The sequence below is a fragment of the Onychomys torridus genome, unplaced genomic scaffold (assembly GCF_903995425.1).
Source record: "Onychomys torridus unplaced genomic scaffold, mOncTor1.1, whole genome shotgun sequence".
Taxonomy (NCBI): domain Eukaryota; kingdom Metazoa; phylum Chordata; class Mammalia; order Rodentia; family Cricetidae; genus Onychomys; species Onychomys torridus.
Genome location: NW_023413222.1, coordinates 1 through 57,274, shown reverse-complemented (window position 1 = coordinate 57,274; position 57,274 = coordinate 1). Strand labels below are relative to the sequence as shown.

General features: G+C 40.8%; 1 protein-coding gene across 1 annotated transcript; it reads left to right on the top strand.

Moving 5' to 3' along the window:
- Positions 1-3,402: 3,402 nt before the first annotated feature.
- Positions 3,403-48,681, top strand: LOC118576189 (murinoglobulin-1-like; the record flags this gene model as incomplete). The annotated part of the gene is given in 31 exon segments (XM_036176534.1): positions 3,403-3,423; positions 3,655-3,823; positions 4,193-4,277; positions 5,240-5,348; positions 11,613-11,731; positions 11,884-11,992; positions 12,646-12,807; positions 17,291-17,518; positions 17,701-17,764; positions 23,456-23,604; positions 24,713-24,862; positions 29,915-30,070; positions 31,090-31,174; positions 33,613-33,721; positions 34,322-34,550; positions 35,583-35,709; positions 35,967-36,088; positions 36,526-36,577; positions 38,744-38,827; positions 39,097-39,273; positions 39,488-39,575; positions 40,373-40,529; positions 40,764-40,838; positions 41,306-41,486; positions 42,265-42,488; positions 43,853-44,071; positions 44,233-44,360; positions 45,853-45,943; positions 46,588-46,656; positions 47,425-47,527; positions 48,629-48,681. Coding segments are annotated over 31 exon segments (3,894 nt in total), but the record flags the coding sequence as incomplete, so codon positions are not given.
- Between the last annotated feature and the right edge of the window lie 8,593 nt (positions 48,682-57,274).

Genomic DNA, 57,274 nt, shown 5'->3' with positions numbered 1-57,274 from the left:
GAGAGGATTTGTAGTGTGATTATTTTAACTTAAGCAGCTAAATTCGTTTATAAGTGGTACATGTGTTTATTTCTCTGGATCTGTGTTGCTTATTCAGATGATTTTTTTTCTAGTTCCCTCCTTCATTGTATACAACACGTGAGTATTGTTCTGCTGGGCAATCTCTTCATCCCTTTACCTATCTCTGTTGGCTGATGACACTAAAATTTCCAGTAACAGACGTTATTTCACTTCCTTACTACTTCGTGTGTCTCTGTGTTAATACATGTTCATCCTATGTGTGTGGTGTGTGTGTGTGTGTGTGTGTGTGTGGTGTGTGTGCACTGTGTGTTTGTATGTGTGTATTGTGTGTGTGTGTGATTGTGTACACATGTATGTGCTAGACAGAAGACAATCTTAGATTTCATTCTTGGATGCCAAACATGTGTTTTAAGTCAGTCTCTGCCTGGCCAGTGATCAATTGACAGCTGTGTGTCTCGCTTTCCATCTGGGGCTACAGTAGGCAGCTGTACCTACTTTTGTGTGGATTCTGCAAATGGAACCAAGGTCCTTCTGCTTGATCATTTTACCAATTGCCTCTCCTCCTGTCTTTACCTTCTGGTTTCAATAAGGATTACATGTCATTTTTATTTAGGTTAAATTACTTCTTGAATTATTCTTTGCTTCAGTTTTTCAACAACTGTATCTGGATGTTTTATTTATATTTAACTATCAGGTTTTAGTTCTACACTCAGTCTTGGAAATGTGATTGAAATATTAATAACATATATATTGATTTGGAAAGAGTATAAATCATTTCATGACAAATTTCTGTCTAGTGCACATGTATCTGCCCATTATTTTATGTTTCTCTTTATGTAATTCATAATGGTTTGCAATGTTCTTCATAGGCTTACTGAGTTTCTTATTTGACTTATTTCCCAAAATCATAGTTTTCATTAATGAATGGTGTTTATAGAAGTTATAATTTGTTTCCTTCATTTTCAATGCGTTAAGATTTTTTCTTTGTACCCTATCACTTTTATCATGTTCATCTTGCTGAATTCATTAGTAAAAAAGACTTATCTTGGATTCCAATAGGTTTTGTGTACCAGTTATAAAGTGATCTTGCTACTGCTGTATAGGGATCATTTTCTCTGACAGTTAAAGAATTAAAAGGCAGGAAAAAACTTGAGCACAGCAGACTGAATCAGCCAGTAGGGAAAGCGTTTTATTAGAGTTGAGGAATCACGCACAGCAGGCACATGGGTGGGAGGACCCTTGCAGTGGGGGATTGGGAAGCCCTGCCTCTCCCTGAGGGCTGGGGTTTTGAGGATCTTTGAGGGGTCTTTATTCCTAAATTTGGGTGGATCCACTTAAACCAAGACAGAGAGGCAGATACAAATGCAGGGTGAACTCATCTTGGTCTTGTCCTTGAATGTATCAGGCTGGTCCATTGCAGAGGTGCCCTAGTATTAGAGGGAGAGCCCTCCTGTGGCCTTTAGGCCTGCGTCACGGGTCAGGAGTGTGAGGAAGAAGCCAGGATTTCGCTGTTTCTATTATCTGTGGCTTCTCTTCCTGTCTGTTTACTTACCAGGGCTGGTCTAAGTATGAGTCTCTCAGCTGATAGAAACAATACTCCTTCTTCACTCACAGTTTTTATAGCTTAGTTTCCTTTGCTGCCTGTGTAGACTAGGTCATCCAGGATGATATTAAAGAAATCATATGTAGGACTTTTGTGAAATTTTCCTTTTTTACAACTTTGCTTACTCGGTAGTCCCAATTTCTACCCCATAAAAGTTGTACCACTCTTGCACCAATGGGCACATCCCGCGTGGCAGGTTGGTGTTCGACATCCTAGGGTTCTCAGCTGGATGAGACCGTTGGCATCTCCTCTCCTGCAGCAATCTGCACAGCACCTTGTGGCATTGTGAAAGCTGGTCAGCAGGGGGTGGTAGCAGAGCACCAGCTTGATTTCTCTACACCCTTCCACCACGGTGTGTGGTGTCTTCCACAATAGAATGTTATCAACTAGTTATTGTGTGCAGTCAAGAAGAGCATCAAGATTCTGTATTGCTTTGGGGGGTGTAGGGCCTCTCTGGCCAGCAACTCATAAGGCGCTATCTCATAACTAGAACTGGGACATTTGTTTAGTGACCCTTGGCCTTCAGGAGCAGCATTATCTAGACGTGCAGTACATCTTCCTCTGACTCTCCTCATAACTTATGATTCTTAATAGGCTTAGAAAGCAGTAAGCTCCACGTGGCTTTTTCATGGGTCCTTAGTGTGGATTAACCTTCCTATCCTTCCCTCTTGTCTCTCCCATCCCACACCCTTATCCCCAATAAATGTTCTGTTCCCCAAAGGTACACCTGTGCATTGACATCCTCTATGTCATGCTGTGCCCCTTGCCCCTGAGGGATTCCCACCCAGTGATCCTCTTCTAGGTACCTTGACTCCACAAGTACTCCAGGTTTGGAGTGAGGAGCCACACATGAGAAAGAACAAACAGCAGTTATCTTTCTGAGCCTGGCTTACCATTATCATTTCTTTGAGTTTTATTCATTTCCTTACAAATTTTGTAATTTCATTTTTTTATAGCTAAATAAACTTTCATGGTGTACACAAGTACACAGTTTTCATCATCACTGCATGATTTATTTTTCTAGACTTTCAGAAAACAAGTTCAATCTCACTAAAATTCCCTACAACTGCCACTGCTTGCTCTCTCTTCCACTGCTGGAAATGGTTTTGTTTCCTCAAGCTGATGCCTTACCTGAAGAACATGTCACCTCTTTCAGACAGCTCAGTTATTGCAGAACCTTAAATGACCTTGTCACTGTCTGTCTTTACTGTATTCCTCATCTGCTCCTCAGAAACACTTTGCCTGTAAAAACCTCTGAACATGCCAGCCCTCGCCTTAGTCAGCGGCAGCTCTTAGAGCAAGAGCAGCTATTGATTCCTTTCTTTCTTTGCATTTCTGGGCACTGGTTAGACAGTGGCTTGCTCTGTTGAACTACGTTCAGGGAGGTGTAGATTGAGTTCATGTGCTAATGCCTTTGTATCTCATTAGATGAGGAATGGGAAGCAGTGCCTTGGGGTAGAGTGGGGATATATAGCTTGCCCAGGACACCCCCTCCCCCAAGTTAAACATTTTGGCTGGATATAATATTTAAAATTAGTAACCCCATTTCACACTAAAAAATTCCTGATTTGATAAATAAATTCTGTGAACTCCATACTGTAAAGGCTCAGGATGGGTCCCCATAAATTATTTTCATTATTACTTCATAACATTAAATTTGTTACTGTAGTAAACCTCAATGTAAATACTTTTGGAAATAGAAATTTGCCAAAGTCACTATGACCCCCTAGGTTGAGGAACCCCTGTTCTACACTAACATGTTTTCTCTTTCATTCCAGTTTCCTCTGGCTTACATTGAGGTAAGAAAACTTAACTGTTTCATGTTCAGAGAGAAATCAATCCGCTGAAAGCAACTTGGATGTTGGAATGTTGTAGCAGGACTGTGGGTCAGCAGCCTTCACGCGCTGTGGATAGTTGCTTCATTATATCACATTCCCTACCCTAATGCTTCCATCATGAACACATGGTCTTAGATGTGTTGATGTAATTAAAACTCTATTTACTTACAAAATTTACAACCTGTCTCACAGGATCCAAAGACGAATCGAATTATGCAGTGGCGGGATATTAACACAGAGCATGGGCTAAAGCAGCTGTCCTTCAGCCTGTCATCAGAGCCTATTCAGGGCTCCTACAAGATAGTGATAGAGAAACAATCAGGACTGAAGAAAGAGCACTCCTTCACCGTGGAGGAATTCGGTATGGCTTGGGAAGATTTGAAAGGGGAAAGTAGATCTTGTAAGTTTCTGGTTATCATAGGATAATTTGATGAATATGTGTAAGGCTGGGATTCATCTGACTCTAGCTAAGGCTATCCACCTAGCAACCTGGTGCTTCCAGAAAGTTCTGGGATTTTCAGAAGTAAATTACTTGGCTTTTCTTATTTAAGTAGATACATCTGAGATTTTCATATCCTGATACAATCTATCACCATTCTGCATTCTAACTTTACTGGGAGTGGGGAGGTAACCATGATAATGTGAAGTCACCATTTTTTGGCAGAGGCTGATCGTTTAGGAAACTAGGAAAGTTATTTCCCACCTGAATTTCTCTTCTCTCTCCCAATAGTGCTTCCTAAGTTTGAAGTTCAAGTAAAGGTTCCAAAGGTCATCTCTGTGCAAGATGAAAAAGTAAACGTGACTGTGTGTGGAGTGTGAGTTACCTGTGTTTAATCTTCTATCCTTCAGAATGTACTTGGACACAAACGCTACCTGGGATAACGTGTCATTGTAGAATATATAATGCTAAGGTTGTCCTTCTTCCTAGAATGTTCCCCTATGGTGTTCACTTCTTCCTCACATCCTCACTGCTCTGCATCCATTACTGATTGATTATTCATTGCCTGTGTTGATGATGTTAATCCTGATGACACCAGTGATAAATCAGTTGTATGAGGCAGTAGAGAGTTCCTGCCTTTGGAAAGAGGAAGGCTCCTACAAAGATCCCCTGACCCATGTGAAGAAAACACAGGCACTAAACAGCATTCTGCTGACCTGTTATGGGTTGACAGAAAGAACAGAGAAACAAGGGCTCCCAATCCGACTGTTGTTCCAGCCACTGCTTCCCAAGTTTAACTTTTAAACATCTCACTTTTGTGTTTGCAATTCTATACTGGATAAATGTGGATCCTGTGTCACAGCAACTGAAATTGCTATTAATGTCTTAAACCATGCTAGGAGGAATTTGCAAATGTGCCTGAATCAAACTGAAGAGACACACCTTAGCTCACATTTGCTTATCATTAAAATAAACATGCTCAAAAGAAAATTGATAGGAAGAAGGCAAAAGACTGAGGAGTTCTGTTAGAATAGTCCTGAGTCATTTCGCCATGGTCTCCATTCATCACAGCCCCATCATTTACTAACTGAGGATCCTTAATCTTTTCAGAATAATAAAAGGGAGAAAATCTTGTCTCCCAGTGGTTCTTAACAGGGCTAAATTGTTAATATATCTAGTTAGAATGTGCCAAGCAGTATAATGTGCCCTATTTTCTGTCATTGTGAAAATACACAGAGCTAATCTACTGTTACAGATTGACAGTGTGGACTATGGGTGGGAAGACTGTAGGTCTCTGCTTTAGGATGACCCGTGGTTTCTGAATCTGTTTAATAACAGATATACCTATGGAAAGCCTGTACCAGGACAGGTAAAGATGCACATATGCTGTGAATATCAGGATTCTAGCAGGAAGGGACAGGAAATATGCATGCCTGTCAGTTACCAGGTGAGTAAAATCTGCTCAAAATCCCATTTTTAAGATTGACGGTTAACTATCACGGAAATAGAGATAGCAAAGCTGAGAGGAAATGCACACCGAGGTACTGAAAAGAGGATGTTGTGGGACCTTGGGACCTCAGGTTTAGCTCTGTGGTGGAACACTAGGCAGGCACGTGTGCAATCCCCTGCATGACCACCCCTCTCACTCACAAATGTTAGTCCTGGGACCCACTATTATTAAAGGCAAATTTCAGCAATTTTACAGCTAAACTTGGCCACCAAATATATTTTAGTATATATTCATTGTACAAAGTAGTAGGTTTATGACATTTTCATACATGAGTATCATGTATTTTAACCATATTCCCTAGTCCCATTGCCACCTCAGCTCTCTTGAGTCCTCACTCTTGTGTCCTTTTCTTCCTGTATATCCCTCACTATTTTCGTGCATTATAGACTATTCTTTGAAATTTAATTGGCACATAGAGAATGTGAGTAAATTGGACAAGACAACGGGCGTCTTTACAGTGTACTCACACACACGTATCATGTCTTGATTGTCTCCTCCACTACCTGCCCTATTCTCTCCATCTGTTCTCCTGCCAGGCCCTTCCTCTTCCCAAATGGAACAACATCTACTTGGCAGTGTTTCTGTTTTACCCTTACACATGACAGAAACCGTGCCCTGCTGTGTGCCTGAGTCTGGTATTCTTGTGAAAGGTGAGATCTTCATGACCATAACATTCTCTGACTCAATTTTGATTATTCATTCATCAGCTGATGGACTCATTAGATTGTGAGTCACATAAATGACCAGCATGCCTGTGAACACATGTCTTGGTGTACTGACACAGATTCCTTTTATGTATTCCTGACAGATGATCACATGGTATTTTGACCTTGTAATCTATGAGGAGCTTTTATACCGACATGGCAGTGGCTGTACTAGGTTGTAGGTTCACCCACAGTGTCTGAGGTGTAGAGAACACAAGGTCCTTGTGCTCATAGATAAGCATTAGGGAAACCAGGAATGTTAGAACATGCAGGGTTGTCTCCTCAGTGGAGGAGGTGTATACCAGTTTTCCACCCAGAAAGCTGGGAATGGATGTAGCTAACATTCTGGTATCTGTGTTATCTGTAGGGCCAGGACACACCTGAATCTGCCAGACTACTACATTCATCCCAGACTCTTCCTTTCTAGGTCTTTATCTTGAGCCTTATTTCTCAGTCTATAGAACCCTCCCTTATGGAAATGTCACAGTACTTTAGAACACCCAGGTGACCTCTGGGCTATCTGTAGGGCCAGGCCACTCCTGACTCCCACAGACTCTTACATTTATATCACTCATTTTCTACAGACCCTTAGCTGAGCAGTGTTTTTCAATAGAACCGGTCTTTATGGGAGATGTCACACATACTTAAGAAATGAGCAGAGCCTAGGTGACCTCTGTGCCACCTGTAAGACCAGGTCACACTTGTCTCCACAGACTTTTATGTTTACCTCCTTCACTCTCCCCAGACCCTTATCTTGAGCATTCTTTTTCAGTCGATAGAACCCATCTTTATGGAAGAGGTCCCATGTACTTTGTAAAGATTTACAAAGTAAACATGTTTGAAGCTTTGTTGTATGTACATGGGATTGAGTTAATTTCATCAGGAAACTTTTTTTTTCCCCAAAATTGTGCTGTGTTTAAATATGTCTAAAATAAAGTGTCCATTATCTGGCTCTAGCAGTTTGAGCCAACAGGGACCACTGAGTCATGTTAATCTGGATTTTCTTCTTGCCTCACACAGATTGTTACTGTGATAGTCCTGCTGTTTAGAGACTCCCACAATGAGGGTCTTCTCACAACCTCACCAGCACTGATTTTTGCTTTCTTTACAGTAGCCACTCTGTCTATGTTGAGAAAGAACTCTGTAGTTTCAGGGTTGCATTTTCCTGTGTCTAAGGATGTTAAATTTATTTTTTCATATATTTTGAGAGGTTTGTATTGCTTTTACAAACTGTTTCTTCAAATCACATCATTTGCCATGGAATGAATTCATTTTATTGGTTTTACATATTTTAAGCTTTTATATACATTTTTCTTAATTTTAGATATTTTTGAGCATTTCATGGTAAATGTGTTTATTGCATTTATGCCTCTCTTTCCTCCTCTCCAATGCCTCCCATGTCTCCTTCAACTCTCTCTGAAATTCATGATCTGACATTCTGGAACTATTATTGTTACACATATAAATAAATTGTGTGTGTTTGTGTGTGTGTGTGTGTACATGCATGCTTGCACATGCACGCACACATAATCAACCTGTTGAGTCCATTTAGTATTGCTGCTATGAACATGTACATAATGATGACCATGCAGGATTAAATAAGCTCCCCACAGACTCCTTGGAGAAGAATGGTTTTCTCTCTCAGCAGTCATTGATCACCTGTTGCTCTTGATCTTGGTGTGGGGCTTTATGAAATTACCTTTACCTCCACATGGTGTGTTAACTGGTGTTACCATTATATAAGCCTTGTTTAGGCAGTCACATTGTTGAGATTTTTATGCATGTGTTTTCCCTGTTGTGTCTGGATGACACTATTTTGCAAGAGGCATTCTGGTCCTTTACAATCTTTCTGATCCTTGTTCCATGATTTTTCCTGGTCCTTTGATGCAGAGGTAATTTTGGAGATATGTCAGGTGGGGTTGAGCATAGCAGGCATTTATTCTCTGCAAGTGGGTAAGTTGTGAATCTCTATAATGTGCACTATATATTGAAAAATATGATTATTTGATGAGAGGTAATATCAACGCTTATGTGTAAGGATAAGTCTTTGGATTAAAATAAGGAACTATATAGGTTTAGGAAAATGGTGGTGGTGACTTTGCCCCCACAGTCTATGTGACTGTTGAGGTTGTCCATTTCTTATTGGTTTAACATTTGTGTTTGGATGAATGTAGAAATTTGTCCATATGTTTTATGTTTCTAAATAAATAATGCAGTACAAGTTTTTAAAGTATTTCTTTATACTATCACAAATTACTCTAATGTCTGTATAATGTATCCCTGTAAATATCTGGTTCACTCAATTTGGGTGATTTCTTTCTTTCTTTGGTAAATTGTGCTAAAGATCTGTTGATCTTATCTTCTTAAATAACCATCTCTTAGACTCATTGATTCTTTGTATTCTTTATTTCTGTTCTTCTCATTTCTGTTCCAGTCTTTATTATTTCTTCCCATTACTAATATTGAGTTTGGCTTGATTTTTCTTTTTCCAAATCCTTGATTTGTATCATTGAGTCATTAATTTGTGTTATTTCTTTTCTTTCTTATATCAATACTCAGGCTTGTAAATGTCCCTCTTGGGACTGCTCTGTATGGATTCCAGAGATTTGTTGTGGTGTGTTTTCATTTTCACTTAATTTCAGGATTTAAATTTTTCCTTTCTTGATTTGTTCTTTGATTAATTAATTATTCATTATTGGGCTGTATAATTTCCATGACTTTGTGTAATTTCTAGAAATTCTTTTTTGTTGATTCTAAGTTTTATTGCATTGTGGTCAGATAGGACACACTAGGTTATTTCAATTTTCAACAACTATATTTGTTCACATTTGTTTTGTGTCCCTGTATTTTGTCTATTTTAGAGTACTTTCCATTTGTTACTTCAAAGAATAAATATTCTTTGGTGTTTAGGTGGAGTATTCTAAAGATACACATGTTAGCTTCATTTAATGTATAATGTTATTTAATTCTGATGATTCTGTCCAGATACACTATTGGAGAATTTAGGGTTCAGAAACCAACTATAATTCTATAATTACTGAATTGGTTTCATCTGTGTCTTGAAGAGCAGTAGTATAGTTTTTGTGAAGGTGTGTGTGCTGGAGTTTGGTTCATATATGTTTAGAATTGTAGTGTCCCCTTGATAAGAATAAAGAGTTCCTCTTTATCTCTTCTGATTAATTTTGTTTTTAAATCAATTGTGTCAGATATCAGAATATCAATGCCTGCTTGCTTTCTGGTCATTTGCTTCAAATACTTTTTTCCATCCTTTCACTGTAAGGTTGTGCCTATCCTTGAAAATAAAATGAGTTTCTTCTAGACAGCAAAAGGACTGGTTTTATAACCCCATTCTACTATGCTGTGTCTTTTGATTAGAGAGTTGTGACCAAGTATTTAAAGTTACCTCTGAAAGATGTGTGTTGGTTACTGCCACTTTATTATTTTGTTGCTATTTCTATTTAATCCTATCTCATGTTTCTATAATTATAGATTTATTTTTTTCATTTTGTAACCTCTTCTCCTCCTCAGTCCAAAGTATTGTTTCTAGTATTCCCTGTATGGCTAGTTTGGTGGACATGAATTCTTTTAGCCTATTTGTCACCTTATAATCTTACCAGTATTAGGAACTTCCTGAGCCTTGTAAGCCTTGTATATGTCCTGAGTATTAGTGAGCCTCCTTACAGATGAAAGGTTTAAATTCTGATGAAATTCTTACATAATACTCTGCAAATCATTATTTTTTGTCCAGATGGTCAATTAATCAATGTGTACTACTAGAGTCATCCATTATTTTTGCATCTGAACCTATGTATCCTTTATTATTATTATTTCTTTCATGAAATTGGATGCACTGACATGTTTATTCAGTATTCTTTTGTGGTTTATTCACTTCACCAATAGGTAGTGATGTTTTATTTCCTGTAACTACCTTGGACTGAAGTCTATTTTATCAAATATAAGTATTGATACTTCTGCTTCTTATCAGCTTTGGATTTTCTTAATCTATCCTTTCCTATTTACATTAGTTAGGGTTTTTATTGCTGTGAAGAGACACCATGACCACGACAACTCCTATAAAGAAAAACATTTAATTGGGTGGCTTACAGTTCAGAGGTTCAGCCCATTATCTTCATGGTGGGGCCTGGCATCATGCAGGCAGACATGGTGCTGGAGAGATAGCTGAGATTTCTACATCTAGTGCAGGCAACAGGAAGTGGTCAACAATAGTGGGTGTGGCTTGATCATATAAAGATTCAAGTCTGCCTCCACAGTGACACTCTTCCTCCAATAAGGCTGCTCTGAAGCCAACAAAGCCATACCTCCCAATAGTGCCACTCTGCATAGAGCTTATGGGGACCAAGTGCATTCAAACTACCACACTATCCTTTCATTTTTGAGGTCTAATTAGTTGCCCATGTCTCTTTTTAAGAGAGTTAAAATCATTTATATTTAAGTCTATTTGTTGATATTTATTTATTTATTTCCTATGATTTTTTTGGATATTCTAGTTAATTCACATGCTATTTATCTTTTATTAACCATGTCATCTGTTAGTGACTTTCTCATTTTTGTCCTGAATTGATAACATTAATATCATCATCTGCTTGTCTGAATCCTCTTTGAGGTCACCAGCCATTTCCAAAATCAGACAATTAGATTTATTTGTCCAGCATCATCACAGTTTCAGATTTCTGGGATTTATAGTGAGAAGTTGTACCCTATGTAGTTCTCACACTGCCTTGTGTCATGTTTCCTATATTTCTACATTGTGATCTACAGATCTCTTACAATAGATCTCTCCTCTGGTTTATTTGGGGGTCTTCTTAGGAAGCTGTTTTAACTTAACAGCTCATTCCTCATTACCATTCTGAGACAAAAACACAAACTCCAAAACAGCAGAAAACCAAAGACGACAGTTAAAACTGAAATAAAAACAAAGTAATGTGATTCTGGTGACTCTTCTCCTTAATATTTAAAAATAATGTCATTTCTTTCTTATGAAGACTTTTCTCATCCAAAGAACCACACAGAGGTAGCTCCTAAGTCCACATTACACTCTGGAAATAGATTTCACTTTATCCATTTACTGATACTCGGTATCAAGCTGACAGTTTCATGTCTACTAGTGAAATGTACCATTGGGCTACATCCAAGCCTGTGGTCAATATTTTAAATATTGAAAAGTGATTATAAGTCTGAGTGGCATGACAAGTAAGTATTCTGATTACATTATAGTTGTGAATTTACTTAATACTCTATGTGTCTTTAAAGATAATCATTATCTTTATAGATGACTAAGCCAAGGCAACTTTGTGAATTGTTAATGATCATGGTACACAGAAGTCAGTATGTGAGTTGAGTCCCATGTTTATGACCAGAATTTCATGCTGTGCTACACTAAGCACATATTTTTCTCAAAGAAGTCCTCATGTATGGGTTTGAATTGACCATCCATCTGAACAATGTGTCATTTACCTTATTTTATCCTGCATGACAGCTAGACAACAATGGCTGCACCACACAAGAAGAAAACATCCCTGTGTTTCCTTTACTGAAAAAACATGAAGCCCATCGTTTCTATGTGATTGCAAGGGTTATAGAAGAAGGGACAGGTATGTGAGTAACCTGAGAATATAGAAAAAGAAGCTGTGAAAATTCACACCTGTTCATGCCAATGTTGGTTTGAACAGTACAGAAAAAAAGATGTAGAAAACAAGCGATTCTTCACTGTCTTGAACGTTCAATGTTATTGTTAATTTCTTTTCCAGGAATTGAGTTCTTGGATCTGGGACATCTAAAATTGAAAGAAGCACAACCAAACTCATATTTGTGAAAGCTGATTCACACTTTAAATGTGGAATTCCATTCACAGTGAAAGTAAAGTATTTTTTGATTCATAAGTGGTTGGGCTGTATTGTGATACCTCAACCTAGGCCATTCTGCTCATTGTTAAACTTGTCTGATATCAGTGGTTACAGTATAAGAATTTAGCACAGTAGCATACTATGTTATCAAGTTATAATGTTATAAGTTGTCAAGAAGGCCCAAACCTAAAGCATATGGAGCAAAATTTTATTTATAGCTATTGTTCTTGAACTACTATCTTAAACCCCAAAGTGTCACTGTGTTTCCTAAATGAAACAAGATATGCCACATGTTCGTAACCAGCCGCCACTCTCCGTTAGCCTCAGGTACCTAACTAGGTTTTATTTTGACTGTGTCAGTGATTCTACCTCCCTTAGTTCACACCAGGAATTCTTTGATGGTTTCCTGTGAATAGCAGCTAAGTATCAAACATGTTTCATGGAGTCATATTACGAACATGACACCTCAGCCTCTGGCTTTCACAGCACAGCCAGTCCTACTGATGTAGAGCTTAAAGTGTTAGGTGTTTGTAAAATACTTTTTTGCATACTGAATTAGTTGGTGCATCTTTTCAGATCTTTATATAACATTGAAACAGGTTTTCTCTTCTATTCTGTATGGTATCATTATACCTGCACTATGCTTTTCTTCCTTGTTCAATTTAGGTCCGCCTAGTGGATATCAAAGGAGCTCCCATGCCAAATGAGCAAGTCTTTATGAAAGCACGTGAACTTGACTACACCGATGTTACTACCACTGATCAGCATGGCCTGGCGGAGTTCTCCATCAACACCACCAACATCGAGGGGTCTTCCCTCACTATCAAAGTAAGTCAGAAATGAGGGCATAAGACACGGGGTGAAGCTTTCTAGCAGCTTGAACTCAACAATGTGTACCTTCATGAAAAAATATTCCCATGCCAAATTTTCTTATTTTAGGGAAAAACACTTAAGGTTTTTGATCAGTGATAAAGGTATGAGCAAAGGGCTAGAGAAATAAGTGTACACATTATGAATACATTCTTTTAAATACAATATTTTCATAGTCTGTCTTATTTTGTTTGTCTTCTATATATTTTAAGTCAGGACCTTCAAGGAAAAATGATTAAATGTATATTTTTATCTTCAGTCAAGAAGAGGTGCTGTGTATTCTCAAATTCATTATCCAAATATGTTCTGCCTATTTTCTAAAACAAGACACAGTTAATGTGTAACTGAATATGATTGATGCTATACTAGTTCCTGCTTTGGAAGGCACACACACACACACACACACACACACACACACACACACACACACTAATTAGTTCCTCTAATGTAAAGAGAAACTCAGCTAGTCAGAAGATAGGTTTAGCTGGTGAGATCACACATAGCTCACACTGGATTCAGTAACCTGAATTCAGCTCTACAGTGCTTCTGAAATTGTCTTAGCTCAGCTGGTGGTTCAGGCTGGGACTCACTCTTCTGATGGCCATCTACCTTGCTTCTCTGATACTCAATCTACCTTGCTCTTCTTATGGCCCATCTAACTTGCTCTTCTGTTCCCCATCTACTTTGCTCTTCTGATGGCCTGTCTACCTTGGTATGCTGGCCTGTCTACCTTGATATAATGGCCGTCAACCTTGATCTGATGATCTGTCTACCTTGCTCTTCTGATGGATGTCTACCTTGATCTGCTTGACTGGGTCTCAGAAGGAACAAGTCACATCACTGTACTTTCTTCTCCTCCAATTCCTGGTGGATCCTAGAAATAAGGCCTTAGGAAAGATTCATCTCTTTCTAAGTCATGAGAATTAGATTTCATTTATTCTTTCATAATTTTTTGTAGTTAGTGTTTTCCTTCCTGGCCCACTGTCAGGACAAATCTCTCTTACCTGTCAGTCCCATAGTTACTCAGACCCAACCAAGTAAGCACACAGAAACTTATATTGCTTACAAACTGTATGGCCATTGCAGGCTTCTTGTTTTCCACTTTTTCTATCTTAAATTAACCCATTTCTGTTAGTCTATATTTTGCCACACGGCTTGTGGCTTACAGGTGTCTTTACATGTTGCTTCTCTTTGCAGTGGCTGGCAGTGTCTCCTCCCTGCCTTCCTGTTCCCAGCCTTGTTCTCTTCTTTTCCGACCTACCCTATCCTTCCTGCCTGGCTACTGGCCAATCAGCACTTTATTTGTTTTAACCAATCAGAGAAACACATTTGACATATACAACATCCCACAGCAGTTTTTATTCAGACTTTCCTTCCTTCTCACTCTGCTTCCTACCCCACTTCTTTCTCCCTCTTCCTTCTCTGAGTTTGTTGTTTTGTTGTTTTTAATTAGCATACAAAGTAACAGGTTTCACTATGTCATTTTTATACATTTTTGCTTGACCCTCCTCCCCAATTATCTCTCCATCTCCCTGAACTTCCCCTACTCTTACACTTCTGCCCCCAATAATCTCCTTTCCATTCACACCACGCACTTCAGATTTCTAGTCTGTTGTTCCCTGACTTTCTTTCTCAGACTTGGGCCTCCCTTCCTGTCTCTCAGATCTTGCTTCAGTTTTCTTTTCCCCAGACCCCCTTTTTGCTGCTTTAGTAATGAAATTTAACTCTATTTCTTTTTGCACTAAAATAAAAACCTTTTTATAGATTCTTAGTGGATTTCACATCATGTATCCCAATCCCGCTCATCTCCTCATCCCCTCACTTCTGCCCTCTGACCTTGCAATACCCACCCCTGAACATACCCTCAATATTTAAAAGTAAAACAAAAATCAAAAGAGAAAAAAACCCACCCAAAACCAAAATCATATCAATGTAGAAGTTGTTGTCCTGCCCAGTGAGTCACACAATGCAGCCTTTACATCTTTACTTGTAAGTGTTCACTGCATCTGGTGGGTCAACCTGTTGAATATGACTTTTTACCTGCTGTATACACCCATAGCCTCAGGTAAAGCTATTGCTACCAGCAGCTCTCAGCAGGAAGGGGCAGGGGTAGGTCACTTGCTCTCACATCCACAGACCTGCGTCACCTCTGCAAACCTGCCAACAGGGTCAGCTTTAGTGTGCTCTCCTGGCAAGGTGAAAGACCTGCTCTCTTGTGTGCTCCAGCTGGTGAATGGCAGGCCCGGGTCTCACCTGCCTGAGGAGGCAAGGGGCAAGAGGGGAGGGCACTTTTCTGACACAGGCATATGGGAGAGGGTCACTGCTCTTGCTCCTATGCCCTCCAGAGAAGCTCAACTTCACCCACCAACAAGTTCATCTCTCTTGTGCTGCCAGGCTAGGTACATTTACCCAAATGCTGTCTCTGATGAGGGACAGGATCAGCTCTCCCACTCTCTTGACCCCAGGACCACATTCATTCTCTTGAGTGCTGCAGTCAGTGAGGGCCAGGGCTACTTCTCCCTAGTGCTGTAGCCGAGGAGGGGCTGGGCCGATTGTGTGCAAGCCTATCCCACTGCTATCAGTGATAACAGGAGCCATGGACATCAACTCAGACTGTGGCTACAGCAGGGCCACAGGTCCAGACATGACTCTTAGCAGCAGCCCAGGTCCAGACAACAGCATGGCCCAGGGTGGCAGCAAGGGTTTCTCAGATCTGTATGGCGCCAGCAGAGGCTCAATCCTTGGACACTAAAATGGCCTTAGGTGGTGGCTCAGACTTCTGATGTCTGTGTGGCCCTTGGTGGCAATACAGGCCACATAAATCAATACAAATCCATCTGTGGTTTCACCACTGACCCAGACATGGTCCTTGACAGCATCCTTGGCCCAGATGTCACCATAGCCCTAGTTGACATTGCAGATCACTCAGATCAGCATGTCCCCAGTGGCAGTGTGGCCCTCAAACACCAACATGTCCCTGGGTGGCAGGCAATCCCTCTGGCATCTAGACAGGCTTCGACGATAACAGGAGCCATGGACATCAACCCAGACTCAGGCTCTGGTAGGGTCATAGACCTAGACATGCTCCATACCCACAGTTTGGGTACTTATGATACCATGGCCTTGGATGGCAGCACAGGCCACCCAAGTCTTAGGACCCCAGCAACAGCTTGACCTTCAAAGATTAACATGGCCTCAGGAGTTGACCCAGACTGTAGGGCTCTGCATAGCCATCCTGGACAATGGGAACCACAGTCATCAACTCAGATTCAGGCCACAGCAGGGTTACAAACCCAGACATGGGCCTTAGCAGCAGTCTGGCTCAATACTCCATTGTGGTAGCATAGGCCTCTTTGATTGGCATGACTCCTACAGGGGGCACATCCCTTGGTTGTGAACATGGTCACAGGTGGTGGCTTGGCCCATCCTCAGGACCCTCAATGGTAATAGAAGCAAATGACTTCAATACAGACCCACAAGGCTGCATCAGGACCATGGACCAAGTTCATCACCCTTGGCAGCAGCCCAGGCAGGAACAACACCAAGACCCTGTGTGGCAAGCAGGCCATCTACATCAGCCTGTTCCTCACTGACCTCTTCAGATCTGCCTCTCTCCCTAGCACACGATTGATTCTGCCTCTCTCTCTCTCTTTCTCTCTCTCTCTCTCCCATTTTCCCACCTTGTATTCACTCACTATAATGGTTGGTGCCCAGCAGGCTCATGGTTGATTTCTAGAGGCCTGGGGTGGACCTGTGGCTGTCCTCGGTGAGACCACCAGGCCTAGAAGTGCCAAGAGGCCCCTCTCTCTATGTTTTAACCTAAATATTTAACTTCAGTATGTTTTCCTTCTGTTCATTGGAATTAGGTATAGTGGATATTTATAGACAAATTTCTAAGTGGTCTTATTAAATAAAAAACAAAAATGGAGCCAAATATGGGATAAAAGCCTTAGACATCAGGGAAACAATAATAGCCAACATCTAACCTTATCTCACCACACTGCAGCTACTAAACTGCTACTTCCTGTCTACCCACACTTTTATTACCTTGCTGTTCTTCCCATTAATTGGCTCCTAGCCCAGCTACCTCATTACTGCCTGTCTGTACAGACATCTATGGTTGGCACTAGGATTAAAGGCATGTGTCACCACACTTGGCTCTCTTCCCTAATGTGGCCTTGAACACACAGAGGCTGTGCCTGCTAAGTGATGGGATTAAAGGCATGCACTACCATTGCCTGACTTTTGTGTTTACTTAAAATGGCTTGCTATTTCTTCTGATCTCCAGGCAAACTTTATTTATTAAAGTACAAATAAAATATCACGACATTTAAGCACAGATAAAATATCACCACAGGAATTTTTAATTGTTTTGTTTTATATTCATACATCTGCTTTGCTTTGGTGTTGATGACTAATGACAAAATCTGTGTTTCTCCAGGTCTACCACAAGGAGGAAAATTCATGTATCCATCACCCTTGCACAGGAGAAGAACATGCAGAGAAACATCATGTGGCTTACAGTATGTACTCCTTCAGCAGGAGCTTTGTCCACCTGGAGACAGAGGCCGGGGTCTTGCGCTGCAGTCAGAATCACACGGTTCAGGCACATTTCATTCTGAAGGGTCCGATCTTGAGAGTGATGGGAGAGCTTATCTTTTATTACCTGGTGAGTTCTACCTCCACGTTGACAACGACAAAGAGTCATTCATCTCCTGACCATGTCTCTCCTTCTGACATGTTGGGTTCTAGGCTGGGTATTTCTGTCTGGGTCTCAAACAATAAATTTGTCAATTACAAGAAAGCTTTGTAAAATATAGATGTAAGCTTGGAAAACACTTTCTATTTTAGGTCATGGCCAAGGGCAGAATTATCCAGACTGGAAGCCACACTCACCACATGGAGCCAGGAGAATGTGAGTGTTTTCTACCCACACAGTAGCACATCTCCAACTGAGTTCCCCACATACTCACCAATGAGATCTCACCACTGAGCAACTAAGGATGGCATGGTGCTTGTGTGTCACCATAAACACTCTCCACAGCAGGAAGTCAAGGTTCTGCCATCTAATGTAGGTTATCACTCATACCATGACCTTCAGGATGAAAAAGTCTCAGACTTCCAAACTGGGTGTCATTCAACATGGTGAATTTTCTATTCAGAAGATGTAACACCTGAAAATACAAAGTACTCCAAGGTACAACCTAAGTGAGGAATCTATGCATTCACACAGAGATTATCACCAAAAGGCAAAATGTGTTATCTTAGTGTCCATCCAAAAAAAATATGAAGGTTCCAACCTAGGTCTTTAAATCATTCTAGGTACTTCATTTTTATTCATTTAATTTATTTTTATTTTTTAATATTGTGTGTGTGTGTGTGTGTGTGTGTGTGTGTGTGTGTGTGTGTGTGTGTTTATAAGTATGTGCATTTCAATGCTGGTGCCCTCAAAATCATGGCATCCAATCCCCTGAAGCTGGAGTTACAGAGTTCTGAGAAGCCTTATGTGGGTGCTGTAAATCAAACTTGGTCCTCTACAAGAGCATCAAGTGATCTTATCTTCTGAGCTATCAATCCAGTCCTTTGTTTTTTTATTTTATTTTGTTTTATAATTAATTTAATTTTACATATCACCCACAGATTCCCCTGTCCTCCCTCCTCCCACTCCCCAGCCTTTCCCCCCAATCTACCCCCATTCCCACCTCCTCCAAGGCAAGGTCTCCAGAGGAGATCTACATGAGCAAACTGGATGTGAGGCGGGGGTAATGGAGGGCTAGGGTCAGGGGAAAGAGAGCTTAGGTGATCGGGAAATCCCAGCTGGATCAGCAACAGGGTAGGAGAACAAGGAAAGAGATACCATGATAAATATTTTTATTTTTAAAGACATTTATTTATTCTTTAAAAGTTGCATATATTCATACATTTTATATATGTATTTTTAATTAATATGTTTTACATCCTGACTGCTGTTTCTCCTCCCTCTTCTCCTGCCACTCTCTCAACACATTCCCCAATACACTCCTCCTCTGTCTGTTAAACAGGCCTCACATGACTATTAAAAAAGCATGTACATCAAATTGCGCTAAGACTAAGTTCCTCCCCTTATGTTAAGCCTGGGCAGGGCAATTCAATATGAGGCATAGGTTCCCAAGAGCCAGCCAAAGCATTAGGGACAGTCAATGCTACTTTTGTTAGGAGTTTTACAACTAAACTAAACTATACAACTTTCACATATGTGTAGAGGGACTAGGTTTGGCTCCCTAGTTATTGATCTAGACTCTGTGAGTTCCTATGAATCAGGTTAGTTGGTTCTGTGGTTTGTGGTCTTGTGATTTCCTTAAGCCCTCTGGCTCCTACCATCCTTCCTCCCTCTCTTCAGTGGGATTCCCCGAGTTCATCCTAATGTTTGCTTGTGGATCTCTTCATCTGTTTACATCACTTACCGGATGAAGATTCTCTGATGACCATTGGGATAGTCACCAAATTGATTACAAGAGAAAGCCAGTGCAGACTATATATCCACTATTGCCAGAAGTCTTACCTACCATCATCCTTGTAGATTCCTGGGAATTTCCTTTGCATCAGGTTTCTACCTGACTCTAAAATATGCCCCCTTTCCAGTCATCTCTTACAGTAATCTCCCCCTCAATCCACCTCCCAACAAAATTCCTCAGGTTCCCATCCCACCTGCCCCAGGCCACCTGAATGATCTTTTCTATTTCGTCTTCCCAGGGAAATCCACGTATTCCTTCTTCCTTTGGGCCCTCCTTACCTAGCCTCTCTACGTCTGTGCATTATAGCATGGTTATCCTATGCTTTATAGTCAATATCCACTTATGAGTGAATACATACCATATTTGTGATTCTGGGCCTGGGTTACCTCACTCAGGATGATTTTTTTCTAGTTCCATCCATTTACTTTTAAATTTCTTGATTTCATTGTTTTTAACAGCTGAGTAAATACTCCATTGTGTAAATGTACAACCTTTTCTATATCTATTCTTCAGTTAAAGGGCATCTAGGTTGTTTCCAAGATCTAGTTATTATGGATAAAGGTGTTAAGAACATAGTTGAGCATGTGTCCTTGAAGTATAGTTGAACATCCTTTGGGTATATGCCCAAGAGTGATATAACTGGGTCCTAGGTAGATCAATTCCCAGTTTTCTGAGAAAAAAAACAAACAAAACCATATTGATTTCCAAAGTGGCTTTACAAGTTTGCATTCCCACTAGCAATGGAGGAGTGCTCCTCTTGCTCCATATCCTCTCCAGCATAAGATGTCATTTGTGTTTTTGATCTTAGCCATTCTGACAGTTATAAGATGGATTCTCAAAGTCGTTTTGATTTGCCTTTCCCTGATGAGTAAGGATGTTGAAAAATTGTTTAAGTGTTTCTCAGCCATTTGAGATTCTTCTGTTGAGAATTCTCTGTTTAGATTTGTACCCATTTTTTGAATTAAATTATTTTTTGATGTCTAGTTTCTGGAGTTCTTTATATATTGCATTGGAGATGTATTTGTTGGAGGTGGTTTGTTGAAGATCTTTTTCCATTCCATAGGTAGCTGTTTTATCCTACTGATCATGTCCTTTGTCTTACAGAAGCTTTTAGTTTCATAATGTCTAGTTTATTAATTATTAATCTTAGTGTCTATTCTACTGGTGTTCTATTCAGGAAGTTGTCTTTTTATATCCTTATACAAATTTAATAATTATGAAAATGAAAGTGGTTTTATACTAAGAAATTAAACACTACAAAGTTTTAATAAAAATGTTAATAATCAAGTCTTCTCTAACAATCCATTTCTCTTAGACGTGAAGTTTTCTCTTTTTTGCTTTTAGTTTTTTTCCTTGATTATTTTTTGATGTATACTTATTTATTTTTTCATTGAGAAATTTTCTACTCACTCCACATACCACCCACAGATGTTCCCCTCCTCCCTCCTCCCACCCAGCAGCCCTCTCTGCCAAGCCACCCCACATCCCCACATCCACCAAATCAAGGTCTCCAATGGGGAGTCAGCAGAGCCAGGCACACTGTGCCTAGGCAGGTCCAAGCCCCTTCCCACTGCACCAAGGCTGTGTAAGGTATCACACTACAGGCACTGGATTCCCAGAAGCCTGCCTATGCACCAGGGACAGATCCCGATCCCCCTGCCTAGGTGCCACCCAAACATTTCAAGCCAAACAACCATCTTCATTATCCAGAGGGCCTAGTCTAGTCCCATGAGGGCTCCACAGCCACCAGTCCACAGTTATTGGATTCCATTAGTGTGGCTGGTCATCTCTGCACCTCTTCCCATTATGATCTCCACATCCCTTGCCTGCAGAATCCCTCTTCTCTCTCATCAATTGGATTTCCAGAGCTCAGCCTGGTACCTGGCCATGGATCTCTGCATCTGTCTCCATCAGTCACTGGACAAAGGCACTATGATGACAGCTAGGTTATTAGCTTGAACAGTCCCCAAAATAGAGCAGTCTAGGCACCCTCTAGGCCACTGACAGCAGACCAAGGTGGGGTCATCCTTATGGATTTCAGGAAGTTGTCTTAATGCAATTAAATCACTACTAATCCACAAAAATAGCGTAATGATTATAGGAATTTATTGGGGTGTTAACTCATGATACAGGAAACTCACAATATAGGAAATAGGGATTGTAGCAGGCTCCTGGAAAGGTAAGGAATGGTTCATTTCTGTTCTTTGGAGAGCTCTGCCCTGATCCACACCAGCATCCAAGACCATGAGATAGCAAAGGGAAGAGAGTGCACATATGTATGTGCATCCCAGGTTTTAAGGGTACCTGTCCAGGCTACCTAGAAGCTACCAACTGCTTCAGTAAAGTCTCTGCTTCAGGCATGGCACAAACAAACACCCACTACATTTTCCTCTGTGCCAATGTGTTCAAGGCTACTTCCCACTTTCTCTTTTATCAGGATCAATGTAACTGCATTTATGTTGAGGTCTTTAATTCACTTGAACTTGAGTTTTGTGCAGGATGATTGATATGGGTCTATTTGTCTTCTACATGCCAACATCCAGTTGTGCCAGCACCATTGGTTGAAGATTAATTCTTTTTTTCATTTACAAAGTATTTCAATTATACCTACTCATTCAATTCCTCCAACTCCTCCCCAACTACCTCCACCAGGCCTCTTCCCTACTTCCCATCCATTTTTTAAACTAATTAAGTTCAGTTAGTTTTAACCATATGTCTATGTAATATGGGGCCATCCACTGAAGCATGGGAAGTCTACCAGGGCCTGCATCCCTGAAGAAATCTGACTCATCTTCTCCTCAGCAGCCATCAACTGTCAACAGCTCCTCAGCTAAGACTGGGTCTCCATGAAACCCTCCCCATCCATGCTGGAATTTTGACAGGCTTGATGTTGCAAAGGTCTTGGGCAGGAATCAATAGCTGCTGTGACTTAAGGAATGGAATCACTCTGTCCTATCCTGATGACAATGCTCCATTCTACTTGGCTCAACTGTCACTCTCTTAATGGGGCCTCTTCCACCTGCTCCTATTAAAACCCCAAGTGACCACTGGATCCTGGTGTTCTCAGTATTCAACTTCTTGCCAACTTTTCCTTTTCAAAGAACATGTACCACATGCAAATATATTTTCTATAATTTACCTATTTATTGTTCATTTCTCTTTATTGCAATATCAACTGCATGAAACACATAAATTTACATAGTTTCACCAAAATCTTCCAAGTGATTTCTGGAAATGGTAGGTACTTGTTAGATGCTCAGCAAACTTACTAAAGAAGGACTGCCTTGTCAGTTATAAAAACTATTTAGCTATTTAATAAAATATGCAGTTAGTTCTTCTATAAAAATTAAATGGGCCAGGCAGTGGTGGTGCACGCCTTTAATCTCAGCACTCGGGAGCCAGAGCCAGGTGGATCTCTGTGAGTTCAAGGCCAGCTTGGGATACCAAGTGAGTTCCAGGAATGGCGCAAAGCTACACAGAGAAACCCTGTCTCGAAAAAACAAAAACAAACAAACAAACAAAAATTAAATGTGAATCTTATGACTCATCTTGTGAAGGTTTATTAATCAACTCAGGTTCACCAGAAACAATACAAGAGACTTCTAAAATAGCATATTTTTCTCTTGAGAAAAGTAAATACTATGAACATTTTATTGACTACAAAGATTTGCTTATTGTTTTCAAATATAGCTTACTCCTCTGGGATAACCATTAAATATCAGCTTCCTGAGTACCAGATTGTCATCTACATTTTTCTTCCTCCTATCTAAATAATAAATGAAACATTAGTCAAGGTTGTTTCACCCACTTTTATAACAGGAGTATCTAACAGATGCTGTTTGGGATGTTAAGGTGTTATAGAGATAAGAGGTTAGTATGTGATTAGCCATAAATCACCAATATAAATTTCCATGGTGAACATTTTGGTTGGAAGTACCTTGCTGAGAGTGTCCCATACTCTACTGTGACCATTAGCATGCAAACAGTTAACCACGCAACAGCCCAGATGTAAGAAGGACTTCCATATACAGTCCACCTGCCCCCTGTGTTTAGTTATTTGGGTTTTCCTGTCAGTATTCTGGCCCATAACTGTCTCTTCCCATTCCCTCCAGTTCCAGTGCAAGGTAGCTTTGTCATGGAGACCCCTGTGGACTTAAGCATGGCTCCTGAAGCTAAAATACTTATCTACACCATCTTGCCTGATGGAGACATGCTTGCAGATTCTGCAAAATTTGAAGTTGAAAAGTGTCTTCTCAACAAAGTGAGTGATTTATTTCTTAAAATTTCTATTCGAAAAGAGAAAAAAAATGGCTGAAGGTTACAGATTTCAGATAAACTAACCCCAGTAATTGGTGTGTGCCTCAGTGGTAATGATACAAACAGCACCAGAGTGCCAGATTTCTGTTCATAAACCCCCAAAATGTCTAGAGGTTGACAAGAAAGAAACCAAGAAAGTGGAGGGAGAGAGGGGACCTGAATGCTTAATAACTGGCTAGCAAGTTCCAAGTCCTGTAACTTAAATATTAATATATTTATGCCAGGTGCATGTGCACATGAATGCACACATGTGGGGGAAAGAGAACACTGTACATATGGCTGTCTCCTCCAACATGAGTCCAGGAGACCAAGCTCAGGTCATGAGGTCAACAGCAAGTGCCTTTACCCACTGAGCCATCTCATAGACCCTCATGTCACATCATTTCATTCAAGACCAGTAATAGAATCCAGGCCTATCAATGGTTAGGGTATTTAGTTTCCTTCTTATTTTTCATTATGTTTCTCTATGTGTGTGGCAAGGACACATAGATAAGAGAGCCTTGCTGTTATTAAAGGTTATGATACAACACTGTTAAATGTATGCTGTATAATAGATCCCAGCTCTCACGTAAAAAGCCAGACATGACTGGCAGCTTTTGCAACCCCACTGCTGTGAAGGCCAGAGGCAGGAGAATTGCTGGAACTTCGCACCTGCCAGTTTAGCTCCAGGTTCAGGAGAGACAGTCTCAAGTCTATAAGATTCACAGTGACAGCAGAGCACACACACCCTCCTCTGGCCTCTGCTGGGTGCATGAATACATGTACCTGCACACATGTGTGTACTACACCACACTCACATACCAAAAATGAGCCATTTGTAAGACTTTCAGGGAGCCGGGATAGTTGTTTGAGGCTTCAGAGTTGGACTGACACATCTCCTGTCTTCCTAACTCAATCCCAGTGGTGAAAAGGAAGCAAAGAGGCCTCGGCTGAGTTCTCACGGTCATAATCTGGTAAACAGATGTGCATGCAGAGTTACAGGGTGAGTCGCGTGGTAGGCTTCTTGGCTGCAAGAGCAGGAAGCCGGCTAAGCTTGATTTCCCTTCCTGCAGGTGGACCTGACCTTCACCCCAGCCCAAAGTCTTCCCGCCTCACAGGCCCATCTGCATGTCACAGCTTCTCCTCAGTCCCTCTGTGGTCTAAGAGCTGTGGACAAAAGCATGCTGCTCCTGAGGCCTGAAGCTGAGCTTTCCCCTTCCTGGGTGAGTTCCCATCATCCTCTTTCCAAGCTTGTGTGTGACCCAGGCCCTCTGTGTCCTTACTGTGCTTCTCCTACCCCAGGAGTGGCTTGTCCCCTAACACGCTCAGGATGGAGCTTTTCAGAGAGCTAAATGAAATGGTTTATATGAATGGAATCTTGTACATCTCAAGAGTTCCCCAAATAAGAAAAAGACAGAATGCTTTAAAATTTAAAAGCATGTTTGTCTTTCTGAGTCTGGGTTACCTCACTCAGGATGATTTTTTTCTAGATCCATCCATTTGCCTACAAACCTCATGATGTCATTGTTTTTCCCTGCTGAGTAGTACTCCATTGTGTATATGTACCATATTTTCTTTATCCATTCTTTAGTTGAAGGGCATGTGGGTTGTTTCCAGGTTCTGGCTATTATAAACAATGCTGATATGAACATAGCTGAGCAAATGCCCTTGTGGTATGAGTGAGCATTCCTTGGGTATATGCCCAAGAGTGCTACAGCTGGGTCTTGGGGGAGATGGATTCCCAATTTTCTAAGGAAGCGCTATGTACTCACTCATAGTAGGATACTAGATGTAAAACAAAGATGACTAGATTGCTACACAACTCCAGGGAGGCTACCTAGAAAACGGGACCCTAGGAAAGACATGGGGATCGCCCAATGACAGTGAAATGGATGAGATCTACATGAACAACCTGGACGACAGACAGTGGGAGTAATGAAGGGTAAGGTTCCAGGGAAAGAGAGCTTAGGGGAGCAGGAGATCCCAGCTGGATCAAGAACAGAAAGGGAGAACAAGGAATAACAGACCATGATAAATGAAGACCACATGAGAACAGGAATAGGCAGAATGCTGGAGAGGTCCCCAGAAATCCAAAATGACACATCCACTGTAGACTACTGGCAATGGTTGAGAGAAAGCCTGATCTGACCTAGTCTGGTGATCAGATGGCCAAACACCCTAACTGAAACTGTCATCCAATCACTGATGGAAGTGGATGCAGAGATCCTCAGCCAGGCCCCAGGTGGGGCTCCAGGAGTCCAATTGTCAAGACGGAGGAGGGAATGTAAGAGTGTGAATTGTTGGGACCAAGATTGCAAAAGCACGGGGACAAATAGCCAAACTAATGGAAACACAGGAATTATGAACCAAAAGCTGTGGAGCCCCCAATTGGATCAGGCCCTCTGGATAAGTGAGACAATTGAATAGCTTGAACTGTTTGGTAGCACCCAGGCAGTGGGACCTGGACCTATCCTTAGTGCATGAGCTGGCTGTTTGGAACCTTGGGCTTACACAGGGACACATGATCAGCCTGGAAGGAGGGGATAGGACCTGCCTGTACTGAATCCACCAGGTTGAATTGAATCCCCAGGGGAGTCTTGGCCCAGGAGGAGATGGGAATGTAGAGGAGGGCCTGGGGGGAAGGTGGGAGTGGGGATGGGAGTGGGGAGGACAGGGGAACCCATGGCTGATGTGTAAAATTAAAACACAAATATAGTAAGTAACAAAAGGAAAAAAATTAAAAGCACAGTACAAGGAGGTTCTCAACTTGTTTTGAAAATTCTCAGTAGCGTAACTCCAACCATAAACTATTTACTCCAGTCTCAGCCACATTAACGAGAGCAAAGCTCATCTTCCTATCATGTTCAGAATGAAAAATTACATGATCACTGTTATACATTTTAAAAATTATTATTGCCTCTGGTTAATAGCATATTTTAAAATGGATGTAAGGTGCCTCTGCAATTTAAAATCAGTAAATTTTAGTACAGATAATGCTAGGAACTAGCCAGTTTTCAACTAATGTGTAAGTTAAAACTGTATTTAATTTAGTTTTAATGATGAATGTTTTGATGCACATGCAGAAAATGCTTAGGAAAGTTTATGATCAATATGTTTTCCTTTTAGATTTTGACTTTTTCCAAATGAACTAAATAAGAGATTTCTTGAGCAATTGTTTTAGCCGACAAATACAGGCAATTAGTTAACAAACAAACTCATATACTGCCCAAAGAGTTATAAGAAAAATCATGAACAGAGTTTCCTTCCTCCCACCACCCTGCCCTAGCCATGCTTTGGCTGCTTGAACTTTCAATGATTACAGCTACTTGTTTACTATTTCATTCCACATTCTCTATTACTCTTTGAAAGTATTGGCCTTTCTTCATTATTGGCATCATCTGTTCATTCTTCTTATTACACAGCAGCATATTAAAGCTGATTGTGCAGACCCTTCCGGTCTTCACCTTGCCTACAAATCTATATGATTACTGTGTGAAATCCTTAGACAGTTTTCATTTCCATAACCAACACATGCGGTTCATTTTTAAGTCGGATAGTGATCTGTGGTCATATTTCCTCTCATTTGTTTTCCTGTGTCCTGACATTTAATTGTTCCTTCTTATATTTACTTCAAGGCCATCGTCCTCCTCACTAGACTTCAGTTCTCTAGCATCTGTGGCAGTGCTCAGTTCTGCTGCTGTCCCCACAGAGCCCCCTGTCACCCTGCCCTCTGTCACCCTGCTCTCACCTGGCTGACTTCTGAAACACAGGGGTTCACTCCAGTTTGGGGAGTCCCTTCAAAATTCCCCACGTTTGGTTCACTGTTTGCTGACTTCTGGACTTCTGTTCAGGTTGCTGCTCCCTTGGGGCACTCAGCATGTGCTAGTGCTGTCCTGAGAAAGAGGGGGTCAGTGACAAACTTCTTTTGCAGCTATCAGTGTCTGTAATTACATCGATAATTAATACTTTGAAATGGGGCAAATCGTCAGCTGAGAAATCATGTTCCCTCAGAAGTCTGGAGACATTGGGTGTGTGGATTCATATCTTCCTGAGTTAGTGCTAAGATGCTCAATGTCACTAATTCTGCATCATTCTATTTGTTCCATGTTTTCTCTCTGGAATTTTTAAGATCTTTTATTTATATCTGATATCTAGAATATTCACAAGCAGGTGAGGCCGTGGGCTCTTGCTGTGTCCTGGGGAGCCTGTGTATCATTTCTGACATACTGTTTTTAAATGCATGAGATAAAATATGTAAGAATACCAGAAAGAAATGGAAAAACCTATGCCCTGTATGAAATAACAGTCTAAATAAGCTGCAATAACAATACAAATCATCATCAAGCAAGTTAAAACCAGAAAGGGCTGAAGCAGAGATCGCATAAACACTGCTATGTTTACTATGATCCATCTTAACTCACATCTTTCCACACATTGGTTGTCAACCAAGTATGGAAGGGAACAGTGGAGCCCACCTTCAGGTGCAGCCTCTGCACTGAGAAAATAGGAGTTCCCCCTTCAGAAGCTGAAGGTTCCCGAGTACCCATTTGCAAAGGTTGCCCTGTTCAGCCATGTGGGTCAAGCTGGCCATTTTTAAAATATCCACTCAAGTCCTGACGAATAATGTTGCAGATAGAATATCAGGCTACCTGAATAATCCAAACGTAATGTGAAAACAGCTCTGATATTACATCAAGTCAAAGTCATAAACTTCCTAATACATGTGTATGTGGCTGCTTATTGATACTTAAGTCAGGCAATGTTACATTTCTATAATATGCCTAAGAAAGTAGGATATGAATTTTCCTACCCAAATATCCAGATTTCTAAATTCTCAGTCCCTTGAGATCATGGGGATTCCAAGTTAAAAATCTTGATGGAGAGGTTAATTTGCTTCTTTTCTAAGATTTTTTTCACTTCTGATTTCTCTCTCAGTCTATTGCTCTTGTTAGGCAGATGGTGAGTGTCTTGAGGAAATCGTCTAGCGCTGTCTTTCTTTTACCCCAGTCGCCCTTTCTGAGCACTTCCTTCAGATGTACCTGACATATTTTGAAATATTTTGTTGCAAATTAGCTTTATGTCCAACCCTATTATTTCCTGCTTGTAGTTTTTAAATAGTTTTGAGTTAGCTGCATGGATACAATGTGCCTTACCTCTGTGAGAATTTCATGGTTTTTGTTTGTTTCTTCCTTTCTTTGTGCTTTGGAGATTTTTTTGTTTTATTATTTGGTTTCCAATTATCATTCTTTCCTCAACTCTCCTAACTTTGATCATGTTGGTTTCTGTCATTAACACTGGAAATCTGTAGAAGAATTACAAATCAATTCATTGGGAACTTAAGCTGGCTCTGTGGTCTGAGCTTGGGTGACGCTATCTGTCACATGACTGGCCGTGTTGCTACTTTAGAGCAAGCCAGCATGTTCTTTGGAGGATCTACAAAAGGCAAAAGTCAGTTCGTGAGCTTTGTTCCCCAGAGTCACCGCCCACCCCAAGAAAAAGTTCATGTCTCAGAGTCCCAGGTTCAGCATCCTGGGTTGAGGAGACTTTGTTTCCTGTCTTCCTCACACATTCCCCTAGCCTTGCCTTCTGTGAACTCCCGACCTCCAGTGCCCAGGCTGGATCGGGTGCAGTCTGGCAAACTTGCTTGTACATCATCAGCTTCTCCTGTGGCTGCTACCATGACCGCTTCCATTTGGACATGTGAGCTGCCGTACCTCTCCCTCTTTCTAATTCCATGCACTGCAGTTTGGAGGGTTGAATACATCTTTTGTCAAAGACAGAGGTGGCTTGGGTTTGTTTGTTTTGTTTTGAAAATTTTTCCTTGTATTTTAGGGAAAAAATATTTACAGATATCTTCATTCAAATCTCTTCAGGCTACTTGCATACTGATTAACTCAACTTTTGTTTTTTGTTTTTTGCTTTTATATAGTATAGCAGTTGGCTGAAATATATAACCTTAGTATTTTATACTTAATGAATAATTTATGTAGTGTAAATACATTTCTAAATGTTTAATGTTTCATATTAAATTATGTTAAAATCACATCATTTTCATACTTTTTTAAAATATGTGCAGTATTTTTAGTCTTTTTCTACATACTGTGAACACCTTTAGAATAAAGGACTCTTCAGCACAAAATATTTAGAAAGTCTGATTTGGGGATCATTTAACACTCAAGAAGTCATTTGCAGTAATCACACTGATTCTTTTCCTTCTGTGAGAATCTTTCAAGGAAGCCCAAGAAAGAGGTTCCCTTATCTCCTGTTTCTTACAGATATACAATCTGCCAGATATGCAGCCCAGCAGCTTCATGCCAAGTTCACACCAATTTCTTGAAGATGAAGATGATCAACTGTGTTGGTGGGGTGATGAGGGTGATGAACAGACATACTTACAGCCAGATGAGAGGGATGTCTACAGTTATATGAAGGTAAGCAGTGTTACCCATGAACATGCTGCTCTAGGAAATATTTAGCTTTCATGAAATACTATATTGGTAAAGAATTTTAGAGTCAGGCTATGGATAGGGATGTGAATCACAAACAGAGTAACCACCTTGTGTGTTCATGGATTAAATCCCAAGCATTATAAAAACTGCATCTTGGAAAGTGCCCAGTCTAGGCACAGAGTGGATGAATGCCATTTTCTTTTTAATTCTGAGTTTTTCAAACAGACTGTCACTATGTATCTCTGGCTGTCCCCACAATCACTCTGTAGACTGGGCTGCCCTGAAAGTCACAGAGATCTCTAGCAAGTCTTTCCCTGTCCTACCAGCCAGCTCCCAAATAAAGACATAGAGACTTATTATTAATTATGAATGTTCAGCCTTGTCTTAGGCTTGTCCACTAGCTCTTATAACTTAATTAAACTGTTTCTATTCATCTACATTTTCCTTGGGACTTTTGACTTTTCTTTCATTCTGTATGTGCTACTGTCCTGCTTCCTCTGGCTAGCTGTCTGGCTAGCTGGACCCTGGCACCTCTTTCTCTCTCTCTCCCCTTCACCCCAATCTAAATTCCTCTTCCTACTTGCTCTCCCTTCCCGAAAGTTCCACCTATTCTCTCTGCCTAGCTATTGGCCATTTAATTTTTTATTAAACCAATCACAGTGACAGATCTTTACATAGTATATTCAAATATCTCTCAACAGAGATCCACCTGCCTCTGCCTCCCAAGTACTGGGATCAAAGGTGTGCACCACTGTACATGGCTTTAAGTGAATTTTTTAATACCACAGGGCTTTGTATCAAAAAGAAAGACAGCGTATATGCCTCCCTATGAATTCTCTGTTCCATGCCACACGCTCTAAAGAGTATGAAAAACACAATTAGGATAGGGATTCTACTTGAGTATGTATACCTATATCTGAATTAGTTATTACAATTTGTGTAAACATTGAGATTTTTCAGAATTTTGAGATATTTTTCTTGAGTGCTAATTTTCTTTCCAGGACATGGGCTTAAAGGCATTCACCAACTTGAAGATCAAATATCCTGAAGTATGTGCTGATTATGAAATGATGCTTCCAATGCAAGGTAAAAATAGCAAATCAGCATGTATTTTAAGAATAAAATAAATGTGAATTTTTTTATCAAGCGTGATGAAGTACAATTGGAGAGCATGTATACTATCCAAATAAGAGAAAAATAGCCCAAGCTTACCTCAGCAAAATGTGTCCAAATGTATGCTGGTACTATAAGGAAGTTAGAGATTGGAGGCTCGTCCTTCAATGTCAAAGAGACAGATAAGACGAAGTGCAATAGTATAATAGAGAATCATTGTGAGAAGTGTGGAGAACTTTTGTAGACATGTCAGAGAGGTGAAGAGAAATTCCTGTGTATTAGAGATGAAGAAGAGAAGGAAAAAAACAGGAATCGCAGATAGAGGAGAGGATGGAAAAAGCAAAGCACTCAGGTCAAAGGTCACACTCACTCTCTCTTCATCAAATACCAACCATGTGTAACCTTTCCCTCTTCCTTCATGGGAGCCACTTCCATAGTGGCTGTACCAGTTTGCATTCCCACCATCAGCAAGAGAGAGTTTCCCTTTCCCGTTCATCTCCAGGTGGTTGTCAGTTGTTTTGTTGACTAATGTGACTGGGGTGAGATGAAATCTCCAAGTTGTTTTAACTTAGATTTCCTGAGTTACCAGCATGATGAACACTTTTAAAGATATTTCTTAGCCATGTCTATTTATTTTGAAGACTGTGTTTAGATCCAATTTTTCAATTGGGCTGTTTGTTTTCTTGACTCTGCTTTTTGAGTTCTTTATATACTCTGGATACTTATCCTCTATCAGATGTCTAGAAGCAAAGATTCGCTCCCACTCTGTGGGCTTCCACGTCACTTGATTGTTTCCTTGGCTGTGAAGAAACATGTTAGTTTTGTGAGGTCCCATTTATAAATTATTGACCTTAATTCCTAAATGAATGGGTCTTATTTAAAAACTCCTTTCCTGCACATCTATTTTGTAGAGTTGCTGCTTATGTTCTTTTCTAGCAGATTTCATGTTGAGGTTCTTGATCATTTGGAGTCGATTTTGTGTGGGGTCATTGATGTGGGTCAATTTTCATTCTTCTGTATCGAGCAGCCAGTTTTCAGAGCATCATTTGCTGAAAATGCTGTCTTTCCTCTTGAACATGTTTTGGCATCTACATCAACTATCAGACAGCTGTAATTACATGAGCTATGTTTGGACCTTGTATTTTATTTCATTGATCCTCATGTCTATTTTTGTGCCAGTTCCATGCTGGTTTTATTACTATACCTCTGCAATATAACTTGAAATCATGAATCCCTACTTTCATTATTATTTATATTCTAAATACTAAAATTTATTTTTACATGTGTGCTAACATAAAATAAAACATAATTCTGACTGGAATGTATTAATTTTCCTCATACTGATTTGAAAAGAAATCAAAATATCACAAGCAACAGGACCTAATGCACTATATGTACTCTACACTATGGATAAATTGGGCAACAATCCTTGTAGATGCTTAAGGAAATGAGTGAAGAACTTATTCAATAGAAATCACTAAGTAATTAAAGGAACGTAGAAAGACAGGTTAGATGTTGTGGCCATTGGAGAGAAGGACCTGTAGAAATGAACCTGTCTGTGTGTATATGTGTTGAAACAATGTGAGAGATTTCCACTGCTGAGATTCATTTAGGAAATACTTAGATGAAGCCCTAACTAAATCTGCATGTATACTTGTTCTTGGAAAAAGCAGAGCACAGACCCTCTGTTGCCACCTTCAAATCTTGCATTTCTTGCTGGTATAAACCCAAGCCTATGCTATGATTCTTGAGTAATAAACTCACTTTGCATAAAAAAAATCCTAAAAACCACACACACAACTTTGATATGAACTTTTCTCATTGGGTGTATTTCTGATCCAAGAGTTTGTATCTATACCTCTTTCAGTTTTTATATAAATGTAAAACTATGGAAATATTGGGTTAATCCTACAGATCTAGAGAGCTAGAGAAAGAAAAAGCATTCCAAGAATATCTCTCCTGATAATGCAGCCATCACTCAGCTCATGTCTAGAGTGATGTTCATTGTAGCCACAGAATCTGTTGCCTGGGAGCTAGTATTATGGATCTTCAATCCTCCTAGGGGTAATGCTATATTTGTAAGCATTCCCTGACTATCCAACCCAAGGAAATATGCACTGTGCTTCCTTCCAACTCCAGCTACACTAGGGGATGTTTTCTCCAGGATTTTATAGTTTCTGCTTTTGACAAAGATATTACCCAGCCTCCGGCAAAGTGAGAGTTTCAATGTATCATTTCCAGTGTCTTTGTAATAGGGTTTAGCAGTCAAGAAGAAACTGAAAATTAAGCTACATTTACCCTGCACACTGTATTCCATTGTACTCAGAACTATGTCCATTTCTTCCATTGTAACTTCATAGGAAGTATGGATGGGACTAAGAGAGAAAACATCAAAGTCACAAGTGTAAAAGCACATAAAGATCCACCACCAAGTAAAGATCCACCACGTGAAGATCTGCCTACAGAAACCATTCGAAAATATTTTCCTGAAACCTGGATCTGGGATTTAGTCACAGTAAAGTAAGTAATTTCTATTTGTGAGATTCGGCCTAGAGATGAAAATTTAATTTCTTTGTTTTCTAGTACTTCTCTAATTAATTTCTGTCACAAACATGGGAAAGGACTAATTTAGAAGATCATAGCATATCAACTCATCAATCATAAAATAGATGTATTGCCATCATCCAAGAATTTTGATATAAAAATGATAATATACCTTTCTGATGCTTAAAATCATTCAGGTATGCCATATTGAGTAGCATATGTAGTAGTCTTACATGGAGTAAACTACTAGACTGCTACATGGAGTTGACAATAAAAGTCATAAAATTGTCGTATGGTATTTTGGAGATGGGAGTTCAGAGACAACTTCAAATATGCTCAAATTTCAAGCAACACACAGTCATTGAGGTATCATGAGGCCATGAATTGAGCTGGGTAAACAGGATGACAGAAAAACTTCATGTGTGCACTGGAGTCCTGTTTACACTCTTCTCTTTCTATCGCTCCTTTGAAGGACTCAAAGGGAAGGGGTAGCGTTAGGTCACACTCATAGTGACCATCTCAGAAATAACTAATTCATGTGCTCAGTTTCTGTACCTCACATTCTCACTCTCCCAGCTCATCAGGAGTAGCTGAAGTGGATGTGACAGTCCCTGACACCATCACTGAGTGGAAGGCTGGAGCCCTCTGTCTGTCCAGTGAAACCGGACTTGGCCTCTCTCCTGCGGTGTCTCTCCAAGCCTTCCAGCCCTTCTTTGTGGAGCTCACGATGCCCTACTCTGTGATCCGTGGAGAAGCCTTCACACTCAAGGCCACCGTGCTGAACTACCTCCCTACGTGCATCTGGGTAAAGACCTTTCTGAGTAAAGCATGACCAGGGAAGAGGGAAATTAGAGTGTATAAACTTTAACTAGGAATTAAATGAAAAGAAGAAATAAAGGGAGGAAGGGATTATACTGGGCCAATCAGCACTGTTTCTAAATGCTTAAAAAAATTCCCAGACTCTAGCTACATATACAACCAAGAGTTGTTTAACAGTATAGACACTATGTAAAACATACTGTGTGATTTTGCCATTACTGAAATAGTATATCCTGTACTGAGAGACACAGGATATCCTGTATGGTCTCTGGATACAGCAAAAACATATGGTCCACAAAGACTTATTAAGCTGTTGTTGGTAAAAGAGCAAAATGTTCTACAATGGATTTTCTTTTGTTAGAGGTAGATATATACTTACAAACAGTAGTTTAAAAATCTAGGGTTGGGGACTAACTCAGTGTTAGAGTGCTTGCTTAGCAAGCACAAGGCCCTGGGTTCAATCCTCAGCTCAAAAAAAAAAAAAAAACCAGAAAAAAAAAAAAAAAACAAACAAAGCAAAAGGCTGGGCAGTGTGGTACATGCCTTTAATCCCAGCACTCAGGAGGCACAGGGAGGTGGATTACTGTGAGTTCGAGGCCAGCCTGGGCTACCAAGTGAGTTTCAGGAAAGGCGCAAAGCTACACAGAGAAACGCTGTCTCGAAACCAAAAAAAAAAAAAAAAAAAAAAAATTTGGTACAGTGAACATAATATATATTTGGCATAAAAATTAAGGAAATATAAATAGATAAATTTATAATTCCTTCTATACTAATTTGTGTAGATAATACACAGATGATAGCTAAATAAAATACTAGACATGTATGTATGTGCATATGAAATATATGCAAGCCTTTGTGTCACCTTATGTGACATTCTGGGCACATGACTTCCAAAAGCACCTACTCTATTTTTTAACACAAATCCCCTCCACACCCTTCCACCTACCTCAATCCACACATAATATGTAGTCCTCCTGGGGTGACATCTTTGTTATTTCTCTGCCATGTGGGGCCACAGGTCAGTGTGCTGCTGGAAGACTCCCCTGACTTCACAGCTGTCCCAGTGTCAAAAGAGGAAGATTCTTACTGCCTCTGTGCCAGTGGGAGGCACACCACATCCTGGTTGGTAACTCCCAAATCCTTAGGTGAGTGAAGACTCTGTAAGGGGACTCTGTGCAGAAAGACTGATTGCAGGAAGGTTTCTTTAGTTACTTTCTTCTCATTGGACCCTCAAGCTCTGGGTCATGGCTACTTCTGGCCCATGCTTACCACCTTCTTAAACACAGGACAAAACCTTTGAACTGCTGCTCATAGAACTGAGGATACTTTGCAGATCTTTGGGTTTGTAGGGTGCCGAGTTCCTGGCACATCTGAGCTCAGCTCTGTGGACCATGTGTTCCAGGGAATGTGAATTTCTCTGTGACTGCGGAAGCACGGCAGTCCCCAGAGCCTTGTGGTTCTGAGGTGGCCACTGTTCCTGAAACTGGGAAGAAGGACACAGTTGTCAAAGTCCTGATAGTGGAGGTGAGTGACATCTCATGATTGACATGTGCTGAGAATGGTGCAAGATTGACTATATCTCATAGCAAATGGCAAGCTCATACTTTAAATCAGTGTTTTCTGTCTTCTTTCCTCTTCCTAATCTCTTTACTGGAGCCTGGAGGGGATGGCCTATGCCAGTTTATCTTCCTAAGCTTGACCTCTTTCTTCTGATCCTGTATTTTGTCTTTATTATCTTTCCTTGTCACGTTCATTTTAACCTGGCATCCCCAAATTCTCAAATGTTTATGCCATTCCTGATATGGTAGAAAGTTAGATGATCTAATTCCAGTCCTGGTCCTAAAAGCAGAGAAGCTGTCTCCCCTTACCAAAAAACAAAAATAAAAAAAATGTCTCAAACGTTTTTGTGTTTGTATACTCAGTAATTTATTGAGTCTGGACTTTCTATCTTTTTGTCCCAGCCCGAAGGAATTAAGAAAGAACATACCTTCAGTTCACTGCTCTGTGCTTCAGGTGAGAATCCTTCAAAACAGTAATAAGATAATAATTTACATCATCTACTTGGATCTCTTACAATATTTCTCTAAGAAAACCAGGATAGTTGAGTAGCTTGGTTTGTTTGTGAGGCCCTAGCAGTGGGATCAGGACCTGTCCCTGGTGCACAAGCTGGCTATTTGGACCCTATTCCCCATGGGATGCCTTGCCCAGCCTTGATGCCAGGGAAGGAGTTTGTTCCTGTCTCACCTTGATGTTCCATGCTTTGTTGACTCCCATGGGAGGCCTGCCCCTTTCTGAATGAGGGAGTAGTTTCTGGGGGGTAGATAGGAGTTTGGTGGAAAGAACTGAAAAAGAGGAGGGAGGGGAAACTGTGGTTGGTATGTAAAATAAATGAAAAAAAATAATTAAAGGACATCAGGACACTGTATAACTTATAACCACTAAAATAAATAACCAAATTGAGTCACACAAATTATCCAGATCATTACTCACCAGAGTACAGTCATGCTTCTGCCTAGGACTTCAGAGGTCCCTGTAGCCCTTTTCTCTAGAACACAGAACCTTCTCATCCAGCCCATCTCAGTATTTAGAAAGTTATATCTAAGAAGAGAATATAACCAAAATTTTCCTTAAAGAAAAAGAAAAATACAGAAAATATCTTGGGAAGTCCCATGTTTCTTTTATATGAGATTATAAATAAAAACAGAGGATTTTATGACTGAATAAATTTCATAAATAAGCCAAGCTAAATTGCGATGTGTACTAAACATAATTTTTTATTTAATAGTTGTTTCTATGACTTGTTCTTTCATCCATGCTCCTCACTGGACACACTATTGCCAAAGGAATATAGCAAAGTGTCACAGAAGGGGAGCTCGCTGTCCCCTGTGAGGGACCAGCACAGAGGCAAGACTGTCCACTCACAGGAATGACCACATGACCAGCACCTGCACCAGTGAGTGGAGGAGTGCTTGTCCAAGATGTATTTGTCCAAAGAATAGTGAAACTGGAACAATAGCTTCAATTTAATGTACAATCCATTATCATATGGAAATTAGCAAAAGAGATGAAATAAGCAAATTTCTTTTAGAAGGAATAAACTAATGTAATAGTTATTAACACAGTGTGTAGAAGAAAATCATCATGTAATTCTAAAGTCCTTTAAATGTTTTCCATGGTAGGAAGTGCATGAACGGTGTTACTGGAGATTAATTTTTAAAAACCAAGAACAAGATAACAAAAGCACTATTCTTCCCATCGGACATTTCTGGTTGTCCTGGTACTTACTTATTACAAGGCAATCTGGCCATCACCCCTGCCATAGGAAAGCCTTCCATGACAGTAGCATGGGAGTGATCAGTGAAACCTCCTAGGCCACTCAGAGGGACCAGGAATAACAAAGGCCATCTCAGAATCCATTTGCTTATATGACCTACTGGAAGTTTATTCACACATTGTCTTATTTTAGGTTTACACAGCTGAGATAAAACACCACGACCAAAAGCACCTTGGAGAGGAGAGGTTTATTCATCTTACACAGACACAGTCCATCATGAGGGGAGTGAGTACAGGAACCTGCAGGCAGGCACTGAAGCAGAACTGGGGAGGAGCGCTGCTTGCTGGCTTGTCTCCCCTGACTTGCTCAGTTGGCTTTCTTATACACCTGACAGGACCACCCACACTGGGCTAGGCCCTGCCTCATTGCTCATTAAAAAGAAAATTCCCCAAGACCTGTCTCCAGGATGATTTTATGGAGGCATTTTCTCAATTGGGATCCCTATTCCTATAAAACACTAACTAATGTCAAAGTTCAAACACACACGCACAAAACAAAGCAAACCCAAAAAAACTCAAAGCAGAGTATACCTAAACCAATCTTCAATCAATAAACATATTTTCATATGTTTATTAAATAATTAAGTAAGGCATCAATAGGAGACTCAGAAGTTCCTTTGGGGAAATGCTTGGCTTCAACACAATCAGTGATGACAGCAAATGCAATACAGCTTGGCAAGCCAGTAGTACCAGGAAGTGTGGATTTGTGATATTCACAAGAAGATCATTTTTCTAGAGAGACAAGAAGTCAAAGTTTAAGACACAGTTCTAAGTGACTGGCCTCAGGGTATTTTAGAAGTTCTGAGTACTGAAATAATCATGTACCTGTTTGTTTTGTTTATTCAGATGCTGGCATATCTGAAAAATTGTCCCTGATGCTTCCATCAACAGTAGTGAAAGATTCAGCCAGAGCCCATTTCTCTGTGTTGGGTGAGTCATTCCGTCCCTAGAGGAATTGAGACAATAGTCACTAACCACTGCCCGATCCCCACCGTGATTCCAAATGTAGCTTCTGAAATATTACACTTGAACTCTTTGATATCATTCTTCCATCTCTAACCCCTCAATAGCCACTGCGTTCCCAGCACACCTCACCATTGAACTTCCCTCACATCATTGGGAAGTGATTCTATTAAAGATGTTATTTTGTTCTTGAAGATAACGGCTGTTTGATCTGATGTTACATCTCTCACTTGCAGGTGATATCTTGAGTTCAGCCATAGAAAACACACAAAATCTTCTCCAAATGCCCTTTGGCTGTGGGGAGCAGAACATGGTGCTTTTTGCTCCTAACATCTATGTACTGAAATATCTGAATGAGACCCAACAGCTGACTGAGAAGATCAAGTCAAAGGCCATCGGCTACCTCAATGCTGGTCAGTAAGGCTTAGAAACTCCACTTTGTTCTTGTTCTTGTGAATGGTCTCTCTAGTAATGGGCTTAGCACTGGAGGGGGAAAGCTGAGCAGAGTCCTCAGTTGGTCAGTCCTGTAAGCCAGAGTATGTGAGGGCCTCTGTGGCTTCAGACTGACATCCTGTCCTTCTCTGAGCATCAGTTTCTTCAAAACACACCCAAAGCCTTCCATTCCAGGCTATCAGAGGGAGCTGAACTACAAACACAAGGATGGCTCCTACAGTGCCTTCGGGGATCAAGGTGGCAAGAGTGAAGGAAGCACTTGGTAAGAGAAGTCCACTATGTGTCAGGCTTGCTCCACTCTTGGTCCTCATGGCAACTCTACATGTATCTAATGTCATGGGATACAGCTGATGCCAGGGCTTGAGACACACATGCTTGAGGTAGCAGGAATCCTAAGAACAGAACTGAAATTGTCTCAAGGCTCATCTGCCTTGAATCTGTACCGCCTGTTTTACTCAATTCAATATGCAGGCTTTTCCATTCTTCCACAGGAGCTTTCATCAGTAAATATCCAGCTAAGTATTGCTGAGCATCAAAGATGCTCATAACTGAGTCTTAAAAAGCTGATACCATTCTTCATGTGGGCTTGCATTGCATAAGAATGTGTTCTTGGGATAAAACACACAGACATTACAGGTGAAAAATGACATAGAAACTAATAGAACCGGAAGTAAGGAAGGGGAGGTATGTACATTTTGAGGTAGAAAACAAATGGCAAGGGTTTTAGGCTAGAAGGTTTTTCTCATGTACAAAAGAAAATCATTGAACAGGGTAAAGGCTAAGATGAGGGAGCAGGTGTTAGGGAAACAGGAGAGTGAGAGATGGAGAAGCAATGAAGAACAGAGCAGGAGGCTGGTGGACCACACTGGAGTGTCCACATCCAACAGGACCAGGGATGGAAGACTAATTTGAAAGAGCAAGAGACACTGTCAGCTTCATGCGCTGAGGGACCCTTAGACTGATTACTCATGAGTGTGGTCCAGATCCCCGGAAAACCCCTGTGTGAAGGTCCTGCATCAGAACAAAAGCCTTCATCTCCCCACTCTCCCTCCCCATCAGGCTCACAGCCTTTGTGCTCAAGTCTTTTGCCCAAGCTCGAGCCTTCATCTTCATCGATGAAACACACATCACCCACGCCTTCACCTGGCTCTCCCAGCAGCAGCAGGACAATGGCTGTTTCAGGAGCTCTGGATTGCTAATCAACAATGCCATGAAGGTGACCTATTTTGAACTACTTATAAGCATGATGACGTAATAATAACATCTGAAAGTCAGGCGTTACTATTTTCCACTGGGACAAAAAAGCCTTTAGGCTGACAATGTACTTTTTTATAATGGGGATAAAAATGAGAACTTCTGTTGAATATGAAGGATTGACTACAAGCAGGGAAGACATATATAGTGGATTGCTTGCTGTATACTTTATCTATTTTATTCCTTTTGTTTACAGGGTGGAGTAGAAGATGAAGTGACTCTGTCTGCCTATATAACCATTGCCCTTCTGGAGAGTTCACTCCCAGACACAGTAGGTGACACATTGCTACTCATTCTTCCTAAACTAGTATAAAGTTTATAACTTCCTATCCTCTCTAAAGCCAAATGGCAGCTTTCTTTTTCACAAGATTTTTGCATTTGTAATATTCCATTAATGAGCATCTACCCGCTTAATGAAATCCTGACTACGTACCAAAAATCAAGTCAAAAACATATCCTCTAATACTGTCATTATTAGTCTGTATTTAAATGGAATATGGTTTATAAAAGAAATGTCTCCAAAAGATAGAGGATAGACAGATGATCAATGACAGAAGATAGGAAGAAAGAAGGAAAGGATGGAGGGAAAGAGAGAGGAAAGGAGAAAGAAAAAAAGAAGAGTGGAGGGGAATGGAAGGATTCATTTGAAAAGCATACATGTCTACATCCTCCATGGTTCTTCCAAGGCCTGCTAGCACACTTTTTCACATTGCTCAGGGTTTATTGTTCTGCCAACAGCAACCTGTTGTCTCCAAAGCGCTGACCTGCCTGGAGTCATCCTGGAAGACAATAGAGCACAGTGGAAATGGCAACTTTGTGTACACCAAGGCACTGCTGGCCTATGCTTTCGCTCTAGCAGGGAACCAGGACAAGAGAAATGAAATCCTAAAATCACTTGATACTGAAGCTGTAAAAGAAGGTAGGGATGTGTGTGTTATTGTGTTTGTCTCTATTCAGTTCCAGTGAGGATTATACTGACTGCACAAACAGTATTATATTTTAGTTCCATCCCTATAGCACACTGAGGTTTCTCCTCGACTGACACATTAAGAAATCAGCCTTTCTTCTGTACTCAAACATTTCTCTTCTGTATTTTCTCCTAGTATGACCCAAATCAACAAATGTAATATCACAGTAGAATACAACACAGTTCCACCTACTTTTACAATGGGAAATGTACCTAAAACTTAACTTTCCTCTCTGATACACATATACCTGTCAGGAGGAGCCAAGATTATAAAGAACAGGAAAAAAAAAAAAAAACAACAACAAAAAACAAAAAACAAAATCGATACTTCAAGGTTTTGCTCTTTCAACTGCAATTCTGAAGTCAATGGGGAACTTCCCTGAGTCATTTGGACTGAACACTGAACAAGTGATGTTTTGTAGGGTGTGAGGGAGTTAATCAATGAAAGAATCAAGTCTGCTCTTGAGATCTCACCAAATATGCTGGAGCATCACTGAGCGGGTAGTTTAGTTAATTCCTTAGGAATTTCTGTCTTCATATCTTCTTTGTTGTACAATATCACAGCAACAGCAGATTTTTTTTTTACTGGTAATAATAAATCTGGGGATATTGTGAGTGAAAACTTTAAAACCTGCTACAACTTTCTTCTATTTCCTTCTTTCTGAATAGAGACATACGATCATTCATTGGCTACTCACACATCTAGTTATTTCTCTATTTTTACCCTAAGACAACTCTGTCCATTGGGAAAGACCTCAGAAACCCAGGAAATCCGAGAGGTATCTGTACAAACCACAGGCTCCCTCTGCTGAAGTAGAGATGAATGCCTATGTCCTCCTCGCTCTCCTCACTGCCCAGCCAGCCCCAGCCCCTGAGGACCTGTCATTGGCAGTGCACATCGTGAAATGGATCACGAAGCAGCAGAATTCCCATGGTGGCTTCTCTTCCACACAGGTCAGTGACCTCCCTTCAGAGTCCCATACAATGAGCAGATTTGAACAAGAGATACAGGAACAAGAAAAAGGGAGAAAAAAACAAGGACATGTTACTCAGGTGTAATTTGAGTCTATAAGAAGTGAGGGATGATACATTCTACAATAAATATTCCTAGCTCCTGTCTTCAGACACAATAATTCTCTTCGTACCACATTTAGTAAAACAGGCCTAAGCTGTTGAGAACTTCCAACCCAGACCTAAAACTTTATAGAAAACAATGGAAAAAACCCTGGAATGTTCAGAATGCTTATATAATCCCTCACACTAGAATAGCACATAGAGTACCTAAGAGATGCTACTTGGACTCAACTGCATCTTTATCATCCTGCTGCTCTTAGGTGAGGCCATTCCCCTTCTCCTGACAGACTCTCCTCATCTTATGCGTGCAGAGATTCCCTCAGGTTTTCGCCAAGCTAGGAGAACTCCTGCATCCTTGCTTTACCTCATGACAGCTGGAAACCATCAAAGCTGTACATCATTTGCTTTATCAGCTTGTCAATATAATTCTCATGAGGTGATGTTTTCCAAAATATACATCTACCATAGTGTCTATAAATGATGCTCCTGGTGTTCAGGGCATATATGGCAGAGTTAATCTCCAGAGAGGCATAGTGAGGAGGTCAGTTCCTCTGAAGGAGAATAAGGTACAAACAGGAGCCTTCCATGACCTTAGCCACCCTGCTTTGCACTCAATTCTTCCTCTCTTTCACCTCAGGAGGCAGTCTGCACTGAAATGACAGTACAACCCTCACTGCATGTTTCTGTTCTCTTGTTGGGCTCTGCATTCAGGATAGCGTCTGGAGCTGACTTGGGATAAGGAGGGTTCATGTGGCAGAGATCCTCTCTAGAGTGTGGAGTACATCCCCTCAGAGTGTGCTACCCAGGAGCAAGGCGAGGAAGGGCAGCACTAGATCAGAGTTTTCCTTTATTTGATATGACTGGCACTTGGCCATGATGCTGATGTCTCTTGAGATTTCATCAGTGCAGAAGAGAGTTTGGTGATGAGAGCAAGAACGTGATTTTGTTGAAAGATGCTGGGCATCTTCATGGGAATCAAGGACAAAACAAGAAAACCAGAAAATGCTGGGAGGAAAATCTAAGTTGTATTTATTCGTTGTACTGGTTTGGGGGGATTTGCATATGCCAGGGTGCTCTGTGTAAGGAGGGAAATTAAATGGATATTTTAAATTAAATTTCTAAATTAAAGTCTAGAGATCAAATAACTAGAGACAAAACCTCATGACACTTTTGTCACAGCCTCGGGAAGAGTCTGAGACCTTCCTCACTGATGCTCTCCTGAACTTCCAAACTCACCCTCACAGGACACTGTGGTGGCTCTTCATGCTTTGTCCAAGTACGGAACAATTACTTTTGCTAGAAGTCAGAAAATGCCTCTGGTGACCATCCAATCTTCAGGGACATTTTCTAGAGAGTTCCAAATAGAGGACAGTAATTGCCTGTTGCTGCAGCAGATCCCACTACCAGACATCCCAGGAGACTATGACATCAATGTGTCAGGGGAAGGATGTGTGTATGCTCAGGTAAGATTCTGGGGAAGTTGTGAATAAACAGCTGGGAGCCTCCTTCCCCCAAATGGAAAGTTTCCCTCTGTCTACCTGCACACATTATGTTCAAATTGGGAGAAATCCATCCAAGGATCCAGTGCAATGGAGGTAAAGTATTTCTATTCACTACTTGTCAGACAACACTAAGATACAACGTGCACTTGGAGAAACAGGAGTCTGCATTCACTCTGCGGGTACAGACAGTACCTCTGACTTGTGATAACCCCAAAGGCCACAACAGCTTCCAGATCTCACTAGAAATCAGGTATGAGACTCTGTCTCTCTCTTGGCTACTACAGTGTTACTTCCTAGAACTCTTCACAGAATGGGTTCAGAGATATCTAAAGCAAGGCTCTTCATTAGGATTTTGCTCTGTCAAAAAAACAAAAAAACAAAAACAAACATAATTGACATCAGCAAGGTTAACAACAATGAATTGTAGAATTACAGGCTCAAGTTAGTCTGCTTTTCAGGTTCCTTTCTTACCCACTATCATAGTAAAATAATAGATTATTCTTTTTTCTATGATACTTTAATGTGGCCTATTTTTCTTCACCAACAAAGGCAAGTCTTCTTGTTCTTTTAAGATTCCATTTTTTCTAGAGGGGAAAACAACATATTCTGTTCTTCTAACACTAGTCAAAAGCTTCGTATAAATATAACCAGCAATTGGTTCTAACTGTGAAAACTGAAGGGATCATAACAGAAAAGAAGACATCCACAGTGTGACCTATTAATTTGCTTTACCACAGTAGCTTGTTTTTGTACTTGTTGGGGGCCTACCACACTGCTCCCAAATAAACACATGGAGACTTATTCTTACTTTATGAATGACTAGCCTTAGCTTGGCTTGTTTCTAACCAGCTATTCTAAGTTCACTGAAATCATCCCATTAATGTTAACTATGTTTTGTCACTAGGCTTTTTACCTTTCTTTATTCTGTAAATCTTGCTTTCCTTCTTATTCCATGGCTGGCTCTGTGGTTGGTGGCTTGGTCCCTGGTGCCGGTTATCCTCTCTTCCTTTTCTTGCCCCAAACTCTTCTTCTTGAGCCTAGATTTCTCCTCCTGTATGTTCTCTCTGCCTGCCAGCCCTGCCTATCACTCTCTCCTGTCTAGCCATTGGCCATTCCCCTCTTTATTAGTCCAATCAGGTGCTTTAGGTGGACAAAGTAACGCAGCTTTACAGAGTTAAACTCATGCAACATAAAAGAATGCAACACATCTTTGCATCATTAAATTAATATTCCACAATGGTGGTGGTGGTGGTGTGTGTGTGTCTGTGAGTGTGTATGTGTGTGTGTGTGTGTGCGTGCATGCATGTGTGAAAGAGAGAGAGAGAGATATATACAGAGACAGACAGACAGACCAAAGGGACAGAGGGACAGAGAGAGAGAAATACAGAGATACAGAGGGAGACAGACACATCAACAAGAACAGAAACAGGACAAGATCATCTCCCAATGTTCAGTTCCATGTATATTAGGTTTTTGAGATAAGGTCTCTTACTGTCCCAAGCTTGTTAAAAGACTATGTGGGCTGGCCAGTACACCCCATGGATCATTCTATTTTTAATGAACTCCCAGTTGACATTGTTATGCAGTCTATTTTCAGAATTATTTATATTGACCGTAAAGGCCATATATTTTAAGGTATGGAAAAATCACACAGGGCATATCAGGAATTGCTGATCGAGCTCCAAGGAGGCAAGATTCAAAGTATTAAAAATACTCCTTCCATTCCCATCTCTGGTCTGCAGTTACACAGGCAGCCGTCCATCCTCCAACATGGTGATTGTTGATGTGAAGATGGTTTCTGGTTTCATTCCAATGAAACCAACAGTGAAAAAGGTAGGTAGACCAGATGTTTGGATTTTCTGTAACACCAGACCAGGAATGTGCCAACATCATTGTAATAATGCCATCCTGAACCAAAACAGCATTAGTACTAATTTAACAAAACTGGACTTATATAATTCTAAGTATAGGTGTGGACTGTGATAGCAGCCAGCAGAAGAAATATCAGAAAGAAGTCTGAGTTCATTGAGTTCACAATCTAGCTATCAATAATTTTTAAAGCCTAATGAACATGGTCAATAATGATTCAGGGAAAATATTATGAAATACCAAAATTGTAGATGTGGTGTTTGAAGAACTTTGAAAATTAACAACAAGCTAAGATCAACGGCAGAGTACACAGAAGATACTTGCACAGAGAATGTGAGGTAAGTGAGTACTATGAATGCAGGACCACTTCACCTTCCAACAAAAGTCAAAAATACCAATTACTAAGTCAGGTCGTATCCTGTCTGGCCTCTAGAGGAGTAGAATTCACAGTCTTCTGCATGTATTTTCATTCTTGGAAAGGCTCTTCCAACTCACGTTAATGAACTGGTGACATCTCTGTCTATCATACTCCATGCCTCAGTTCATTTGCCTTCTTCATCCCCAAGGCCTTGGCCTTTTTAGTAACACGGTGTTTTCTCTCATTCCAGCTTGAAAGATCAGAGCACGTGAGCAGAACAGAAGTGAGCAACAGCAATGTCTTATTATATGTGGATCAGGTGAGGGTCATTCCTGACTCCCCAACTATGTCTAGTGGACAGTCCTAGGTTTATGTAAGTCAGCTGAGGGTCCTTCCTGCCTCCCCAGATTTGTCTAGGTGGGTCTTTGTGAGAAACATAAGGCAGGAGAAGATCAACTCTAAATGAAGTAATTTGGGGGGGGGGCACATTCACTCAGCTCATACTAGATGATATTTTACATTTTCTTTCTCTGGCCTTGGACATGGCTCAGCATTAAGAGCACTTACGGCCCTTGAAGAAGATCAGAGTTCAGTTCCTAGAATTCACACCAAATCAGAACTGCCTATAACTCCAGTTCCAGGAGATCTGATTCCCTCTTTTGGCCTCCACTAGTATATACATGCACTAATAATAATAATAATAATAATAATAATACAAACCTTTACATTCTATTTCTGCATTGCTGGCTTTCCTGGGACTTACCATAGGCTCCCAAGTCAGCAGGTCAAAGGGTTGAACTCTCAGAATGGACAAAGCCCTACATCACACATTAAGGAGGAATATGGATTTTGGAATAGTTTAACAGACTAGAAAAGTTTCCTATACTCCCAGGAGCCTCTACTTCAGTTCCTCACCTCTCTGCTCTAAATCCATATCACCATCCACATATTTGAGCAGTTACGAATACAGTGACAGTGAGGTTAAATGCTCATGCATAACTGTTTCTCAAATGCCAAGGACTGAGTGATGCTGAAGAAAAACAGTGGCCACTACTGTGATTCTGGATTACTTTTCTCTCTTTGCCAGGTGACCAATCAGACACTGGCCTTTTCCTTCGTCATTCAACAAGACATCCCAGTGAGGAACCTGCAGCCTGCCATTGTGAAAGTCTATGACTACTATGAGACAGGTGAGCAAGGGATTAGGAAGCAACTTGAAGTTTTTCTTTCTTCCTTTTCTTCCTTTTTTAAAAGACAGTTTCTCAATATGCAGCCCAGGCTGAACTCAAACTCTCAATCCTCCTGACTCAGCCTCCAAATAGAGATATTACTTGTATATACCATCACACCCAGTGTTAAAAACAATTATTTTTCGGACAGTGAGACATTATATAGGCCTGACTAGCCAAATCTGCTCTTAATAAAAGAATGTGGGTATGACATACATTTATAAGATCTCAGTTTATTCACCACTGATGTCTTGTTCCTACCTGTTTGTCCAAACAATCATATGTGACCAAACATGTCTATATAACTCAAGGACCAAACATTTGACAAAGAATGTCTACACATGGATAGACACACAAATCTTCTTCTGAATACAGCAACGCAAAGATGAAGAATTACACAAAGAATTATAGTAGGAATAAAAAGATGAGAGAGCATTGGAGCCTGAGTGGTCATTGATGACCAAAGAGAGAGAGCAAAGCCAGAGCTGGAGAATTTAATGGGGGGTTTCTGTGCCAAATGTTTCACAATAGAAGAGTTCAAGAAATACTGAAGGAATAAATCAGAACTATAGAAAGGCATCTGAGAGGATACATGTCTCCATGGATCACTCCCTGTATTCTACTTAAGCACAAAGAATAAGCACACTTCAATATTCCCAATAGGGTGAATTATTCTGGTATTGTTGCACATATGCTTATTTATTTCTTAAGAGGATGGCATGCCACAGTGCCTGTGAAGGTCAGAGGGCAATGAGGAGAAATGGTCACTCGCCCTCTGCCATGTGGGTCCTGAGGACTGAACTCACTGTGGTCACTAAGCATGGCAACAAGCACCTTTCCCCACTGAGCCATCTTGCCAGCCCAGGGTAAAGGTGTCAACCACTGGCTTCAAAAGGAATATTTCCTTTGCTTGGTTTGTCTGATGTCCCCAGAGAGAAGAATTTTCAGCAATCATCCAGGTTCTGATGGAGGAAACTGGTCAGTCCTAACACATCAACTGTGCTTCACAAAGTGCTCTAGCATCCAAACTCCCATTCTCAATTTTTTTCCCATGTCTTTCAGATGAAATGGTTTTTGCTGAATACAGCGCCCCCTGCAGCTCAGGTGAGCTCTTAGTACTACTTGCCACAAGCCTTCCTCTGACCTCTTTCCCTTCAAAGCTACCCAGAACTTTTGTTAGATGAGCTCAGAACCCACTCACTGTGTGAAAACACAGCATGGTACACCTTGGGATTGGCACACTAACCCTGGAATACTCCTCTAACTTCCTTACCAAAGTATATCGTAGCTTATGGTAGAAAATCCAGTGCATCCCATTCTCTACCATGGCCAGTTTGCTTTCCTGCAGAAAAACATGCTGTCCGTACCCAGTTAGAATTAAATCATCTGACGTGCTGTTTTCTTCTCTCTATATACACAGAGAAACAAAATTCTTGAAACTCGTACCTGAGGACAAGACATTGCTGGAATCTCCAAACCCAGGAACCTTCAAGATGGTGGTTTTTGTTGCCTCTGCAATACAAATACTGAACAAGTGTAGTAAATAAATGCATGCTTCTAGAGAGTCTCTGTCTTTGATTCTTTCTTCACTTAATCCAAATTTACTTCATGTTCATTTAGAGCCTTGCTCTGTACCCCACGTTTGCAGTGACCAGAAATGACATTCAAACAGAAGAACATGTGTTGTGAAAATGGGGAACCCTTTACAATTGCTCAATATTACAGACCCTCAGAGGATGGAGATTAGCACATGGCAACCTTTCCTCCATAAGGAAAATCACCTTGGGTATGCTAGTGAACCAAGACTATTAACCAAGCAAGAAGTGGTGATTCAAGCCTGCATTCAGAGCATTTCTGGAGGGCGAGGCAAGCAGATTGCAAATTTAAGAACAACATAAGCTCTCTAGCAAGTTCCAGGTGACCCTGGGCTTCATAACCAGACAGTGTTTCAAAGCATCAAAAGGCAAGGATTATAGCTCCATGGTAGAATATTTGACCAGTATTTTCTTCTTTTTTGTAATTTTTTTCTTTTTTTATTGAAAATAGAAATTGTTTTTGCCTCACATAATATATACTGATTACTCTTTGCCCTCTCTCTACTTCTCCCAGTCCCCCTGCTGCCCCAGAAACCTCCTCTCCCATCTGGATCTACCTCATTTCTGTCTCTCATTAGAAAACAAACAGCAGCCAGGCAGTAATGGTGCGCGACTTTCATCCCATCAGTCAGGAGACAGAGGGAAACAGATCTCTGTGAGTTCCAGGCCAGTCTGGTCCATAGATATACTTCTAAAAATGAAAAGAAACAAAAAAAGAAAACGAGCAGCCTTCTAAGGGATAATTGTAATATATAATATAATATGATATGGTGATAAAGCAAAACCAACACATCAGAATAAGACAAAACAAACAGAAGCAAGTGAGCCAAGGAATAGCATAAGAAGCAGATACAGAAACAGAGACACACTGGTTCACACAGTCAGGAATCCCATAAAACATTAATGAGGAAGCCATGATGGATACGCAAAGGACCTGTAGGGTGAAAAGAGAATTAAATATGGGCCAGGAGGCTGTGGCATCAACCTTTAGTCCCAGCACTCAGGAGGCAGAGGCAGGAGGATCTCTGTGAGTTTGAGGCCAGCCTGGTCTACAAAGCAGTCCCAGGACAGCCAGGGCTTCACACAGAAAGACCTGTCTCAAAAAATAAAAATGAGATAAAATTTAAAAGCAAAAAAGAAAGAGCCCTGACATGACACCGTGAGACAAGGAACTGCTAATCATGCTGTTGAGTTCATTTCCTATTGACCATTGACTGCTGGACATTCAGCCAACTCTTAAGAGTGGTTTGTTTCTTTGGTGAATATGCCTGGGAGGAAACTAAATTTTTATTTGCAAGTAGTTATCAATAGGAGATTTCTTCTGGGCCAGTGATGGAGATGTTTGCCCACTTCTCCCTTTATCTCTAGGACCCTACTATGTCTGGTTCAGACATATGCAGGCCCTATGCATGCTGCCACAGTCTCTGTGAGGTCATATGTACATTTTGTTCTGCATTTTCAAGTCTGTCCACTGTAGTCAGAGATTACCTATCCTGACTTCAAGCTCCCAAATAAATGGCATCCATTCCCCAAGTAATTGACTCAGAAACTCAATGTTAATTATAAATGCCCATTCAATAGCTCAGGCTTGTTACTAACTAGTTCTTACAACTTAACCCATTTCTATTAATCTGTGTTTTGCCCCAAGGCTTGTGGTTTTCACTTCTACCCCATTTTGTGTGTCCAACTCATTCTCCATCTAGCTGACCATTCCCCTGTTTCAGACCTTCCTCATCCCATCATTCTCAGTTTGGCTTTCCAATCTAACTTCATCCTGTTCAACTATTGGACAATTAGCTTGTTTACTAAGCCAATCATTGTGACATATATTCACACAATGTACAAAAGGATAATTCCACAGTAGTCAATTCAATTACCATGACAGTAAATAAAAGAATATAATACATCTGGATAGAAACACTTTTGTAAAGGAAAATAGAGGGACCATTAGAGTCATTAAAATAACTATCCCTATCAAGAGGAGTTCCATCTTGAAAACAGTAATGATAAATCTGTGAAGTTATGTAATGGAAGGTATTGTAGTCATAATGTAAAATGTCCTCCACAGGCTTGAGTGTTTGAGCAATTAGTCAGTCCCAAGCTGGTGCTGTTCTCTGAGGTTGTGTAAGGTTTTGGATATGGGTCCTAGATATCAGTAGGGATAAAGCATGACAATTGTAGCCAGTCAACATTTTTCTGCTTCTTGATCCATAAACTATGAGAAATTCATTTCATAAATTCTTGCATCATGGATATAAGCATTCCTGGCCACTATGCTTTTCCCATCATTATAGGCTACATCCCCTTGACCTGAGAACCACCAGCTGATGCCCAGATGCTTAAACACATGAGCTTGTGGGGTTATTTGAGATTAAAATCCTAATGGTTAGTTAGTGTCTTAATCAGAGTTTTCTATTGCTTTGAAGAGACACCATGACCTCAGCAACTCTTATAAAGAAAACCTTTAAATGGGATGTCTTGCTTATGGTTTCAGAGGTCAGTCCATTATCATCATGACAGGCAGATGTGGTGCTAGAGCTGAGACTGCTACATCTTGTAGTAAAGAGGAAATCAACTGACTGTCACATAGAGTAAAGCTTGAGAAAAGGGACCTCAAAGCCCACCCACACAGTGACACACTTTCTCCAACAAGCCACACCTCCTAATGGTGCCACTCCATTTGGGAGCCATTTTCTTTCAATCTACCATATTTAACCTGTTTTCTGAATCATGTAGCAAGGCAGCATGTCACAGAGGAAAGCCATTCCCTTTAGGAGTAGCATTCAAAAGAGAGAAAGAAAAGGACATAATCCCCTCAGTGACCTTCCTTGTTCCCATTGGTCAATCCTTTTTAAAGTCCCACCACCTCCCAATTACACCACAGGCTGAGGGACAAGCCTTTAACACATGGGCCCAGCTCTCAAGGCCTTAGTTCCTAATGTGGCCTTTTGGGAGGTGATGGGAATTTTAAGATCTTCATGGTATCCTCATAGGGCTGGTGGGACCTGGCTCCTGCTCACTGGCTTCCTTTTTTCTTTCATACCCATGAGGTAAGTACTTTACTTAGCTTTGTTTTGGTTGGTTACTCACTGTGACCTCTGTGCTCCCTCACCACAGGACCTAAAAGAGCAGGAACAGTCAATGACTCAACCTGGAAAGTTCCCTGTCTAAGTTGATTGTGGCAGACAACTGGTGCAGTAACAAAGGCTGTCTTAACAAAAACACAACAGCAATGTTTATTTATGCCACTGTGAGACTGGAGACATGAGTTGAGATTAATTTATCAAGGGTTTATTTTATTGTAGAAGCTGGTGGGATCATTTAAAAGCAGGGGTTATGAGACTCATGGTGGTGGCCCATGCTTTAAGTCCCAGCTCTCAGGAGGTAGAGGCAGGTGGATCTTTGTGTTTGAGACCAAGAAGATCTACAGAATAGGTTCCAGGACAGCTGAGGCTACATAGAGAAACCCTGTCTCAAAACAAACAAACAAGGGTTGGTGATTTAGCTCAGTGGTAGAGTGCTTGCCTAGCATGCACAAGGCCCTGGGTTGAATCCTCACCTCCAAAACAAAACAAAAAATAAAACAAAACAAAACAAACAAACAAACCAAACCAAACCAAACCCAACAACAAAAGGCAGGGGTTGTGTAACCGATTCGGTGTAGGATAACAACAATGGTGGCTGGAGCTGTGTTGGGAAGGTCACAACAGTTCTGTCTCAAGTAAACTTCTACTTCTTAAAACATTTTTATTTAATTTTTAGGGAAAGCTAAACTTGTTTGGGGCAATACAAGAAGTTCCAGAACAAAATGAAATTCTCCTGAGAGATTTTAACAATGAGAACTTCTCTGGAAATCAGACCCAGCTGCCTATGCAATTTTTTCTTTTCTGGAATCCACTTCTGTAAAGAAACAGGGTCAACAGTGTGTTTCCAGAGTCATTATGCATCTTACTTTGAGGTGGAATTAGGAATAGAAGACTATTCAATTTAGGCTATGTGCAGGTGACTGGGATTTAAAGAATGAATGCTGTTGTGAGACACGTGTGAGCAATGCTGCATGCAGGGCTCAGGTTCTGTGCATCCTGTTGTAGTTTAGTGTGTGTTCCCTGTTTGCTCCTGTTCTGGTCACAGTAGCTGATTCCTTTTTCCCCCAGCACAGTAATGCAAGATAACCAGATTAGCACAGGGTGGCAACAAAAGTTAAAATGTAAGTACTGCTCTTTTATTAACTCCATACAAGAAAGTAAGAAATGGACAACATGCTCCAGTGGACGGTCCCATGCCCACATGACAGCTATGACTGGACTCAGTGGACTATAGAAGAGGAAAATCTAAAGGAAGAGAAGGAAGAGGAGAAGGAGAAGATGACGTTAGGAGAGGAACATGAGGTGGATGATATGATCAAACTATATTGTATAAATATATGAAATTCTCAAAGAATGAATAAAATAAAATGGCCAAAAGGAAGAGAGACAAGGAAAGGAAAATAAGTGTGGAATGATAAAATGATAAAAAAAATACAGCAATAATGTATCGAGTGTAATGTTTGATTCTCTTTAACTTACCAAGGCAGAATGACTAATTCCATACTGGAACAGTGGTCCAGCCCATGGCACTTCTGGACAGGAGTCAGGGCTTGTTGCTTCAGGAAATTCTCCTTCCCACTCCATGACTTTTGGTGACTAGTTGATCTGCTGAAATGCAGACATAGTTTTCAATTTAGGTCCCTGGGCTTTTTCTGTAAGGACACTATAGTGAAGGTATCTTTGTGGATTTCGGGGGACCTCTCTAGCACTTTGCTTCTTCCTATTCCTAAGGGGTCTTCATTTATCATGGTCTCATTTTCCTTGTTCTCCCTCTCTGTTCTTGATCCAGAAGGGGTCTCCTGCTCCCCTAAGCTTTCTTTCCCTTGACCCTTGCCCTTCATTATCACCCCTCATGTCCAGTTTGCTTATGTAGATCTCATCCATTTCTCTGTCATTAGGTGATCCCTGTGTCTTTTTTGGTCCTCTTTTTTAGGTAGCTCACTGGAGTTGTGAGTAGAAGTCTAGTCACCCTTTGTTTTACATCTAGTATCCATTTATCAGTGAGTACATACCATGTTTGTCTTTCTGACTCTGGGTTACCTCACTCAGGATGATATTTTCTAGATCCATCCATTTGCCTGCAAACCTCATGATGTCACTTTTTCCCCTCTGATGAGTAAGTACTCCATTGTGTATATGTACCACATTTTATTTATCCATTCTCCAGTTGAAGGGCATCTCGGTTGTTTCCAGGTTCTGGCTATTACAAAGAACACTGCTATGGACATAGCTGAGCATGTGCCCTTGTGATATGATTGAGCAGTCCTTGGGAATATGCCCAAGAGTTGTATAGCTGGGTCTTGGGGAAGATAGATTCCCAATTTTCTAAGAAAGTGCCATGTTGATTTCCAAAGTGGCTGTACAAGTTTTCATTCCCACTAACAGTGGAAGAGAGTTCCCCATACTCCACATCCTCTGCAGCATAAGCTGTCTTCAGTGTTTTTGATCTTAGAAATCTACAGAGACCTTCACAATAGACTACTGGCAATGGTGGAGGGAAAGCCCAAACTGACCTACTCTGTTGATCAGATGGCCAAGCACCCTAACTGTCCTGTGTAGCTAGAGAGCTTCTCTCCTAGTCCCTCCAGCCCCTGCAGTCCCACAAGCAACGCATAAAGTAATCACTCAGACGCTTATATTACTTATAAACAGTATGGCCGTAGCAGGCTTATTGTTATCTACTTCCATCTTAAATCAACCCATTTCTATTAATCTATACTTTGCCACAGGGCTTGTGGCTTACAGGTATCTTGCATCTTGCTTGTCATGGCGGCAGCTGGCAGGTCTCTCCACCTCTGCCTTCCACTTCCTCCAATTCTCTTCTCTTTGTCCCACCTATACTTCCTGCCTGGCTACTGGCCAATCAGCGTTTTATTTATTACACATCTGAGCAACACTCCACACGTAACTTACAGAACATCCCACAGCAGTCGTGGTAGAACTCTCATCCAATGACTGATGGAAGCAGATGCAGAGATCCAGGGCCAGGCCCCAGGTGGAGCTCCAGAAGTCCAATCAGAGAGAAAGAAGAGGGATTGTATGAGTGAGAATTGTTGAGACCATGATTGGAAAAACAACAGGGACAAATAGCCAAACTAGTGGAAACACATGAACTATGAACAATAGCTGAGGTACCCCAACTGGATCAGGTCCTCTGGAAATGAGACAGTTGATTAGCTTGAACTGTTTGGGAGACCCCCTAGGCAGTGGAACCAGACCTGTCCTTAGTGCATGAGCTGGATGTTTGGAATGTGGGCCTATGCAAGGGACAGTTTGCTCAGCCTGAGTATAGGGAGGAGGGACTGGACCTGCCTCAGCTGCCTCAATCTGCCAGGCTGAGCTGAATCCCCAGGGGAGTCCTTGCCTAGAGGAGATGGGAATGGGTGTGTGCTGGGGTATGTGGTGGGAGGTGCGGGAGGAAGGGAGGACAGGGAATCCGTGGCTGATATGTAAAATTAAATTAAATTATAAAATAAAAAGGACACTAATTATGTGGTGAAAGCTCTTCCCCCATGACCTAATAATCCAAAGGCCTCCATCTCTCTATACCACCATGTTGGGAATTAGGACTTCCAAATATTGAAGGCTCACAACCATGAGTCTGTGACAGTGCAGGGATCATAATCAACAGCAAAGTGCCCAACAATCCCATTAATAAACACAAAAATTAATAGAGCATTTTAGATTATGTGAGAAAATGTTCACCATGTTCACTCATTAAGGAAATGGAAATCAAAAATATAACTAGAATGTTACGCTCCAAGGTTTAATGGCTACTGTGAAAAAATAAATGCATGGATGTTGGTGAGGAGGTGGAGGAAATGTGACTCTCTGCACTGTTAGTGGGAATTTAATTAGTCTGATCAGGCACCCTCTCCACTACTGCTAGGAGTCTTAGCTGGGGTCATCCTTGTGGATTCCAGGGAGTTTTCCTCACACCAGGTTCCTCCCTAACCCCATAATGGCCCCTCTATCAAATATCTCCTTTGTTGCTCTCCCTCTCCATCTCTTTCACAACTCAGCCAATCTGATCCCTCCTGTCACCATCCCCATTCCCGCCCCTCTTCACCTCCACCCACAGTTACCCAGTCTCATGCATTTTTTCCCAGGGCGGTCCATGGTGTCCCTCTTAGGTCCTCCTTGTTACCTAATTTCTCTAGGGCTGTGGGTTCTAGCCTGGCTGTTTTGCTTTACATCTACTATCCACTTATGAGTGAATACATACTGTGTTTGTGTTTCTGGGTCAGGTTACCTCCCTCAGGATTTTTTTTTTCTAGTTACATCATTTTTCTGCAAATTTCATGATGTCATTTTTTTTTTTTTTACAGCTGAGTAATACTTCATTGTGTATATGTACCACATTTTCTTTATCCATTCTTTGGTTGAGGGGCATCTGGGTTGTTTCCATGTTCCGGCTCTTAAGAAAAATGCTATATGAACATAGTTGAGCAAGTGTCCTTGTGGTATGATTGAGCATCCTTTGGGTATATGCCCAAGAGTGGTATCAGAGAGTCTAGAGGTAGATTGATTCCCAATTTTCTGAGAAACTGCCATAGTGATTTCCTAAGTGGCTGTATAAATTTGCACTCCCACCAACGGTGGAGGGGTATTCCAGGGGAAGTTTTTTGAAACTTTGGCAAATGTGTGTGTGTGCCTTAAAAATAACATTGGGATAAAAAATATTTTTGATTACCCTGTGATTAAGACAGAGATACGGTGTTGTCGACCCAGATTTTTAGTGAATTCTCTCTGATTATAGTATAGATGCATTCGTGTTGCACTGAGTGTAAATTAGCGATTACTAGATCAGTTACTTGGCGAGGCTGTTGGCTCATGCGAGCTATGCGCTATTCGTTTGTTAGGCCGAAAAGGTACCAGCCTTTGTGGAAGTTCCCTTAACGTCCAAGGTACTTCGAGCGTGAACAGAACGTGACCACACACTTGAAATAGGCCAATTTACTAATTGTACTGATACACAGCGCATCCAAATCATTATTGATGACCTTTCAAGGAACTAGGATCTCTTT